The sequence below is a fragment of the Zophobas morio genome, unplaced genomic scaffold (assembly GCF_036711695.1).
Source record: "Zophobas morio isolate AGI-343-1 ecotype UQ-CSIRO unplaced genomic scaffold, CSIRO_AGI_Zmor_V1 ptg000005l, whole genome shotgun sequence".
Taxonomy (NCBI): domain Eukaryota; kingdom Metazoa; phylum Arthropoda; class Insecta; order Coleoptera; family Tenebrionidae; genus Zophobas; species Zophobas morio.
This window is the reverse complement of record NW_026972110.1, coordinates 5,114,954-5,170,423: the sequence shown is the minus strand read 5'-3', so window position 1 is coordinate 5,170,423 and position 55,470 is coordinate 5,114,954. Positions and strand designations below refer to the sequence as shown.

Here is a 55,470-nt window from a genome sequence, read left to right as displayed (position 1 = left end):
TTATTTATATATAGGTATCTTACCTGTAGATACACTGAACATTCTATGTAAATACTATGTCGATTTGTTATTTTTTGCAAATTTTAATATGTATTTGAACACTAGATTATCAGACAGTCAAATAACATTTTGTTCTCAACTTACCTCTAACTGTTTTGGTATGTTAATAGATATTATGTATTATGAAAATTTAACACCGATATTCTTATTTCTGGGACAATTATTGCAAGAAATTTTTGAAACAGAGTTGAGCTACTTACAAAATGAAGAAGAAAAAATTACGTCGATATTTTCTAAAATTAAAGACGTGATAATTTTTACTACCCGATCGTAAGCTAAGAGGTATTGTAATAGGGTCCGGTCCATTTGATGAATAGCTAATTCCATCCATCTTTCTCGACGTTCCATGGCTTGTACATACCTAGATCATGAAAAAATTCCATCTGTGTATTGGCGATTTTATTAAACAGTTTTTTTCGGAAACTTCTAGATAGATTGTTGTGAAATCATACATGTAATTTAGTAGGTATTAACTTAATGCAACGTGCTGGATTTATCCCTGTTAACAGGGCCGGCTTAACACGGTAAGCGAAAGATGCACCGCATCGGGGCGCCCATGACAAGGGGCGCCGGGCGGTAGGCGGCGCCTATGCTTTTGTGTTAACTTCATAGAAATAAATTAATAGGAGTATTAGATTTGCATTGAATCACTACGCACAAGATATTATAACAGGAACAGACCAAGGCGCCCATCGAAAACTTTTCAGAAAAAGCTACATTTTAACATTACACTATGGGGAGTGATTCACCAAAATAGGTCATAAGAAGTCAATTCCTGGCACTTTCTGACTGTAATAATAGAAAAAGAGTGCCCCTTTGGGTTGGATGATTGGACCTTTAGATCAACACCGACAAAAAATACTAGTTTTATGATTGTCATTATCTGGGTAACAATTTGAGACAGCGGTATGACCAAAACCAGATCTTTTTCTAACATTTGTCACGTTTGTTTGTACCATAAAACTCCTTGTCGGCACAAACACTTTTATATATGTATTAAGACTGATTCATATTATTTTATATATGTTTGTTAATTAAAAGTATCTCTCTACAAAAATATGTGATTACAAAATTTTGTTTGTTTTGTTTACAAACAATTTTTATAGGGCGTTGAACAGTAAGTTGCATCGGGGCGCCTGATCCCTTAGAGCCGGCCCTGCCTGTTAACGAGTTCATGGCGTCATCACATAACTCCTTTACCTGTAGTTTAATAATCCAGCCCATTTTTATTTTAAATTGCCAAAATTATCAGAACAAAGAATACATTTTAGAATGTCTTTAAAAAACTGAATTTGTTCAAGAGATTGTGGCAGGAGTAGTTACTATGTTTAAACAGCTTTAGATCAATTTTTATGTGTGTTTTACATGCTTCTGTAACGATCAAAATGATTGTTCTCATAACATATAATCAATCAGTTTTGCGCATATCGATTTGTTAAAATTTTTGTTTTCATTGAAGTGCAGTACCAACGTAGCGGCGAATGTAAATTACAGCGGACGGACAGAATATTTTAATCCCGAAAATAAATTGCAGTGATGTGCAAGTAGTACCTGTAACCAGATACTACAGACTCATTGCGTTTAAAGTTGTCTGATTAATTATACTTGGCAGAGTTTTTCACAATATTTTGGAGATTTTTTTCAAAAGTGTTATTTATCGGTATTTTCCAAGCAATAAATATTCTGTTTCCAAGATATTCGTAACAAGATAATATTGGGGATTACTGGAATATCATTCTTAATTTAGTAAATGCCGTTATTTTGCAGAAGAACTATCACAGACCCAGATTTGACGAAGGAGAAATGAGCTTCGAGAAATTCCCCAGTCATTACAGGTAAATGGGTGACCCTGCTTAGGACCGGTACCTGATTTAATTATTTGCTGCTGTTTACACTTTATAAAAATTTACGACACGGGTTAGGGAAAATTATCGGAATAGTTCCGCTGCAGTTTCCATGTGCCCCCAACGTAGCACCTTAAAGTGCACAAAAAGGTAGCATCAAAAGTGAACTGTTCGATAAAAACTTATGAATTCGGAAATGTTGTGATTCAGTTTGTTACACTGTTAAACAATTTTTTTTTCTCGAGATTCTCAATCACGTGATTTTTTTTTGTATTTTTATTGAGCAGAAAGTATGTTTATTATTAATTTGAGAAGAAATAATCTGTATAATGTTCTATACGTTTATGTTTATCCTGACTTGTGTATTATTATACATATGTTAAGATAAATACTTAAAAATGATGCTTAAACGTGTAGTTGTTCATGCATTAAGGATCATGAATTCAGTATCACTATCAGTAATTCACTTTATAATTTCAAAGCAACTAACAATAAGCTGTTATTACGTTACGTAAGCATCAAGATACGTACATCACCAATCAGAAGACATTTAATAGCTTTTTTAATCATTACTAACACAAAAGCGTATACTTTTTTTACCCCTTGAAAACATATTTTTATGAAATATTATTTATCTGCCCAATAAAATCTAATGTCGATAATGTGACAAGATAGGATTTTTATAATATTTTGTATCCGTAAATCAGGATTTTAAAGCCAATTGTCAAATAATAACTCCAAATCTGTGTGAAACACTTTAATCAAAATAACAATATTGTTGACTTTTATAAAATTATTGTAAATAATAAATAAATAGGAATCAAACAGAACTTCTTTTAATAGCTTAATAGTAAAGACGAATTTGATTCCTCACAATGACAACGATTCTGTAGTATCCAAAATACCAAAAGTAAACTTTGTTTTAGTTTTGTACCTACCAAAAAAATCCAATAATGTGTAAAGGCTTATATAACAATTTAGAAAAGTTACTTTTCTTTACTCAAAGCTTGAATAAATTCTTCTAGTTTCTCCTGAATCTGGCGAACTCGTTCTGTAACGAAATATATGTTAGGACAAAAAAAAAACAGATCGTTGAAATAATGTCGTTTCAAAAAATACATCTACCTATTTCTTTTCAACATAAATAGTGACAGTTTGATTTGGGATAAACGTTGTTTAGATGATAAGGTTAGACAATTTTTAATTTAAATGTTATTTTAACTATTCTAACTAAGTAGTTAATAATGCACGCTTATTACGACCATTACGACTCAATTAAAATTTAACCTAAAAAATTAAAATAATCTCACGATCTCGTAATCACTTGTTGCAAAGCTCAATTAAATTAATATGAAACAAAATACTGTAAAGTACATTATATATTTATACTTACTCAATTCTTCAGCTAATGTAACTCTTCTGCCAGTAAGTAGTGTTTCCTTTTTGTCTATATCTTGACTATAATCTTCTAGTACGTCCTTAATTTCTTTATCTAGTCTTCGCGCTACAAAGAATTATCGATATTTTAAACTTCTAAAATAATACCTTACAAACCTTCCCGGTTAATTATTTGTTGCCTAAGAGCGTTTGAAGTGACTTTCATCATTTGTTGAATCCTATGGAATAGTATTATATCTGAACATTCAACATCAGCTTGTTGATGATACAAATAAAAAGATTTCCGACAATCATACGCCTTAGTTAAAGACTGTTTAAGAAAATGGCGTCTGTACACAGGGAACCAAACTTCACGTATGAACTCATTATCAACTTCTATGCTACTACGTTGTAACAAATTATTCCTAATGGTTGTCAGTTCATCATAAGTTAACAAGGGTGGATGTTTCTAAAAATAATCACATCAGTACAAAGAATTTAGTAAAGAAAAAATAAATGTTACTTCGTTTGTATATAGAATCTTATCCAACTCAGATTTTATGGCACATCGCTTCGCTTGTTCTTCGCTTTGGTACTTCCAATACATCCATCTTTCCTTCACAGAAGGACCTAACATATCTTTCAACATGTCTTCTGTTTGTTTGAGTTTATTTTTCACACTTGTTTCCAGGAACTTCACAGCCGCGTCCCAATCCCTTTTGTCACTTACAGTGCGATCTTCCAAAGCATTCAGCTGAATAACCCTCAGCATTTCCGACGCTTTGTCTTCCCACGAATGTCTTTGCATAGCTTCACTAACTACTGCCGCTTTGAGAAGATCAAAAACATCATCATGATCAGGGGCTTGATTAGCTTTACTCATGAACTTCTGAAACTCTTCTTGCAGAGTTTCCCAACCTGACTCTACCGCCTGAGATGGCAGCGCTTGCTCCGCCCAATGCCTTAGTTTTATGTCAACCGATGTATTAAAAGTCTCGAAGCTACCGGTCTGAGCCGCTGGCAAATATATGTTTTCAAACACATGGCTCGAAACTTTGTCCCAGATTTTACTCATCAAACAATCTTCCCATTGCTTGGGGCTAACCTGGGACAAATTTACAACCTCATCGAGAATTTCCGCACGGGCTCTTTCAAACAATTCATCCCTGTCTTGTTCTCGTATTCGCGGAAAATTATTCTTCCACTCGGTTTCCAAATTGAACCGTCTAGCTTTAAAGGCATCGGCTTGCTGTTCAACCGTTTCGCGCACCATTTTCCAGAAACAGTCAGCAACTGCTAGACTCAAATTGCGAGTAGTAACTTGTGTGGAACGTATGACGCCATCTTTGAACAGCTTTGAATTCTTGAAAAAATATTCCTCGTAATCTTTTATTGTTTGAATCGAATCGTCTTTCCGACCTTTTCCTGTAACTACAGCGAAATAGCCTATCGCTTTCATTGGGAACAATTTACCGGAAAGTATTTTGCGAATCTATTAAAATAATTAAAAAAAAAGACATGTCAAGTTGAGCCTTATGACTTACTCGATTTGGATCGGCTAAATTTTCCTCGGCTAAATCAACTTTAGTTAAAACGAAAATTGTTCTTTTACCGTTTGGATCACATTGTGCTACTAAGTCAGTTACGTTACTCCTTTCTGCGTCTACTGAGCCATCTTGAATGCATAGAATAATAGCGTTTGGGTTATTCATGTAAGTTTGAGTCATCTGTTTTATGCATTCGCGAGTATCGGACGCCATGTCTGTTGTAACAGTCTGAAATGTTTAATATGTTTCTATTTTTAAGTGCAAGAACAGAAATTAAGGTAAATTACATACCGTTTATTATCCCACAACACCGAAAACAACACACCTCAATTCAGTTTAGTTTTGTCTACATAGATATATATATATCACACTGTGAGAGCAATACTCACGTAACTCAAAACCTGCGCGTTGTGAGTAATGATGATTTAAAATTCCCAAGCTTTTATATATTATTTGTATCTTAAATACCAAAGGCTTCGAAATAGATTATAGTCGTATTGTCAATCTATTATTAATCGTGTTTTTATTCCTTTAGAGTAGACCCTTCTACTCGTTATAGAAAACAAGAAATTTTGAATTTTGACCGGCAAAAAAACCGGCCACCCTCAAAAATTTCGCAAAACCACTTTAAAACTTAATTTAACTAGTGATCGTTATTTTATTAAAGAATCATTTACTATTGACACATGATGTACAAATTAGCACAAAAAAGAAGACAATTAAACGCAGAATTAAATTTAATTTAACAAAATAACAGAAACAGACCAAGTACGATATTTTCTTAAAAAAACAATAAAGGAGGCTGTTGTTGTAAATAGTGTTTTTCATCATTTGATTATAAGTTTGGCAATTAATTAACGTTTTCACGCGAAAATAATTCTATTAACTCTTACAGACGTCTTTCAAAGTGTCGCTCTGTTTCTGTTATTTTGTTAAATTAAATTTAATTCTGCGTTTAATTGGCTTCTTTTTTTGCTAATTTATATCTTATATATCAATAGTGAATGGTTCTTTAATAAAATAACGATCACTAGTTAAATTAATAATTTTTAAAGCTTCGTTTTGCGAAATTTTTCATGGTGGCTGGTTTTTTTTGCCGGTTAGTGTACTATGGCTAAATTGTTATAAAATGTGTTATAATTTTGTTTAATTCGCTTCTTTTTTTCCTAATAGATTCAGTCCATCGTATTTTTTTGCGTATTGCTAAAGGACCTTCATAAATATTATTTAATCATTTTCATTTAAGTCTGATATCGCCGTTGTCGTAATGTTCGGGCATTTATTGACTATTATTTCCTGATATACTTCCTTTCTATACGAAGTTACAAAATTCCATCGGAATTTTTGACAAATTTTAAATTTTTTATTTCGCTCTAATTAACTTTCCTACCTTTCCTATTCAAAGAAAAATTGATTTCCATGTTTTCGGTCAATTCTTAACTATATCAGAAGACATTGTGCATTTATTGTGTTCAATTTGTACCTAAATTAGTAGGAGTAACAGATTATCAACATCGTCTGAAATCTCATAGTTTCATAGCTTACGTGCATTTCACTTAGTTTTGAGATACGGCAGTCTCGCATTAAGTGCACGCGTAATGTTCGGAAATGCAATACAAACATTTTAATGAATTTGAGCATTACGCAAGTATTAAAAACCGTTTATACTTGCATATACTAAAACTACATTAACTTTTTTATGCATTAATGATAAATTTAAGAATTCGGCAAATTTTGACTTACGTATTGCTCTCACAGTGCGATATATACAAATTTCATTCGAGATACACACACATAAAACTTTATGGCAGATAATGAGTGAAACCCCTGCACAATGGCAACAGTAATTTATTGCTTTTAACACCCTATGCGACCAGATATCGGCACGTTCCGGCAGAATTTTTCAGGGCCGTACTCTGTTAAAAAAATAAGGTGAAATAATAGACAAATTGTATTAGTTAAATAATATTTATAAGATTATACGTCACTTTCAGACTCAGATGAGTCGTTATTTATTGAAATTATAATTTCGTTAGGCCGTGTATTTACAAATGTTGATTCAACTTTTATAACATGCCGAATACAATTCTGCCATTTTTCAGAAGATATGAGTTCTGATTGTTGTCTAATGAGATTTACTACAGCGGGAGAACTTTCTGGACGATTATTATATTTTCTAATATTATATCCATAACATTACCGAAAGCAGGTAAAACTTTCAACTCAACCCAAATACGGCTCTGTATAAAATGACCTGTCAAGCCCTTTTCATAATTTATGGTTACGGTTTCAGGAGCACCGATTTTTGAGTGATTGGTCCCATAAAAATTTATGTGGGTGTATCTCGAATACAGTTACAGTACTCCTAATATGTTACTACAAAATAATATCATACAAAAAAATTGGCCACGCGTTGAGAATGACTTTTGTGTTTTCGGTGTTGTGGGGCAATAAACGTTTAGTGTCATCGTGCGCCGAGTGATCAAAGAAGATTCTTGAAGATAAATGTTCAAAAATCAAAATAACTTTTATCTGCGTATACTAATACTACAGTCTTGCAGCATGGTCCTATTCAGTCAGTCACCGGAATTCTGTGGTGTCAATGTAGCGCTAACGTATAGCTTCTCTTGAGCTTTGGCGGAGATCAACCAAAGCCTTCAGTTCCTTGTAAAAGGCTGGTAAAATCTGGTACCAGGTACTTGCACCATATTGGTATCTGGCTAGTAAGATCTGGGGCTTTAAGAAGTACCAAGAAGCCAGATGCCTGCGCGGACGGATCGGGGAATGCGGAAAGGGGCTTACCACCTCACTTTCCACCGGACCCTCATAACGGGCCCGAGATCAAGTGTGGTGTAACACGGATTCCCAAGACCAGGTGCAGCATTAAGTTCCGGTCCTCTAACGTGATGAGAACATGTAGCCTGTCTTAGAAGTCACCTAATCCGCCGCGTGCAGGATACGAACCGCGAGGTTTATTAAATCTCCAAATGATGCAATGGTCCAGGTCAACTAGTACCTGCCATACTAGTGCGGATTAGCTCCGCACTAAACTGATACATGGAAATGTAAAAACGTCTGCCCACATGCGGAGCACTTGTGATCTGGTGAAGCTCTACCAACGGGTCGGGGAGCTATTCGAGTAGTGTGATATTTACAGCGAGTTAATTCAGCAATTGTGTTGGCATCCCATCACTTTTTTAACATACTTCAAAAGGTTTGCAAAACCCAATTTATTCCGCAATTAACAAGCTGGCCAACTTCACCTACTATAATAGTACAGACTGGGTAGCGAACCAAAAGAGTTCTTAAAAGCTTGTGTCTGTGAGGGGCGCGATTACCTAGCGGGGAAACCCGTTAGCCTCGGCGCCTCATCAGCTCGCACCGCAAAGGAGCAATGGCGAATGTTTACCAGTACCTACTTGCTCGAGGTGTCTCCTCGGCAGACAAAGCCTGGACCTCGGAGCGGGTTCCAAGGTTCATCGAACGTATGCCGTCCTCCGGTGTCACCCGCATTGATGTTGGACTTGAGGGGGTAGTGAAAAGCTTTATGATGATGGGAAAAGACTTAAAAGTCGAAAACTAACGAAGGAGGATCTCGAATATTGGTTCCATAAGGGTTATCACGTATCTATTACCCTCAATATTAATAATTCGTTAAACTATTATAATTACAAAACCTGGATTGAAGCTTGGTGGTCGTCAAACTCCAAACAGGACAGTAATACCGTACCTTGATTGTCTTTGTCTGTTATGTAATTAACTTTTTAACAAACAAAATTATGTCAGCGTTTACGTTTCTTACACACTATCAACAATTCCGCCGATCGGTCATTTTACCTATTTCGCCCAAGAGTGATGACTTGTATTTTAAAAAATAAATTTGTTACCAAAGCTAGTCAGTCCCGTGTTAACAACTGAGGGACAGTATAGTGCAATGCTTTAAGTATATTAATATAAATATATGGATTTAAACAATTGTAGTATGCTTTATTTCAAAAACAATAAAGAAAACATACAGTCGCGGCTAGAAAATCTTGGACGTCATTTTTACTTCCCGAGCGTAAGCTAAGGAAGTATAGTAACCGAGTCCATCGGGCGAATGTCCACTTTTATGTTTTCTCGACGTTTCATGACCCCGACAGGCGAAAAAAGTAGTCTCCGGGTTTCGTCTGTCTGTCTATATGGTGTCTGTATCCATTTTTATTAAACACGTAATCTCCGAAACTGCTGGACCGACTGTTGTCAAATTTTGTATGTATGTATATTAGAAATATCATGTAGATGGTTAAATGCTAACCAAAATTTGGCTAATCATCCCCACCAACAATTTGATGACGTCATTTCAATGAATCGTATTTTAAAATAATTAACATTATACTACCAACAAGGGATATGTCTCCGTGGCGCAGTAGCTTTATCGCGGAGAACGGCGACCTGTGGTTATGGATACGAACTTGGCCCTTTCGTTTTTTTTTCTTGCACTGGCAATACGCCGTGACTACTTTTCTTCTGTGCTGTAACTAATATTATTCATGTTGATGACGTCATCAAATATTTTTTATTGGTCAAATTAAGAACGAGTCACCCCATTTTCTTGGAAATATAAAGAGTACGCACGTCTTCATATAACAATGATAAAATAAGAATTATAATATTCAGAACAGTTTGTTCGATTGTGGTTTAATTAATAACTTTAATCCTCTGTTTTGAGAAGACAAATTCATTCAAATCAAACTAAATAATTTCTACATGACATACTTTCGATGCATAAACATTAGGGATGTACCGACTAGTGGCCGATCGGTCGGATAAGCCGACTATTCGGCCGTTTTTCATCGTCGGCTGCAGTCGGCGACTGGTCGGCTAAACAGCCGGTCAGTCGGCTTTTTTTTTATTAAAATTAAAATAGTATATAAAACAATTAAACCAGGTTTGTAGAACCTCAATTAAATATTTAATTGCGATTTAATTTTTAACCCCGCGTTAAAGTACCATGTGACCGACTCTACGCCAATCAGACGTCGCTAATGGCCTTGTTAAATGCGCGATCAACTTAATCTCAGTTAAAATATTGTATAAACTGGCCCTAAATCGTGTTATTCTTTATTTTTGTACTGAGTTAGTAAAAAAAATTAAATGTTAAAATTATCCAAACAAATTTAACACATTTTTTGGAAAACAAAGGAACTTTAGTTATTCCTTTTACTAAAATAAAACAAATTTTTAAGGTAGTCAGAGAAATAGAAAAAAAGACACACTGTCTGTCGCATTTATAAACCCGTTTAGCAAAGCCGAACAGTCGGCCGACTAATCGGTTTTTACTGGCCGAACAATCGGCTAGTCGGTTAGTCGGCCAAACCTACAGTCGGTACATCTCTAATAAACATAAATAAACACTTGAGCTTCAGATTGCTATTTCCTAGTGTTGAAGGAGACATTTTATCCCGTTAGTTATGTGCTTTTTAAATATAGTTTACATTGTTCGTACAGCGCAGTGGCTACGGGGGTGTTATTTAAACTGCTGATTTTTAATTTAATAATTTACAGAAGATATCACAAAACGAAAATCGTAAAATCATATTTTATCATTTTTTAAAGAGCTGGATTTGTCGGACTATACTATACTATACTATACTGTACTTATAGCCTTCGACCCATATTTTATTGATCAAATTAAGAACCTCACTTCCTATTAAATATGAGAATACCGACGTCTTTATTTAATTATGATCAAATAAAAAAAATAATAATCATATTCAAAATATTTTGTTCCATTGTGGCTTAATTAATAATTTTAGTTTGCTGTTTTAAAGAAAAAAATTATTGAAATTAAATAAATTCCTACATGACATTCTTTCGGTGCATAAACATAAACAATCGAAGTTAAGCATGTGCACTGGTAATAATACACTCTTTCCGTTGGTTATTTGCTTTGAATATACTTCATATTGTCCGTATGTCTGCGGACGGCACCTCCTTGGAATTTGCACCCTCGGGGCGCAGAGGATTCGAGATGTCATTTACACCACTGGTTTTATCATATAAACGTTATCAGAAAACAAAAATTTTTTATAGTTTTTCAATGAAGCGGAATTTTTTGGACTGTATTTCAAGGGCGAGGGAAGTTCTGTCGAAGTAACTTTGGACCAATTTTTTCATGCCTTATTTTCACTTTGCCTTTGACGTTTAAAAGAATTTATCACATTATTCACGTAGCATGCAGTGTCAAAAATGACGAAACTAAAAAAATAAGGTTACAATATTTAAAGGTGGTTTACACTTTGTGAAAACACATTGAGGTCCAAGAATTTCTGGTCCCGACTGTAACTTGTAAAAAAATGCATGCTGCTACAAAAGTAACCCTTGTATATTCATTATGTAAAATTGGTCTAATATTATTTAGACAGAACTTCCTTTGCCTCTGAAGTACAGTCCAACAAATTCAGCTTCTTCGAAATACAATATTTGATTTTACGAAAGTTTATCCATTTTACGATGACCCCTGTAAGTTAACGTACGGTATCGCTCACAACAACTCGATTTTGCACTGATCAAACATATTCTAAGAAACCATAAACTCAGAACAACAGAACAAAAAAAGTATTGATCATTTCACAATTAAACAACAAATGAGATTTTTCTTAATACAAAAAAAGGGCCCAAGGTTATTTTGATAGAACTTCCCTCGCCCCTCAAGTGCAATAAAATATCCAGCTTTTTCGAAAAACTATAAAATTTGATTTTCCGAATTTTATTTTTTTTTAAGAAAACCCCTATAAGTTAAAATAAAGATATGTATGTAATGTTAAGGTAAATGTAAAGAAACTTGTTACGCGTTGGCTTCAAATTAGTCTTTTGTTACAAAATTTTGTGATTACGTGATCAACATTTTTGCAAGGGCACGTATATATTTTGGATAGGTGCAGTGTAATACTAATAATAACAATAATGTATTTCCAAAATTTCGGAACAATTAATGGAATTCCTGATTCAATCAACAAAATTATTATTGATTCATTAATTCTTTTGAGTCACCCTGTATAAGCAATTCTCAAAAATATGAATGCACTGTTAAATTAAAAATAAATGCACGAGTATATACTCATCATAGTCTGCACATTCTAAATAGGATTTATTTGGCAAAATTTTGAGATGACGTCATTGATTTTTTAGTAGGATAAACAGATACATTTCGATTAAAAGTTTATCATACTTACGAGAACCTTAAAACGTCACAGACAAGCAGGTAGGCAGATACACAGCCAGATGGAAACGGCTACTTACTTTTTCGGATTCTAGGAGCTATGATATGATTGTAATACTTCCTTAGCTTACGCTCGAGAAGTAAAAATTGGAGATGTCAGAGATCGAAACCCGGTCCTTTCAAATGCCAAACGAACGCTCTTAACAGTAAACCATGGCTCACGTTTCAAATGTTTCGTACTATATATTTAAAAAACAGCTTTACTTTTAGAAATATTAAGTAATAAAAAGACGACAAACAGACGGACAACAGACAGACAGAAACGGGTGACCTTTTTTGTATACTCTAGAGGTCATGAAACGTCGAGAAAACATGCAAGTAGTCGTTTGTCGGATTGCAATACTTGCTTAGTTTACGCTGGGTAAGTACAAATAATATGCAAAATCATCTCGGTGAGACGACCGACCGGTGGAATTGCAGATAGTATGAAGAGGCCTTGGACAAACAAGTTTTTAAAACAAATTTTTGTAATCTAATAGAAATTGCGGCCTTCTTTAAACAGGGAACAATGGTGCATTTAAAACCGAAATAAAGTTATTGTAAGACTTAAATGGACTTAATAACATTAAAAAGTAAGTCAGCAAACTATCATAAATTCAAAAATACTCTATTACTTTTTATGTAAAATCTAAAATTAAAAAAAAAAGTAATATGTATTAAGAGTAAAATTTTTATAATTCTGTAAGATTCTAACCAAACAGTTGCGCAATCCAGAGCTAATGTTGTGGATAAGAACATAAATCATCTGTATGTTTACATTTCAGTAAACATGGCACATCCATAGAAGGAGAAGAAAAATAAATGCACTGTATAAAGGAAGGTTGAAGTTCATTATTTTCACTATCAAGCAATTATTTTGGTACTATAATCAAACACAATGACTTACGACCACAAAAATAATAAAAGTGCATTTAGAATTTAATACTCACTGAAATAATGCCTGGCAAATCCACTAAAACCATCCTATGTAAACCAGGTCCTTTGACTGTCATTGAAATTACTTCACTAGATACAGTTTTTCCTCCTCTAACACTACTTCTCATCCTCAGCTCTACCTCACGTCGCAAGTCCGCTAAATCTGACTCTTTTGTTAAATCAAATTCCCTTGTTGAATCTCTAAACTGGGCAACGTGGTAGGGTCCTTCAGATAAAGTCACCTTTACTGGTGCTCTTGTCATCATTTCTCCTGCTCCTCTGGGAAATATTCTAGCTTGAGCAATCATCTCCAATACTGATGTTTTGCCACTACTTTGATCACCAACAACCACAACCCGAGGCAGTTGATCTTGAGTATTGTAACCACTGTCAAAATCAGCAAGCTCATCTAATACTTCACTATACATATCAATTAGACTATGCTTAATTTTTCTAGTTGGTGCTTTTTTGCCTTGTTTGAGTAACAAGTTCTGTTTTCTTAATTCTTTATTTTCCTTCTCAAGTCTTTCTAATTCCTTTTGGTATTTTATCTGTGTCTGTATCATTTCATCTTGTAAATTATTTAATCTGGCTTGGGCATCCTTCCTTGCTTTATCATCTCTTTCAAAAGTTTCAGTGAATGATTTTGCAAAAACTGTATTCTTTTCCTTAGTATCTACAATTTTTATTACAAACATGTAATAAATGTGGGAAAAACTACTGGGGTAGCATACCTGAGTACAGTCGTTCTACAAACTCGGAAAGGCTGGAGAAAGCACCTAAAGAAACAAACATAATTTATTAAGAATGAGAGCGAATGTACTCGGATATGAAACTTTATAGGGGATTACCATCAATTGCCGGGGGTAATTGTCCATTCTGTTGTTCTGCTGCTGCAATTGCATCATCTAATCTCTGGTCAAACCATGATCTAAACTCATTTAGTTTTGATTCAGTTAAGGACTTAATTCGGGGATCTAAACATTTAAAAATGTATTAGACATTTCATTAAAACATGCATTTACCAATGGCAATTTTGTCTTTCATGGTATCTTTAAATTCAATCAAATTTCCACGCCATTCCTGCCACTTTTCGTTATCTGGAAGTACATCATCAAGCCATTTTAAGTCGGGCATGCCATCTTGCCAATCTTGAAATTTCTGTAAAAATGTTGATATTACAATGTTTAAAAATGTGTCCATCACAAACTTTTTGTAAAGCTCCTCCTCCAGCAACAGCTCCTCCTAACAATATGTAACGAATTTTAAGAACTCCCCTTAAAGCTCTAACAATGAGCATTCCATAATGCCTTCGCTGGTATCTATTGTGGGTATAAAATAATGGTCGCGACCTTTCAAGAGCTCTGCCTCCCCATATACTACTAAAGCTCCTTTGGTTTATTTTAGACTGACCATATTTTAAAGGATTGTTTAAATAAGAACTTATTACTATACGGCTGCAAAATTTAAATATTTTTAAAAAATTTACATAACCTTATTCTGACTGCATGTCACGTAACCAAACATACCCAAATTTGCCTTTAATTAAGTGCTCCATTTATACGATTATTTAGCTTTCTACCAGATCATTATATGACATAACAAAATTACCGATCAAATCGAAATGAATAAAATTTTTTGGAAACTGCCAAGTACTGTCATTAGTGTCACTTTGCACTTGCCGGTCGAACATAATTTCGATGTAATGGGATTGATACTAAAATTCACAGAACCTATAATTTAGAATTTGCATTAGACATAATAATTATGCAACACACAAAACAGCTTAACTATACCGACAGTTGCCGACAATAATAATACATTTTTCTTAAATATTGTTTTAGCACCGAATTTGTGTTGTACATACATATAATTACAATTAATACTGCTACTGCAAGTTTTTTTTATTAATACCAGTGATGTTAATACTAAACGAAGACTAAAAACTAGGGTTTTCATTTTCTGGGGATTTTAATGTTGCAAATCTTCAAAATAATATTCACGAGGCATGAAACGTCAAACAAGATTAATTTAATTTGCCGCAGGTTAATTTTCAGCTTGTCTGGTTTGCACAAAGCCACAGGACAAAGGCAACATTCGTTTTAATTAAGGAATTACATATAACGTCCAATTTATGAAAGTGATCCCCAGAAAATGTTTTCAGACTACTAATGGATAATTATAACCGGATACGTAATTAGCGATACTTCAAGTTTAAATTTTTTACACCTGATAAAAAAACCGTTACGCTTAAGCAACGGGCTCATTAAAAATTCTTGAAATTTCTGAACTAAAGTAGGAGATTAAAAAAAAACTGGGTTGAACCCACCAGCTCCAGGTGACGACCGAAGAAAAATACTGAATCGTCAAACTCCAAGGTGACTTGTATGTTCTGTGGGTTGCATGTTGATGGTAATTTTAGTCGTTCATTAATGCCCCCAGGGTTCGCGGTTTTGTTGTAACAACAATGAAAATGAGCTAATCCATCGCAAGAGGATTTCCAATCGACCTTGGCTTTGGTCTTGCTTGGTTCAAGGATGTAAACATTAAACTTGATTTAGTACAAATAGAACCACCAAGTTGTTAACTACTAAGTAATTTCAGCGTCACTGCAGCCAAGGTGAGTAATTTGCTAAGTTTTAAATGCGTCGGTGTGTATACTTTAACGCTTTTAGATGAATCCAGAAGATATGAGTGTGTCCGTCTCCAGACAGGAGCTATCAACATTACCATCACAGTTAAATCAATCAACAGACTGTACATTTATAATTGGTGGCGAAGAAATAGGAGCTCATAAAATTGTGCTAACATGCTGCAGTCCTGTTTTCGAAAAAATGTTCTATGGAAAATTGGCTTCGAATCGAATTATTATTACAGACATCTCTTTGGAAGATTTTACTCAGATGCTCAAATTTATTTACACTAACACTGTGAGAATCAAGTCAGTATTACATGCCTGGTCATTATTTTATGTTGCTCATAAGTATTTACTAGATAATTTTGCCAATGCTTGTGTTAATTATATCCAACAGAATTTTAATATTAACAATTTGATACTGAATTATGAATATGCCGAAATGTATGGGATTAAGAAGTTACAAATGATTTGTATGAATGATATTGCTGACTACGTTAGAGGAATATTCCTATGTGATTATCATATGAAACCGACAAGCCTTGTGACAATCTTACAACAAAAAACTTTAAATATTAGTAATAATGAGTTAATAATAGGAGTTTTAAACTGGGCTGTTACAGAATGTGATATTAAAAATATTAGTCTATCAGCAGAAAACATGATAAATCTCTTAAGGTCATTTGAAATTCTACAGTTTTTAATTGACGTAGATTTTACTATTAATCCCAATTCAGATAACTTAATACTCAACTGTAGTTACTTAATTAAAAGTTTTAAAAACCCCAGCATACCATACAGACAATATTTGAAAAAACAGTGGTGTATTTTTTGCAAATGTAGACAAACATATAAAATTGCGAGTAGAATTGAGATGAGAGAACGAGATGTTTTAATTTCCAATATTTCAGTCAATAGAACTTGTCTATTATATGGCTTAGTGGTGGTAACAGAAAATAAACAAGTTGGTAACGAAAATAACGAATATAACGGCGGCATCCGAATTAAAATAGGAGAAATTAATAATCGTGAAACAATCATTGATACCACATTCCATCAGACTTTATTGTATGAAACATCAGTGTACGTCCCTCTGTCTGATGTTTTTTACTTAGAGTCAGATAAAATATATTCAATTAAAATTAATTACCAGAATTTTGACGTTTTTAATGATTTGGGTGTTAAAAAAAGTTCCGTTTTATGTAATTACATGAGCAATAAGTTGATTGATCAGCGAAGGAATATAGTTTTCTCATTTGATGAGTTAGATGGTACTGTTATTAGAGGTATTTCTTATTATCCCTGTGTAGAAATGTGAAATGTAATTTAAATAAATTGTTTCGTTCACTCCTGAATTTTTAGTTACATAACCGCATCGTATTTTTTATGTTTTTCACATTGAAAACGCGTGCTAGTATGTCAAAACAGTGATATGCCCATCTGTTATCGTTTCCTAGAATACTCTATATGTACATGTGATTAAAACAGTGTGCACCTAATCGTCTTAAAAAAACACTGACACATTTTCGCCTATACAAAGGTCCAGAGGTGTCGTAAGGATCAGTTGACAAAAGAATACGCGTTTCCATTTTTCAACGCAGTGTGATAGAATTCGTTTCGGGTTACACTTCAAAATTATTTTCAAATGTACATCTGTTTCATTTGAAAGTTATACTACACCGTATCAACAACTGTTGCATATTTGATTTTTTTTTGTAAAAGAATGGTCATATTTAAAAATTCGCAACTCCGCCATATTTTAATTTACCTTCTCTTGAAAAACATAAAAATTTGAAAAATTATTTAACTTACGTGTAGGGTGTGAGTAAATTTGCAGATTGTCAGTTTATTTATATCATTCAAATGGAACACTATTTTATAACATTTTCAAGCTGATCTCTTTATTTGTATAGATATATAGGTATGTATTTAAAGAATATTCGTGTTCCAATATTGCTACGAATTAAAAACGAGTTTACGAGGAACCGAGAATATTTGCAACTTAGTATAATATTGACTTTAATAGTAAAAAATATAGCTTGGAAACCTATTCTTAACAAATTTTGAATTAATTTGCATTTGTGTGACCAACCCTGTGTTTATATCTAAATGAGAATTTTTGTTTTATTAGATCCGTTTATGTATAGTAAGAAATTCGTCATACTAAATTTTCCAGCTAAGGCTTAATTTTCAGAAATTTTGTTTCTCAGATACCTCTGATTCTACAGAATACTAACCTAAGATCTACATTTGCATTATCTTTTTAACGACTCGTAAGTATTCATTCATTTCAAATTTGTAGCATTTATTACGTATCCAGGTCCAACGTAGACTGATCTCAATTTAAGTCAATAAACAGAAATTTGGATTTGGCTCCAATTCTGAAGCTAAGTTCAGCGTGATCAGTATATCAATATTTGTAAATGGGAAATAAAGGCATTGATTAGTGGAAATGCCCGTATAAAAAATAACCTGTTTAATACAAATCTTTAATATTAAAATATAATTTAATTTTAAAATAGACACAATAATTACTAAGTACTAAGGAGACGAAGCAGATATTCACATGCGGAAAAGGGAAATGAAAATTGAAGGAAACAAAATTATTTTTCAATTTTCGACGAAAGTAATGATTTTGTTTTCTTCAGAACAGTGGTGTTACGTACGAAAATAGCTAAAATAATTTAAAGACGTATTCCTGGATTTCTGGAAGCGACAAAGTTCAACAGTTCTTCACTGTCTTCACACACGAAAGGTTTAACGTGGTGGCAAGCAACATCGTGCCATTTAACGCCATCATTGTAGAAGTTGTTCAAGATGGACAAACAAGACTCGTCGTTACCCTGAAAGCAAAGTCGTTTAGTAGAGTAGAGGAGTATGAACGACCCTCTTAAGTCAATGACCCACCATGCAGAACTAGTTTAGCAACATTTTTGCGCGATCCTTTCGGGTAGTTCATTAAAAAAGCAGAAACGTAGCGATGTGGAAGAAATTTAGAGTTATGGTTAACGTCTACCCGTTATCATCAGCTTGCAGTTTTGTTTTTTAATACATTGACTAATAAAATAACTAACAAGGCATCTTTATTACGCGCAAAGGACAGTTTTTATTTTCTTTGGTGTAAATAATAGAATTTACGAATGTAGCGAATTTTTAAAAATTTAGAAAAGAAGTAATAGTTTGCAACAGAAATGTAATTAACGAAAGTCGCATTACTAAATTAAGGAAAGTGTGTTATTTACCTGTGCAGCCTCTCTGTTGTCAGGCTGGGGCTGTCCATAACCACCTGTGTGACTCCAGTCTCCAGAGTTTCTTTGTGTTGTGGGTCCAATTTTGGCTCCAGAGCCTGACCAGAACCATCCGTTAATATTTGGTGGTTGCAAATCTTGTCTGTCACATCCAGCAAAGTTACATTTTCTGCCAGAAGTCCAGATATAACGAACGTTGCCTCTGCCTATTCTCTGTTTAATAAATTCGTTTTCTTGTGGAGTTTCAAGAGAAACGGCGTCCATACAGTGTCTTCTACAAATGTTCCTAGCGTCTAACCAGTCTACTTCAAGACTTCTTGTGGGAGAGTGTTCCCAACTGAAGAAGTATGAATGTGTAACACCACGGGCGTCTCTGTATGTGGCATGACGTACTCCTAATTAAAAAAAAAAATGCGTAAATAGATACATTTGTGAAATTTAAAATAAAACAATAACATAAAAAGTAAAGTAGTTATTTATAATAATAACTCTAAAAAACAAAGAATGAAATCTTAAAAGTCTGACATTGCTTAAAATTCGAATCGATGGTTGACGTAGTATCACCACCTTCGCACTAACCGAGATAATTCCTACACCACTCTGTTATGAGCTGATGATCTTGAAAATGGCTGAAATGATTATCAAACATAGCTAAAAGCAGCCGCATTAAACTAGCTTTCAAACAAACAAAAAAAACCATTAAAATCGGTTCATCCATTGGGGAGCTACAATGCCACAGACAGACAAGGGCTCCAAAGTTATAACTTATAACACTCTTATAACGCCCCTTTTTTATGTCGAAGATTAAAAGTAATCTTTCTCAAAAAGTATGAATTCCATTAATTATAAAAAATATTAATAAGGAATACCACGTTTCGATGAAGCCAAAAAATAAACAGACCCATGAATAATATGAAATTTAGTGTAGTGTTGTTTCTAGTATTTCGTTGATTATTTATTGATATTTTTCATGCTTATTTATATAGCCTAGGCACGTAAATTGTAAAGAGATGTTAAGAACAATATATTTAATGTGGAAATTAGACCAAACAATTTTGTATGTACTTTAATAAATAGGAAATAATTTATTTATGTTTTTTTTTGAAACAACAAAATTTAAAGTCTTTCACCATCCAACGATGGAGTCGGTCACTCAGTACACTGACTTATGTGTATGAAATTTAAATAATAAATTATTGTTGAAGATTATTACTGTTTCAAAGAACCGTAATAATCGCGTTATGTACAATGTCGCAGTAACCCGGTATATTTAAATATGCAGAATTCCAATCTTAATTAACAGATAAACTTTAACGCTGAAGATACGTATGACTGCGCACATTATGGAATAAATTCGACAAAAATCTAGAATGAAAATCGACTTATGGATAGTTTGCGTAAACTACATTTTGAGAACAAATTTTAAATTTTCTATTTGATGTGTCAAAATTGTAAAATATGTCTTACATCTCTTTAATAAGTAACTGATTCGGAAAAGAATAAATAACTGTTGTTAAGGTTTTGATCAAATAAGTGAAACCAATGCTGAAAAAATCAAGTTAAATAGAAAACTATGCTCAAAAAAGACTAAAATTTGTCAGTTGATATTTTTTAACAGGAAGTTCAAGACGTTTTGACTACCATTTATTTAAAATTACCAATACATGAACCTATTATTTTCTAGTATATACCAATAAACTGATTTTCATATTTGTTTTTATTTATTTGAATATGCTTATTTTTCTATCCAAAATCACATATCGATCTACTTATTTTTCTTGTAAAATATGTACTAAAAAATAAGTATACGTCACTTACATTTTTTTTTTTTTAAGAATTTGTTGCTTAATAGAGTTATTATTATGCTAATAAAATATTGTTTTCTCTACACTTTTTTATTATAATTTTTTAAATTTTAAACTTACTGCTGGCACAACTTCTGGGATCTGGAAGCGCTAGTCTTCTTTGCGCCATGACCATGGCAGCTCCAAAAACAAGGAGCGTGAGTTCTCTAAACATTTTGATCTGCAAAAAAAAGAATAATTGAATGAAGCTTGTTTAGGAAAATCCTAATTGTGATGTTTTCCTTCACATTATAGTGAAAAAATGTTACAAGGTTTTTTAAGTAACTTCGTCAATTGCATAACTTATGCAAGAGTGATGGTCTAAGCATTTTGTTAGATAATTCAAAAAATTACGCAAATTACTCATTTTATAAATAAGATAAAAATTTATTGATTCGTAAAAGTATGTTAATTTAATTCAGTTTAAAAGCTGAAATTTATTACTGCAATCAGAAATTTTTAAAAAATACATATACACAGTTCTGCAATGCATAAATGTTCCAATAATTTTTTGTCAAACAATTTGGTTTCTGTGTAAAGGTGCTTCGTCCCAAAAATATCTGAAAATGATCTTCACATTTTATTCTTACAGCAGTTCTATTATCTTTCAACTAAATTGAGCAACTGTTTTTATTTACAACATATAATTAATGAATTGTGAAAACATTATTTTCACGAAACCGTGAGAGTTTATTTTTGTTTGATTTTTCCCATCATCTTCTGTAATAAATTAGGTTTAACTTACTCTTGGTTATTTTACATTGAATGTAGAAAGTTGCTTTTTAAAATAATCCGTTCAAGTCACGTCGTGACACAAACTTTTTTATAATAATGTGATTTTTCACCTAAGCGATAACCAATACAACAATTTCCCTGTAAGCATCTTTAACCTACTAAACAGAAGTTGTTGCCATTTTAAGTGAAATTTAATGATTCACAGTAAATTCATTGCAGTGTACAACAAGAAAGAAAAGTGATAATAAATCTACTAATTAACAAATGAATGAAGATATGTGTTTTTTTTAAAGAAAAGTTTTGGTACCTACTTTTGTGAATGTGGACTGCCACTTTCTTTAAAACTTCTGATATCATTTCATGCAAGAAACCTGTTTTAAGTGTTAATTATGCCAAAGTGATTGTGTAGGTGTTTTTACAAGAAACTTTTTTTAACTGAAATGCTGGATTAAATTTACAGCAAATGAACCTTTAATCATAATGCTGACAAATTTTGGGGATTTCGATGCGTTTTGAGGTGACCAAGATTTTAACAGTTGCAGCAACAACATCAACTTTAAATTTAATCATAGTTTTTCTTTTAACTGATGGCGTGGGGATGCATTTTCCCACTATTTTTAATTAAATATAAACTTCACCGTTCACAAAAACTGAAATTTGCTTTTTAAAGCAAACATAGTTCGTTAACAATTTTTTAAAAACCTTGTATTGTATATTTCTTAATTTTTAATATTACGGGTCATCTGATTTGCCGGGAAAATTAATTCACCACTATATAGAAACAATAAAATAAAAATGAATTTTAATTTATGAAAAATAAAATATATATTCTTTCAAGAAGTATATTTTATGTCAATCTGACCCAGATAAGCTTATTTTAAACGGATTTCTAAACGATAATTTTATGTCTTTTTAAAACATTTCTTGCGACTGATTCAGAAACTAACTAAAACCGCGTAATTAAAGGTACATATGTTTTGGCTGACTCATGAGAAGATCCCGTGTAGTTAATCTAAAAACATCATAAAAAACAATTTTTAAAGCGAAATACTACTTTCCAATTTTTTCCTCTCAGTGAAATCATAATGGAAGTAAAATTCAGTAACCTTAGTGTAGGTCAAATTATTAATAAAATTAATGTCAATATGACTAATTTTTGTATCCACATTCATTTTTTTTTTCGTACAGACTTAAATTTCGGTGATTTGGAGTGTGGCACATCGATGTGAAAGCCGTCATAAAACTTTATGAAAATTTGGCTAAAATTAGCAGCTGATCAAATTAATAAAATTTAATTAATTTGTTTCTTTAAATATTTCAACCAACCTAAGTAAATGTTTCATGCCAACGAATGGGCTTCAATAATCCTGTGGAAAATTCAAAGGTACAATTTTTTTAGGGGACGAACTTGAACACTAAAATAAGAGTCACGTATTAATCTAAAAAGTTTTTAAGCTGTGCGAAGTAATTTAGTTATTGAAGTCTGTTCATTAGTTTAAATCACCTCTTTTGCCCAAAAATAATGTATTCGCACAGGAAATGTTAATAGATTTTTGCAAAATCTGTACGTTTTTTTTATAACATCTTAATAATTGACATTATGAAGTTGCATTCAATTGTAAAAAAATATCCAAAACAATCTAGCAAAAATTTATTTTTCTTGGATTATTTCATTTTCCAAAAATACCAAATGTTAATGAAATTGAACACAGTTCTTAATTTTGCTACTGTTTTTTTCAGAATTTTCCATGATTTCGAAAATTATGTTAAAATCTGTCTACGATAGCAAGCGCAATTAATAAATGAAAAGAATGAAACAAAACAACTGGAAAGAATACAAATTTTTAGTACTGTCAATAACTGAATAAAAAAATAACTGTAATGAAGAAAAAGATATTTCTATGGATAGGATTCAAGAATCAGATTCTCAGCTACAATTCAAATCCATTCTAAGAAATTCAAATGTAAATCCAGATTTCAGTTACGGATTTTACAAAATTAAAAACTGATTGAACACGACCAGTGGTCACGTAGTGTAATTAATAAGATCCAGTGAATTTTATTTTCTACTGCAGTGAATACAAGATTAGCACAATTTTGCATGACGGTTATTGTGGTTAGGTTCTTTCATGAATAAGGTTCTTTTTTTAGACAAAATGACTTAGTAATTTAAAAATTAAAGTAAAAAATGAAACTGGCAATTCGGCCGATGGACTCGATTACAATACCTCCTTAGCTTACGTTCGGGAAGTAAAAATTGAAATTATACTCTCAATAATGTTTAATAGTATTTACAGTGTAACTTGCTTCTTTACGTACGACTTATAAATCTATCAGTATTTTAACTTTTAAAAAGGCCAAGCTCACTTCCGTTAAATTCAAGAACACAGTTAACCTATTCTGAAAATTATCATAGATATTTATTGCGACTTAGATGACGTCATCTAAGAAAAATGAAATAACTGTTTATTGAACAATTTCTCTAAGAAACCATAGTGTTTACGTTTCGATAACATCATTTCATTTTTTAGAATTGCTTATACACGATGCCCCAAAAATTGTTTTCCAGAGCCAGAGGTTAAAGAAGTGTACAAATAAAATTATAGATTTGAATCTATTAGCTTAATGCAAATTCGATGATTCACTCTTCCAAAAACTGTGGGCTTACCCATAGCGTAGCACCTAATTAAGGTTTCTGTGATCACTTCAGCGACGAGACTGGTAGACAGTAAATTAAATCAAGAACTAGATATTTATTTTAAGAGAATTTTAATAAGCGATTGGAAGCAGATGTATCTGAATACGTCAAATGGCCTCGAGTTTATATAGAACAAAATCGAAGTAGCAGCATGAAAATTAAAGATACAACTTTTAATTGCAAATTTTGAAATATCCGTTTGTACAGAAACTAAAACCTGGACGAATTCTACTAAAAGTGTTCTGACTTCAAATGCAGTTTTCAGTGAAATTCCTTCTTAAAAAATCGGTCCAAAAAATCAGAAGAAAAAAGAAAGTCGTCTCTTAATCTTGTTTTTTCTCGCTGCTGCAGTTCCTTCTTAATTTCATAAACTTATTGCCTACTCCGGGCAAAGCTATAACCTCTATTGGTTCAAATTTGTAGTTCAAGACAAATTACTTCTGAAAACATGACTAAACCGGGGTGCCACACCCCGGTGTTGACAGAACTTAAGCAGACAATTCAACAGGTGCTTATTATTCTGTGTCAAGTGTAGGTCTGGTATTCGATTGTCCCGGATAAAGGATCGTTTCCGGGCGATCTGGGTCATGCGTTGACCTGCAGCTGCTTTCACGGTCACCAGCCCAGCCGGAGATGGCCACGTCTGGGTATTACTCACTGTTCATTAGTTATTCTAGATGAAATGGTCGCCAATTCGATCACTTTTACCACGATGGAAGTAGTTCAAAAATTTTAAGGCACGGTGTGTTGATATTGACCCAAAGAATTTCACTTGGCTAGTTCCACTCATTCATAAGCATGACATTATTATTGAAAGTTCATTGATCAGTTGATAGGAAAGTTTAGTAGGTAACTGCAAAGTGTTTGTTTTTCCGGTAGAACTTTTTGGCAAACTGAAAAGGAAAAGCGTGATCTGCAGCACGAGAGTGCTTCTTCGGATCACCTTGACCTTCGATCACGGTTTTATTGGGTCGTTCATTATGTAGATGTTTCGTTGTTTTTTGAAACGCGGGTCATCTCACTTTTCGGAGGCAATGTCACTTAGAGGTCGTCTTCTTGCTTTTACAAAAAGTAGGTACATGGAGCAGTGATTTAAACGCATGTTTATGCGATGTTCAAGGTGCTGGGCGCATTTTTCCTTGTCATTTTTGGAACGACTGTATAAGTAAGAGCAAAGTCAGTTTAAATTCTCTATTTCTTGTATTTTTTTGTATCATTCATCACCAGTGAGAAAACCGTTCACTAGGGAAAAGTTTGAATTTTTGGGATTATAAGCTGACTGATATAATCAAAAAATAACGGTGTAACAGTTTTAAATTCGGAACATCCAGTTTCTAATCTAATGCGGGCTACATGAATTTATTATCATATAATAGAAGGAACCGCCCATATGACATGGTGAATTGAAAGTAGATTCATTATTAGCGAAAATATTGAACGACCATCTTCGGATTCTCGTGATGTTCTGGAACAATATACTATAGTACATTCGTGATAATAATGAACACAAGAGTGTTATTCTTTTCGATTATGCAGTGAATAAACAATACAAACAACGTGTATAACTTATTTTGGAGTACGCGAAATACGTAGGTGATTATATCAACGGCATTAATGGCTGATAACTAGGGTTTCACTGCTATTGGCTAACTTTCTAATAAATTGTATAATCAGTAATGTAGTAAACTTGGCACGAAATGTATCACTTATGTAGGAACACCACAAGTCCCCAGTGCTTGTTGTATTTTGACAACGACATGTGTCAAGTGCAACAGTACAGTGAGAGTATAATCAATAAAAGTGAACAAACCAGCAACAACACTATTTTAGACAAACCAAAATATGAAATGATCATACTATTCGTCAATTGAACAGTTCCTTAAAGTAGTTTAAACCACAAGATTAGGAGTCAGTGGCTTATTGGTACTTGATGATTAAGGAAAATAAACGATTGCCATTTTACTTGATTTTCTAACAATTTGTATCTAAAAATTGGGATTACAAAGATTTACGTCATTAAAAATCATTTGTACAGGGTAGCCAATTCTTCACAAGAAGTTTATAAGTTTATTAAAGTTGCTGGTTAATTGTTATTGTTAATGGTTAAAATAGGAACAATCATATAAAGTAGTTATACTTAATGTAAAATTAAGTAGTCTTCATCAATTTTTTGTTGTCAAACGTAAACTCTTCTTTGATTAGTTAATTATTTATGGGCATATTGTAGGTAAATTATGTACACACAACATTTCCAGAAAAATGTGAAATATATTTGAGAGATATTTAAAAATGCAAGTTAATAAAAATGTTGTTAATGTTATAAAGTTATTTTTCACAAATTTTAACTTGTACGTCTGACGTCAACGGTATACTTTTAAATAGCGAATCTATTTCATCTCTTATTTTAAAATAAGATGTGAAACTGAAAAAAGTTGGAAACATTTTTGAGTGTTGATTGCTGGTTATCAGGTTATCATACGTGATAAATTTTAAAAACAGGTTGAAAACATACTTGTTCTTTAACAGTTGCGTTGTAACTTTTTTACTTCTTGAACGACAGCTAGAGAAAGAATTGTGAAAAATTATTTTGACGAGTAATTAAATAATTTTATACTGGTTTTTATGTCAACTTACAACTTAAAAAAGTTTTTAGACTCTTCAGTTTCTTTAAATAAGTGTTCAATAACAAATTTTCAAATGATTTTTACACTAATTTTGACACAGAATCTAATGCCATCAAATTAACAAAAAATCCAATTTGAAAACGTGAAAACAATACTAGAAATGGAGAGTAAGTGCTGCTGTTACGAAATACAAGTAAATCAGAGCAAAAATGTAGGTAAAGTGTAAAAGCTTCTTAACGTATCTATAAAGTGGAAACTTGTTTTGAGTTTTCTCTATTGTTGTGGTAATTAACCAAAACTAATGCATGTTGATAGCTGTGTACATCAACTTTGTACCTGCACTTAGTTTTACTTAGTATTATTTTGTTATGTAACTTACTTGCTGCATTAAATTGAGGGTAATGTCAAGGTAACTACTTTCACATTAGATCAACTTTCCTATACTTCAGTGTAAAATCTGATTAAGCGTATCATCTATTTCCATTTGGAATTTTGTGTGTAATTAGTATGCATGAGGATTACCTCAGGCTCAACATTTGATCATATATTCAAAACTTTTATGAGTCTAATGCACTAGATAGCTATTACACATTTTTGATTGTGTATTACAGTAGTCTGCATCTGTCAGAACAATACATGCATATACTTTTTTTTGTAATTTGAGATTTCTATATTTGTCCAATAAGGACAAATCAGCCCTCTTATAAGTATATCATCATCACTTTTCTTTCAATTACTTTAAAAATGTGTTTTAATTAAACTGTACTAAATATGGTGAAAATTGGTACAAACTAATTGTTAATAAGAAAAGATTTCGCGCTCTGTGCAGCCGTCAACAACGCGCTAAACATTCTTTTTAACATCGTCACTCATTAGTTGACCATTACCTTTACCGCCATACGACACACTTTTTCGGTTTACTACTCAAGTTTTTTTTTGTCATTACTCATTATGAACGTGCCAATAATTATTTACACGAGCATCACCTGAACACGAAGCTATAAAGCAAAAATATTTTCCAAAGTTCAATCTTTAACAACAGTTTTTAAAAATAAAGAGCGCTGAAACTTATTGGCACATCTGCTTACAAACAATAATGATGTCTACAAACAATCTAGAGCAACTGATGCAATATATGGGCAGCCAACTTATAATAAATTGTTACAAAAACGTATAGTTTTAAAAGTACATTAGTGAAACTTTCCCCTTGAAGACGAAATCTTTTTTAAATCATTTGTTCCAAAATCAACAATTGGACGGCTGCAGTTTCAATATTCACTGCCCGGAAAAAAAATTCGTTGAGAGTGTCGAGAAGATATTTTATAATTCAGTGACATTATAACTTATGCAACGAAACTAATTATTTACCTGCCTATCATTAAACAATTTCGACATATAAAATTGTTTGAAACGGACAGTTAACGTAATGACGAAGATGTATGTGATTCTCGAACAAAACAAACCATCGTGCTCTTCACTATGATGCAACTATCCCATAATGGACATTTATAGTTATTGTGAACAGTCACCAGGAAGAGACATGTTCTCGTTTCAATCCTGTTTAACAATCTACCGGTTACTGCATCGATTACGTAAACTTTTGTCTTAGATTCTAAAAACAGTAAGCAGACACTGTGTGATGAGAATCTTAGGAATTTTTCACAATTTTCACGTTTTGTTTTATACATACCGTATATAATCAACTATCAGTCACAATTGACCTGCATTGTTAATTCTTCGATGGGTTGGGACTCATCAGGCTATAAATCAGCTCAGTTGGAATGGATGTAACTAAATGGTAAAGTTTGCGCAATTTTATGTTTTCCTGTACTGGTGAAGGTACCAGCATGATAATAGACAAAACTATAATGTAACGTAATGGGAAGCATTCAAAAAGATCGTTACGAAACCAATAGGTCAAAATAGAGCATCAATCATGAACTATCAAAACCTTCATCGATTATTGTGAAATCGAAGCAGTTGTCGAAATTTTTGCAGATGTAGAAAGAAATTAAACCAATATTCTTTGTAGGGTATTAGTAGGAGCATTATTTACATAAATAACTATGGCTGATTTTCTCGATTTTAAATCTTCATTATTTACAAATGAGTAAAATGTAAAACTATTATCACTTATTGCAGCATCAATTGCATTTCGACATAACTTTAGTTGTATGCACTGTTTTTTCTTGTATCTTTTTCAAAAATAAAATTGCATAAAACTTAACCGATCATTGTATAAATATTAATAAAAAATCGGGTGATGACGACAGAGAACAATTTTAGGGGAAAAAATGACATTCAAATAACAAAAAAGTTAAACTATCAAAAATAAAAGCAATAAATCCTTTACAACTGTAACAACATCTTTACCCCATGCAACTTAAAACTTGTTCTTACTAACATTTTATCAGCTCCTTAAATTATAAATATTTATATTATTCTTTGTTTTTAAACAATAGATTAAATTCCGGTCGAAATTAATTTTACAAATCTGCACTGCCAAAATAAAAGGAACCAAAATAAAGAGAACTCGCGAAAATCACGTCTAAAGCTAACAGTTTTCCGTACCGTTATAGAAACAAACACTGTAGATCCACACAAACTTACCAGCAATATTCCAGCAAGTAGCGGCGAAGAAGCACTTTGAATGAACTGTCTGACAGATGCAGAGTCGGTGTATATAGCCGTCCTACATCCCCACAACTTCATAACCTACATTCTACAGAACCCCCCGGGGTCCCCCCGTGTACCCTCTACATCATCAGATGACCACTGACATTTGACCACTATCACTATCACATACCTTTGCAAGATTTTTCAGAACGTAGTTCATATGGAAACTTGGAAGGTTTGTGTACAGAGATTCGGTTACAAAATTTGATTAGCGAAGTACCCAGGTGTTACATTACTCTGAACGTAACGTAAAAACCCATTGTCAATTAAAAGAGAAGAAACAATAATTAAAACCTGATTATAAATTCAAATTTCAGGATTACAAGCATGCACTAACGTAAAACAAGAAAAACACTGTTTCCGGTATGTTCACACGAAGGTCGCTTGTAAGATTTTGACTTCTGAGTTCTTTTATTGTGGATGGTAAACATGGGTGATGCGATTTCGCATTGACCGAATTCGCATCACATTCTAATAATAAAAGTAGACATTAAAACGTTCTTGTATTAACAGAATATTTATTTGTTTATGATAATAAGGTTCGCTTTGAACATTGAGATGACACTAGAAAGGTTATAGGCATTAAAAAAGTAATCAGGAAAAATCAGTCTCACACTGATTTAAACGTGTTAGGACCTTGTGGTTTGTGCATTAACGTTATTGTCATCCTACGTAAGTTATCTTCGCCAAAAGTTTGACCTTCCGATCGGTAATTGTGAGAGGAATAAATGAAATCCATCGTTTAACATATGAGAGGACAGGGACTACAGGTTTTCTTTAAAAATCCAGACGTAAATCGTGTTTAGGAAGAAAGTGGCCAAGAATTTGAGTTTCGAGTGAAGGTAAAAATTTTGCGTGATGTTCTGAATTAGAATAAGCAGTAATCAAAAAACATTCATTAACACACCATGTTTGCGATGCAGCTAAGGTAAAAATCGGTTTGGTTTGCTGCTTTACGGTCTACAACTTTCTATTTCGATCTGATCGTCTTCCGAATAAGTGTAATCATTGCTGTGGCACTAATTTGACCATAAACGATGATAAAAGGTGCCCTAAATTTAAAACCTTGACGGTAATTGTGTGGCATTGACCCTCCGATGCATCACGATTTTATTATGGACATGATAATAGAATGTCGAAAGCGCTAATTACACACTAAATGCATTTGAAAATTTTGTGCAAGTTTTGCAACAATTGTGTAAAGTCGATCGGATAATTTAATTAATCGACCGTATCGATTGCGTGGAGCAACATTGAGGCATGTCTGTATTCATCATCGCTAATTGCTCTTGAATGAAAATGTGGGAAAAATGTTGCGTTACTTCACGCCTCGATGATTTTCACCAAAACATGCAAATACAAAAAGTCGTGTATCTTTTACGAAGGTCGGCAAAAAGTTGATTTTGAAACTATTTCTAAAATAGAAAGGGGAGCCAAGTGACACTACAAATTTATAAGTATGTAACACAGGCCATTGATGTATGTACTCGTACCACTTTCTTAGTTCATGAAATGAATTAATTTGTTGAATTAATTATTACGGTTTCTCTTCTCTTTGACGCTGCAAAAAGTACACCCACAAAATTATTGTCGCGGTTTTAAATAGTCGTTTTTAGGCTGATTTTGTGATCGGGCATGGACTTCATAAGTAGTGCGTTACGAGTCTAACAGTGAAAAGGTGTTTTCTTTCCATTGGTGCGAAGAAAACCAGCTTGAGAAACAAAGGTAAAAACCCTTTACATAAAAATTCGCTCGTTCGAAGCAATTATTGTTTCTGTGAAGTTTGCAAAGCCTTTTCAAATGGCTTCTGGCTACTTGCAATAAAACTGTCTTATTATCATCATTACCAGAAGTAATTTTAACTTTGAATGTTAGCTGCGATTATTTAAAGAAATTTCGCGGAAATTATCTGATATGTTTTGGAGATGACCCAAAATACACAAATTTGTAAAATTGCGTCAGCGGACGTTCACCTGATGATGTGATGGCTCTTTAATTTTGTTTAGAAACAACTTAATTAGGTACTTACCAACATTAGTCAAATATGTCAACATGTGAGCTAATCAGCTTCTTTCTTGTGAGGCACAAAAGAACATTCCATTCTTTAGTTTACTAAGTTCAAAAGTCAAATTTGTGAAGTATAATGAAAGTTTTTGACGTAGACTTACAGCTCTTCTAGGAAGTAAAAGGTGAAACAAATATTTATCATCTTCAGAACGTTTATGTCAGTGCACCAGATATTACGTACGCATGTAAAACTATATTTTATAAAATATAAATGACATAAATGATACTACGACCCTTTTAAAATACGTAATAATTTATTTAAGAGTAAAAATATATGTAGTGTGAGCATTTTCAGATTGAAACCAGAAATTTCGATGCAAACAAATTTCAGTCGAGTAATATTAAAACGTCTAATAGAGAATATTTATAACAAGAAATATTATGCTTCATATGTTTGTTTAATGAATCCTTCTTTTCAACACCCAAGACAATTTCATTTTCTAATTTCAAAGAAGCCGAATTAACAGATTTTGTTATATTTCTTAGAAATACATTTTTTAGCTGAAAACATACAAAAAGTGGTAGAATATTAACTCACAACTAAACTGGTACTTAATAATACATTTGAGATAAAATATACTATAAATAACTTTTTGCAATGACGTCATCGACTTGTTAGTGAATATAAACATATTATTTTCGGTACCTACCTACAATTAACGCAAATCACCATTTGATTAACTTGTTAGAATTTTGGTGAAGTTTGTTGAACTGGTACTGAAAAAATGACAAACGAACGGACCTATACTTCATTATTTTTAATAGGTCTGTATAAAGAATGGTAAAAAATTCAAAACATTATTATTCGCATAGAACCAATATGTTTTCCTAGAACACATTTTTTTTAAACTAGGATGTATTTAAAATTTCTTTGGAGTGACTCAGCAACCATTGGGTTGGTATAAATATATCCATTTTAATAAGTACAATGCCATGATTTTAACAAAATTTTGAGCTGACATCAGCAAATTTCTTAAGATTTCGTAGTTTCGAAGATTATCTTGTCTAGTAAGTAATAATAAACATTTTAATTCTTACATGTAAATTGCGACGGACCTCTCGCAGGACCCAAGAAAAGTCTGTAAACTAAAAACTAAAAAATGTACTTATGCACAGATTTTCATTTTGAAAAAGTGAAAAATATTTATTATGGTATTAGTTTTGTAATGTTATTAGTACTAACTTATGGTTTTATCTACCTACGTTAACAAAGTTACTTTCTCTCGACAAACAATAGATGTACACATAACAGTGAAAGAGTGAAATTTTAATTTTATTTAATTTTACCTTAAAATTAAGGTAAAGTCAACCTAGAAATAACAATAATTCTTGAGTTATCAGTAATTATTACCAGAAAGAACAGGAAATACAAAGAAAGATGAAGAGCTGGGCGAAGTTGGAAAAAGGAAAAACAAACTAATAAAAGTAGAATATCAGACAGTAATTAACGGGAAATGATTTAAGTGGGATGACCTAAAAGAAAAGCCAGTAAATTTTTGAAAAAGAGAAGCGGTAGACGGAGCAGAAATAAACGAAGCTCTCAAAGCAAAGAAATAGGGAAAAAGAATATGAATATATCGAAAAATCAAAACAGGAAAGAGGAAGTTCGGGTGGTGTTTTGGAATATTGAGGGATTAATAAGAAGCAGATTTTTGAGAATACATAGAATAGGATGTAGTGGGGATACTAAAAACATGGGTGGAGGCTAAAGATTGGAAAAAAATCGAAAAAAAATGCCGAAGGGATTCGTATGGAAATGCAAGGGATTAGTAAATGACAAAAAAGGGCAGAGCAAGACGAGGGATTATAACAGGGGTAAAACGGAACTGAAAGCGGTAGAGAAAAGTGAAAATGAGATGACAGAAGAGGATCTCATAGAGAAAAAAATTAAAGTCAATGAGGAAAAATGCAGAATTATAACGGCATATGTAGAGGAATGGAACAGATGAGAAAAAAAGACAAACAGAACAAAATGTGAAAATTGCGAGATTGATCAATATCAGTAACCTTATTACAACACGCCCAGGTGGGAAATTAAAATTGCAAAAATCAAACTACCGCCATAAAGTTCAAGTCTTTCGCACTAAAATGTATAAAAAAACAGATTCAATGAATTGCTAGAATCATTTCTTCAGTACAACCTTGGACTTGGTTATTAACTCGGTGAAGGTAACGCTCATAAATCTTCTAAGTAGTATTATCAAAATTTAATTTTTAATGTATTATTGCCTCCAGAAAACAATTAATTATACCGGTATTTAATAAATCTTTAAATATCACGGTAGAGAACTAGAAACATTATTTTTCATCATCCAACGAATTTTATTTAACATATTATACATGATATTATTCGTAACGAAGCAGTGTTGTGTGAAATTCATGATTTTGATTAGAAAATAAAAGTACATACTTAACATAATAAATGACTGGTCTTGGTTTTTACTGTTTACAGAAAGAAAAATAGAATACAGACAATATTTCGTTTAGATAGAGTAACAGGATAAAGTGGCACTAATTAATTTTTATATTTGACCAAGTTGTTACATATAGTGAAAAAAAAAATCTGTTACTTCAAACTTTAAAAATAGTTTAAATAAATACCGTCGACATATTCACTGCTTCGTGTTTGTTCGAATAATTTCTTACAATGTTTAAAATTTAACGTAGCATACAAGATGTATTTCATGCTTTTTTTTATTTTTCATATATTTTTCTTTTCTCATAGGTTATAGATTAGATAGTTATCGAATTCCCGGAATTGATTTATAACACCGGACATCAAAGTAGAGTGTCTATATGAACAATAACAACAATAATACAATCGAACGGCGAGATTTTCCTCTGAGAAGCGATTTCTTTTAAATCTCAAAATGTCTTTAAATGTAAAAAAAGGAGCGTTCTACCTGCATCTCGTTCCCAATGGCATAATTACGAGTACAATATGGCTGCAAGGTACTATATTTAGCACTAGTACTAGGGTTCATTTCTTTACTAAATTCGTTTTAAAATTAAGGTTTCTATTGAATACAGAGTCTACTTTTGTTGCTAACTAGTTTACAAATTCCTCTGGAATACTTTTCAATCGATTAATCGCAATTTTTATTTTCCCTATACCTTCCTCCAACAACTTAAGAGTTTCATTTAGTAAACAACCATTTTTGATAAATTTTCAAAATTTTCTTGGATAAAATTCAAATCGTTTTGTATGTACAACGTTCTTGCATTCTGCAATGCTGCGGGTATCATCATTTAATAAAAATACCTACAAAGTGTTTTAAATTTTTAAAATATAGGTATTCCGAGAAGAATTTGTGTATACACATAGGGAAACTCGTAAAGGAGTTTTTCGAAAAAAAATCTTAAAAGCAGAAATCAGATCGAACTCTGTAAATTGGTCTCGAACAATTTCAGCAATACAATGCAGTATATGGGTATCAATTGTGACAAATAACATAATGGGGGTATTTGAACAGTTTATCAATCTTTAACAATATGCTGCAGCATGCTGTTGTCTTGAGCTCCTCATTTCAAATGTAAAAATACATTTTTTGCAAAATATTGGGATTTCTTTTGTCACCAGTGACCCCATTTTGAAATTCTCTGGTTTCTATCTTTAATTTTTGTGTTAAAAAGAGCTTTTTGAAGCCCGTATGGTAGTAGTCACAATACTACCACTGATATTTTTTTCACAGATATTTCCTTAGCCGAAGAACTTTTGAATGAAAATTTAACTTTAGTTGGGACGGTAAGTACTTAAAATTGGGAAGGATATACTTACTTGAACAATTGATGAATATTCAGTCACGAGTCTTCTGCCTTTCGGTTTACAAAGGAGTTGGCTTTGGTTTCTTATATTAAAAAACCCAGAAAATTTGGTGTTTTGTTATCGGCACTCCATCATGAGCATGATATATCTAGAAAAGATCAGAATTTTAAGCTTCAAATTATCCTTTAATACTTCCTATAACAAAACAAAAAGTGGCAAGGACGTTCTGGACAAATTAGGTCGAGAATACACCTACAAAAGATCCATGAGAAGACTATTTTTAATTTCATTAATATGGCATACTACAATCCTTTTGTTGTGTGGATACTAAAAACCCAGATTGAATGAGTCGAAACACGTATAATAGCTATTTATGGTATAAGTGAATAAAAGTGAATTTTATCCAACGAAAAAACAGTTTAGCACACGAGGCGAAGCTGAGTGTGATAATGTTTTTAAGTGGATAAAATTCGTTTATTCACGTGCATCATACAAGATTTTTTCCAATTTCGCAAAATTTTTCAAAAAATTTATTGTTTAGGTAATCCATATTCATAAATATTAATTGTATTATTACTAATATGATGAACATTTGAAGAAGGTAAATTGCCTAAGCTGCCTGTACTTTCGTCACGGTCAAATTCAAACGATGCTCCTGGATTTTCATTAGCATTGTTTTACAGGAGGTGGACTATCAAGCGTTGCAAATTTTAGTTGAATATCCAACATCCATAGCAACGAAAATTGCAGTAGTAGTGCGAATTTTTAGTTTTTTTTTTTTTACTTTATTCGTGTTGTCAATGACAGTGTGAATAAAGTGTTGCTATAAACATTTTATTCATCCTTTCGATTAAACTATTGTTTTAATAGCGAGATTTCACATACAAAATGAGCTTTTTATTAGTAGAAATTGGAAAAAATTCTTTCAATGTAGGAATGGACATTTTTTTTTCTAGGTTTTCAATATTTAAACTAGATCTTCAATAAATAATTTTGTTTTTGTTTTTTAATACATTACTTAAATAGGTTTTAAATTGTGTGTTAAATGGTATGCTTAGTAAATATAATTAACTCAGGATATAAGCGACAATGATGCCGACCGGAAGTCGCAAATTCGGTGCCAAAATTCTCCGTTTCTTTTTCACTCGTGTTGTGTATTATCTATGTTTATGGCGCCATAACAAATTTTTTATTGATCAAATTAAGAACGAATCGCTCCATTTTCTCAAAAAGGTGAAAATGCGCAGTTTTTTTCTTAATAAGAATTATAATAATAATATTCAGAAAATTCTTAATTAATAATTTTAGTCCTCTATTTTGAGGGGACAAACTCATTCAAATCAAATAAATTTCTGCATGGGACATTCTTCCGATGTATAGACAAACACTTGAAGCTAAAGCTTATTATTATTGCTGAGAGACCCTTTTTCCCGTTGGACCTGCGTTAAATACATTTTACGGTGTAGGGGCTGCGGGAGCGTTATTTATGCCAGTAGTTTTTACTTTATAGACGTTTTCACAGAACAAACATCGCAAAATCTAATTTTATAAATTTTCAAAGAAGCAGGATTTGTTGGATTATTTTGGGCCGACAGTGATACTTTATGTACACGAATTGTCCGAAAAACACATATTTAGACCAGTAAATTTTTTATCGCTCAAAGATTATCTAATAGACTTCTTTAAAAATTTTGGAATGAATCTTTATTAGATACTGTCACCTAAAATACAATATTTATGTATAAAACTACCAAAAAGTAAAGTCTTTATGAATTATCTTAGAAACCTTTCACTGATTTTCCTAAAATTATGGGAACATAGAAACCTTATGGTCATTGTTACGTGTATAGTTACGTGTACATATAAAGTTACTACAATTCTCTCTTCCAAAAGTGCGTGTGAGTATGATTGTATGGTGTAAATGATTTATTTGCATTTTAATTACGTAAATATTGTTATTAATGTGCTAAACACAATTTTAACATCGATGTTTTAAAATGAGACTGGTTGCAATAAATTCTTATCATTACAAATAACCGCAGCTAAAAGGTAAATTTTAACAAAAAATTTAATACGATTCACTTGTTCACATTTTAGATATAATAACGTAGAAAAATTGTACATGTTCTCTCTTAATAAGTCATGGGAATTAAGAAATTAGTAAAGTAAAAGTGAGATCATATGTACACTTATATTATTAAAAAAAATAAAATAAATCCCACGAATTATTTAAGTTTATGGCACCCACTTTCTCATCACCATCTCTCCAGTCCTTTTGTTTTGAGGCGTATAACTATTATTTGTCTTAAGCGAGTTTCGTTTTCATTTTCAGCTTGTAGTTTATAATTATGAAATAAATTTAAATCAGTGGGAAAATAACCACCTTTCAAACATTTGAAGCTTCCAATAGTCTATAGCTACACAGTGATTTTTTTCCGTATCCGCAGTATTAATTAATTTTTACTCATAGGTAAAAAGATATTAATCTCTAATTTTTTTCTTTTTTGGTAACTATCCTATATAAATGTCGTCAAAATTGTAATTTTAATTAGTGACACAATATTAAATTTTTGAGGATCGAGGACATTAAAAAATTGGAGTAATTTTATTGGAAAAATAATATATCTCATGTGTGATTTGCGTGGTAAACTATAAATCTGTTATTACCTTCTAAAATTTGTTGAATCCCGAAAATAACATAATTGCGGGAGAAATATTGTGTTTCGCTGACCATAAGTAATGAGATGTATGTAGATGTATTTTATTTTTTCCCGCCCTAATAATGTTCTCATTTACTCATCGCTTTATAGTCGATACAATAAAACAACCTATTGGTTAAGTTAAAATTATCTATATCTATAAAAATCAATTGCTGTTCGTTAGTCTCGCTAAAACTCGAGAACGGCTGAACGGATTTATCTTGTCTTGGTTTTGAAATGTCCGTGGAGGTCTAGGGAAGGTTTAAAAGGTGAGAAAAATTCGAATAATTGCCGGTAAAACCCTAAAACCAGCACTTTTCTTCTTGACAACCAAGTGACAATCTTTTATTTTTAAAAGGACAAAAGACATCAAATGTTTCACAGTTCAGAACATGTTGAATTGGAAAATAAAATTTCTGTTTTTAGTATTTTTGTTTCTCACCGTTTAAACCTTCTCTGAATTTCCATAAATATTTCAAGACCAAACTCTCAGCTAAAAGATAAAAAAATTCTAAAAATTTTGCATGGGAATCGCCACTTCGAATTAATTTGAATAGTTGGCGTTCCTGACGGACCTGTCGTCTAACTGACGTGTCATACAAAACTAATTCCTCCGTGCGATTGTGAAAAGTATATATATATTGCATTTCAAGTCGTTCTTTGTTTTTTCGTAAAAAAAAACGTCGTTTATTTTAAGAAAAGTCTTGGTTAAACTGAATTTAGTTACACATTGCGAAAGTGTCTTATTAATTTTGATCTGCCATTCTATAGTCACTTTGTTGGTTTCGACAAAACCTCAAACTTTACCGTTATTCGAGGATTTAATTTGAAGTTTTCAATATTTTAAAATTCTCAAGACAAAATTTACAGATTTTATTGACTGTGAAAATAATTCTGTGTCGTTTTATGAAGTTCATTACAATGCCGAGAAGACGACAAGGTGGCATAGGTCCACGAAGTCAATCCGCAATGAATTATTTCATAGGTAATTCGGATATGGAAGTTGATCAGCGTTGTGCTCATAATCAACATAATCAAACATTGAAGCGAGACATTGGGTGGTGTGAATAAAACTGAATAGATACTCATATTCGAAGTACGAAGTACCTACTTCATTATTACTCTTATATACCTGAGCATCTACTCTATGTACTGAGTACCTACTTGAAAACATTGCATCTCCCCGGACACAAATTGAACATCTACCTATACGTTTTGTGAACATTTAATCTAAAAATGAGCATCGGCGTGGCAAATGATTGAGCTGTCTGTAAAGCAGCTTAGAAAACGAGTAGGATCGTTGTAAGAGTGAATTTTGACTAAACATGGATACTTTCATGAACGTGGAACGTCGTCAAAAGGTGCATTCAGTTTGAAAAACACATTAGGAGCGGGAATATCGAAAATTTTTCAGGTAATTGGCTTTTATTTATGCATAAATTGTGCAGTGCGTTTTTTCTAACAGAGAGATTCCCATCTCAAGGTGTCTACCCCATACTAACTTATATTTTGGTGACTCGAGTTTTGCCTTGATGGACACTGTCACTGTTTTCCTTTTTTGTTATATCGAGATGCTACTTGAGCATCATTTGTTACGTACTGAAGTATTAGCATTATATAGAAAAACTAGAAATATTTTGATTTGATATTCGAGTAGATACTTCGTATTTCGAGTATGAGCATCTACTGAGTTTTATTTATATCAACCATTGTCAAAAAATTGATCGACCGTTGTTTCGACAGAACTTCCTTCGCACCAAGAGTATAATGAAACATATTCAGCATTTTCAAGTTGAGTCTTTTCTTCACACAATTTTGTGATGACCTAATCAACATTTACGATCAACACGTATACCACCTTGGATTGGTGCAGTGTAATACTAAAAATAACTGTATTGTATTCCCAAAATTATCTGCGAAAATCGAGTAAGCCGTTCCACCAATTTTTTGGGGAGAGTAAATAACTATTCTTAACAATTTACCATGCTTACAATAATTTTAAAACGTCTGCAAGATCTCAAAGTATTCATTTCTGCAACTTGAGTTATTCTCTAAAATAAATTGACTGATCCATACATTTTTTTGAGTCACTGTTAAAGCAAATCTAAAAAATATGAATGCAATGATAAATTACGAAAATATACTGATGATATTTTGCACATTTTAGATAGGATTTATTCGGCAAAATCTTGAGATGACGCCATCAAGTTTTTGGGCTTAATAAACAGATATATTTTGATTAAAAATCTACCATGTCAAACAGTAACTTCAAAACGTCTGCAATATTTCAAAATTCAGTTTTGCAATTCTTGATTCAATCAATAAAATAAATTGACTCAGTGATTAATTTTTTTGAGACACCCCCTATAAGCAAAACTAAAAAATATGAATGGAATGATAAATCACAAGTATAGTCTCATCCTATTTTGGACATTTTATATAGGATTCATTTGTCAAAATTTTGGGCTGACGCCATCAATTTTTTGGAGGGAATAAGTAAATATATTTTGAATAAAAATTTATTATGCTTATCATATGTTTAAGACATCTGCAAGATTTCAACTCATTCGGTTTTGCAGATTCAAAATTAAATTGTAGGTGAAACGAAGTTCACAGGGTCAGCTAGTAGTTTATAAATATAATAACAAAAATTTTGGCATGACCAATCTAACAGTTCTAACTTCTGCTACTCGAGTACAGCGTGACACCTTATAACAACTTCTGTTTTCAGTGCCACTTCCAGCGTTAAGAAAATTGCTTTTAAACACATGGTAACTGTTAAAACATGGTGCACAGATACCGATTACAGAAAATATTCTTGTGTTATACTCGTGGCTTATAGCTATCTCGTTATAATGTAATTACTTTATCCATTGAGGGAAAGTTTTGGATTAAGGTTCTTACTTTCATCGTGTCTTCAAATGATGCAGTATGGTCGATTTTAAATTCGTATTAAAAATGCGGTTGTGATATTTCGTATACTATAAAAATCGTTATTTTAAAAAAGAATGTTTGCTGAAAAAAAAAGTAAAAAACTATATTTAATTTAAAACACTTGTGTTAGAATAGTCTATAATACTAATGAACCGGTTTAATTATAATTTAGGTTTGTTATCGATACGCACTATAAAAGAAAACAGAGAGTAAAAACGTATACGAAGTAACCTTTGTTCATTCGTTGTAATTCCTGTGCATCTAAGGTAATCGTCACCTTAGAACTGGTTTGCCGCATATCCAGATCGCGTCCGAGGGATTTTCGCCTCTACTGTTTGGTGCAGATTTGCCGCATGTCGCACTTGGGCGAAGCGAAACATAGTTTAGATTCAGTGCTGATTTGCCGCATGTCCAAGCAGAAATCGATAGAGTACCGTTATCCGTTTTTACGTACTTCCTTGTTGTTTTGCTTTTCAGCGTTAGGTTTGGGGTTGGGAAAGAAATCGTATTCAACTTCACGCGCAGAACAATAAGAATAATGTGAAATAAATAAAAAAGAGACTTAACAATTTTGATGAATCTGAAATTAAAAAAAAGCAACTGTAATTTGTGCAACTCTTTTTCTGTTATAGATGTTACAAATATTTTCAAATTATTAGATTCGAAATTTTACAAATTTAAATTTCAAATAGATTTGTTGTTCGATAAACAAATAATTTAATTTTTTACTAAACAGTAATATTTTTCTTTAATTTTTTCTCGGGAATGATTGAACTTATTTTCTCTAAAGTTTTAGTGAACAAGATTTATAACGCTGCATACCAGTAAAAGAGTTCACAATTTTTTGTAGTATTCTTATTTGTAGAAACGATATTTCTACATCAATAATCACAAATAATAGATACATTTTTAATTTTTTAAATTAAAATGTTGTAAAAGTAATATGAAAATTAAAATTTCGAAGCAAAATCTGTTTAGGTGGATTTTGCTTCGAAATTTATTACTGGAACGTTTACAAAAATCAGCTTTTGACATAAAATGCTTGCAAATTTGAAACAGAATTGGAATGTTTCTTGACAATCATGCCTAATACATTTTTGACTTGTATCTTTTAAAAAGAATTATTTCCGAATTTATAGCTATTTACAATTTACGACTTACTTCAAGAATAAATTCCGTATTAGAATTTTACCTATAATAACTAAATAGATGTATGTTGTTAACTTATATAAGGTACCTTATATCGAAACGAGTAATTTGTTTTTTGACATTGCCTTTCTTTATCATTCTATTTGTCTAACAATTAATGTTGTGCAATTATACGCGTGTAAATAAAAATAACTTTACAATAACTTATTGAAGGGTAAATTTTTTTACCAATTAATTTAAGTGGATGGTTATATGTAATGGTAATAATAGCCGCATAAAATTCACTCACTGTTTAGGTATACCAGATATCAAAAGCTATTAAATCCAAATGTTATTGTTTATTTTTTTTTATGTCTCGAGCGTAAGCTAAGGAAGTATTGTAATCAAGTTCATCGGGCGACTGGCTACTTTTATGGCTTCTCAACGTTTCATGACTCCTATAATACGAAAACATAGGTCTCTCGTTTCCGGTTGATAAAACGCTGACCAAAATTTGTAATCATCCTCCCCATCATATAACGTCATCTCCAACTTTTACAGCAATAAATGTTATATAATTTTTAAAAATAACATACTTTTTCATTTGTTGTTTATTGAGTTTTTACCCTAAGCACCTAGATTGAATTAAATTACCATAACCCTAATTTCTTGAGATTTTGGAACCAGGATATACTACATAAAGAAAGTTAAAAGAATTTGAAGTAATGTAATGATACTCTTTTTACATCAACATACTATTATTTATCAATTAATTGGGCATCGTCCAAAATACTGTTCATAAATTATAAGTGCAGGAAGTTTATGCAAAAGCATGCAAATACATTTTTTGCGGATAATAATATGTATTGCTTTATTATTAAATATCTACTCATTTACAAGAATTATTAAAATTAGTAAAAAAAAGTATTCAAGTCTCTGGTCTAGTTTAATACCTTACCTTATTAAAATAATAAGTTTAATCAATTATGTAGTTAGCAAACAATGACGTTTAATTTATACTTAGTAGGGTTCACAGCATTAACTTTTCACATTGCATGTTTAATTCGGAGTTATAATTTGAGAATATAATTTACCCGTTTATTTATTTTTGTAGTTTAGTAGTACTTCAGCAAATTTAGAAAACTGTATGTTATTTAAAAATACGTGACAAATCACGAGGCCAGGCAATCTAGAGATTTGACTGCTGGTTTGCGCGGGAAATACTGCATACTTTTTAGATAAAAGGAGTCTATGATAAGCGCACGTAGGAGATGATAGACAGAGAGCTAATATATAGAGCTAATGTATTGGAAAGAAATAGGATAAGTTTACGTGCGCACACCACAGCCTCCCTTTCTTCTCTAAACAGTTTGGAATCATACCATAGTATCATAAATAATAATTGACAAAGAGTTCGCAAAGGAATCCAACGGAAATATTTATACAATTGTTTACAACTACCAGTACAAATAATTCTTTCATTTTCAACTGAAAAGCGTATAACTATATTAAGTACTAGATATTATAGAGTTAGGGGTAATCAAATAGATTTGGGTTGCAGTCAACATAATTGTCACTGATACATAAGACATGGAAACGAATGATTTATTTCCAAATCCAAATATACTGCATTTACAGTTTTAAACAGTATCACTGCTAATTTTCTCTGGTTGCCCGACAATAGCTACTTGTAGTCAATATCCACGTAATGTAATAAAATACTGGAATGTAATTGTTTGAGACAACAACCTATTTTTACCCGAGTGTTCTTTATGAATTTGAATATTTTATATAAAAAAATTACATGTTAAGCTGCAATTTTAGTAGGACTGCAGCGAGTCAACGAGCCGCCATTACTCCGCCAATGCAAAGAAAATATCATTTTATTATCCTTTGTAAAAATAATTTCTTTCTGTAAAACACATTTAAATTTGGTACTCCGTATTTCGTTCACAATTCACCATTTAACAATGGAAATTAACAATGCAATATTTGGATTCTACAATTTTTAGGTAAAATGAATGACTGCAATGAGTTTTATCAAATGTAGATTTTATATAAAAATAAAGAAAAATATTTTATTTTAAAAATATTTAGAAAAAATCGAATCAAAACATCAATAACTTAACATTCATTGTTCGTTATACTTAGTTAACTACTTCATCACGCGATTTCTAATATCGTTTCAATTTTTCATTTATTTCACATTATTAATCCTTGCCGTATTACTTGTTCTGCGCGTGAAGTTGATTGACAAATCTTAATCTTAATTATCTCTGAAAAATGTATCTATTATTATCTGTAATTATTGATGTGGAAATATCATTTCCACAAATAAGAATACAGGTATGCAGCATTATGAATTTTGTTGACTAAAATTTTAGAGAAAATAAGTTCAATCATTTCCGAGAAATCATTAAATAAAAATGTTACTCTTAAGTAAAAAATTAAATTATTTGTTTACTAGCAACAAATCTATTTGAAATTTAAATTTGTAAAATTTCGAATCTAATAATTTGAAACTCAATCTTTCTTAAAAAAAAAAAAAACGAAAATATTTGTAACATCTATAACAACAGAAAAAGAGTTGCACAAATTACAGTTGCTTTTTTTTAATTTCAGACTCATCAAAATTGTTAAGTCTCTTTTTTATTTATTTCACATTATTCTTATTGTTCTGCGCGTGAAGTTGAATACGATTTCTTTCCCAACCCCAAACCTAACGCTGAAAAGCAAAACAGCAAGGAAGTAGGTACGTAAAAACGGATAACGGTACTCTATCGATTTCTGCTTGGACATGCGGCAAATCAACACTGAAACTAAACTATGTTTCGCTTCGCCCAAGTGCGACATGCGGCAAATCTGCACCAAACAGTAGAGGCGAAAATCCCTCGGACGCGATCTGGATATGCGGCAAACCAGTTCTAAGGTGACGTAATGCGTAGAGTTAGGTATGATACAGGATCTACAACTGCAGAATTAATACAAATATAATTCTCATATCCCACGAAGCAAACTATTCTTCTCCATTAGCCAGTCAACAGTTACATCTTTTATTGCATAATGCGTTATACACGCTAACAAACGACCTCGGCAATTATTATTTCATATGAAACTAGCTGAAATGACTTCTACTCCAGTGTACTACAGCAATTTTTATTAAAATTTACAAAAATCCTACGTAATATTATTACGTGAACTTTTATCAAGGGCTTTATAACAAGAGGAATCATTTTTATTTAACGACTTTGGCATTGTAAAAGAGTCCTCAGAATAAATTAGTTCCATTTTTTTAAATATACATAAAAAATAAAAAAAAACAGTCAACTACAAGAACATACATAGTTCGTAATTAGTTAATTACTAAAGAATCTCAAACTTTCTTTTATTTTACAAAAAATATGTAAATGATTTCACTTTATGTAAAGTTTAAGCTGTAATTACTATTGGTAGAAGATTTTGTAATACTTACCGCAATAATAAATTAGACACCCACATTTTATTGCATTGGCGTGAGTAAAATACAATAATAATGCGTATATAAACTGGAAAATTAGAATGGCTCTTTTGCGCATATATAACAATAGTTCCTTATAAAATCATTGCTTTATGTTTTGATTTACCTACTAAAAACACGTTTCTGTGTTATTTTTGGAAAAGTGGATACATTTTAATGAACAATTATTTTCCTTCAGTTTTCTAATTTAATCTCATGTATTATCACTATCAGGCGTTTCAAAACAGTCACTATACACACACAAGTTGAGAAAATTTTTACAGCTTTCAAATAAACCTTCCCTGAGAACTAAAAATATTTGATAGGTCAGTGTCCACAGCGGATCTTCTAGTAAACAAAAAAAATTAAACCACACCTCGGAAAGGGTGGAGTTATTTACAATGGGACAAATGTACAATAACAATTTCCTGCACTTGCAACAAAAGACACTGGCAGTAACTGAGTAAAAAGTGCGTACTTGTGGCAATTCATATGATTTGTTTTTTGTTTAAATCGTGAAATACCTGTACTAAATACCGGGACGTAATATTTTCAGATGAACTGTTTCAAATTTCAAATAGTGTTATGGAAAAACGATATGCATACAGTATTGTTTACACATGTTACTTTCCAATAAGGTAAAGTAAAAGTTGCAATATTTAACGTACAAACGTACTGTTCGATTTATTTTGTCCTGTATAAATTAACATGTGGAACAAACTGACGCGACGCGAGTTTAATAGTTAAAATTTGTCCACCGTTATATGATAATTTTACATACATATTTTCACATACAATGATTACTAAAGCATTAAATCATGATCCTGGATAAAATGTATTTGGTTTAAATAACTAACGAATGGTGGATTTTTCTCAAGAAAATATTACACTTATCATTTTTTTTTTTAATAATTAATACATAAACAGGAATACGTACAATAAATCATGGTATAAAAAAATATCGGAAATTCAAAGTAGAAAAGAACGCTTCTGTGGTCCAATTGTGGTCAAACTTTGATTGATGCCCCAATTTTTTTTTTTTTCTTCTAATGAATTTCCCACGTCACAGATGCACTGTTCTGCTGTAAGTCAGCAAACTTTCCAAGAAAGATTTTAATGGCTTTTTAAGATGACGTCATCAACTTTTTGGTGATCATAAATGCAGAAACATTTGTTTATCAAAAACTTTTTTTTTAAATTGACTTATTAAAGGTAAGTTTCTTAAATCCAGTGGCAGTTTATTGAAAAATTTTATACTGAAATAATTGGAACCATGCTTGCATTCTAAAATTTTCATATGCTACTCCTAGTGTTATAATCGTGATAAGAACTGAAAGTCCTGTTTAGGTATATATCCTGGAGTTCGTAATTTATTCAATAATAAACATATAAACTTGGTAAAATTAGTGCCTTTAACTTTTGAAAATATTTTCTACATTCCTTCCAGAAACCAGTGTTTTATCAAATCTTGGTATAGTAATGCCTACAAATATATTATGTACTTTTATAATTATCTATTTATAATATTGATGTTTATATGTATCAAAGTAAACAACATGTCCACCGTTTTATTAACTTTAAAAGCTAAACGCCAGAATCCATTTTTTTTGTGTGAGTATGAACATTTTATTCTAGTTTTCTACAACCTTCAAGTTTGGTTCAGTTTTGATTACCGTGGTATCATTAGCGTATAGTATTGTGTGATTTTTTTAGATACTGGGAAATAAAATAATAATGTAGAATAAAATAGGTCCTAAAATAGAATCTTGGTGACCCAATATTTTTTATACCTGTCTGAACATACGATTCCTTCAAGGTTAACTCTTTGTTTTCTATTTAACAAATATGAAATAAAAGAAATTTTACACTTTTAGTAGTTAGCAAATTGTTAAAGATGTATTTATTGTTTTCTAAAATGACACCGTCAATTGTAAACAAATATATTTAGTTGATATCTTGTAACCCTTACATCAATGGGTTAACCCCCCCCCCCCCCAAATTAGACGTTTAGTCTTGAAATGTGATTGTCAACAAAATGATGGACCCCTCGTTGTGTTTTTTGCGGAATGCGTTCAATTCAAAGTGGTGAACTCTAAGATTAGAAAAGTGCCCTTAAATCAAAATGCAAAATATGGGGGGTAAATTGTTTATTCCTCACACAAGCACACTAAGTAACAAACGTAAAAGATCACCAAGAAGCAATCCTGAATTTTATTTATACATAGCCTAAGGGTTGTTAAATCAAGAACTGATTAGAATTTCATTGTTATATATCCAGAACATTTTCTTCTTGTACTTTGAAAAAGTATATCTACCTAGGGTATTTCATTGCATGCCATCTGTACTTGGTATTGGAGTCCTTCCAAAGTCTATGGAGGACGGAGCCAGTTGCGTAGCTTCCTGCCTATTAAATTACAAACAAGAGAGAAAATTGACTTCAGTTTCTTCAAAACAGACTAGAGTAACCCTAGCAATGCGCACCGCGCAAATAAAGTTTTGCAAGATGTGAAGATATGTAAGAAGATGCGTCTCTACATTATAATACTTTCCTGGTACCTTTAAGGAAGACCAAGGATGATCGACCACTATATCAAATTGTGTCCCACATCATTACTTCAGTTCGGTGTATATGCTATTTCATCGAAAACTGTGAATGTCGTTCTTCGTCTCCATGCTCTCGCTTTTCCTTTCCCCGTCCATCGCTCATGCCCAAACAAAATCGGGTTTCATCAGTAACGACAACCTAATGTGTTCTTCATTTCAAAAGAATCTTTCTGGACCCCACTCTAAGCGTTGGAATTTGTGAATAGCAGTGAATGGTAACACAAATATACATCCGAACGACTTTATTTGGTTGCCGATGGTACCAGTTGTTACCAGTCTTCCTTCTTCTGCAAACCATTCGTATGTCATCGAACGTATAGTTGAAAAACGATCTCTCTCGTTCGTCTGGCTGGTTGTTCTCTTCCTTCTCGGGACCAATTAACATAATGATACGATCCTGTTTAATCCGGTTGAAATTTGACGACACAATAATTCTCCTTTCTCTCAAAATGGATCAGTGTTTAAGATTAGTTTAAATCCCATGCAAATAAATCTCGAGTGACAAGTGTGGATAATATAAGGTTTAGATATATTGTTATTAAGATAAGTTGAGCCTGAGCAAATGAATTTCCTGTCACGTGTTTTACGGGAACATTTCCAATATTGTAGTTAAATTTTATTACAATCATGAACAGTTAAATATCTTAACATGAACTGTGAATTTACAAACAATAAAACAAAAATAACACATGTTAACGAATTCGTTGAAGTTTCACAACATTTCATATTACAAAATCGCTAATTAACTGGTCCAACACTAATTACACTCGTTGACGGAGACAGTTGTGTCGAATGCGATTAATTTTTGTTTAAACAATGGCTCTTTGTAAAAGTATAAACAAAAACTTACTTACCAATTTTAACAAATGTTTACAATCAGAATACCAAAACAAGAAATTGGGTCAAGAAACTCTTCTAAAATCTACCTGTACGACATTTTAAACTCCTTGATTACCAACCTAAACCGCCAAATACTTGCGCTCTACCCGTGCATAAGTGATTTTCTACGTTATGGAACGATTTTCTTATTTTTAAATGCAGCTTCAGGACGTTGTTTTTTTTTTCAATTCCAATTTTTCAAGTCGGGTCATCACACAGTAACTATTGGTAATATTGATATGTTATCAAAATTTCTAACAAACCTATCGCAGTTCTAAAGTTTGTGCTACAATATTTTGATATACCTTACGTGATCACTATGGAGAGAACGAACAACCAAATAAAATTTGTCGGACACATAAGGCTGACGTGGCAAACAACGTGCTAAAAACAGAAATGATATTTTAAAAATCTATTTGTAGAATCTCCTGAAACGAGTTGTTTCTTTCTTGAGAAAGGAGTAGCAACAAGGAGTAAAGTTGGTCGCCTTAGAAAATATAGCTCATATTGTACTAGTTTATTACAATAATTATATTAAATGTGAATTTATTATTTAAAAGTAAATCAGTAGAGCTCAAAAAATTCCTGCATGCCTACGTTGTTCTAATTTTACCATAAAATTATTTCTTGTTAAAATATCATCCAATGAGTAATATTTGACTTTAGAACGATTATATTTTAATTAACAATAATTATTACTGAAGAGGAAGCAGCTGTTACCTAAGAGCTGTAATTTGCATCTGTATAGTAGGCACTTAAGCAAGTTAACATTAGGAGGAAACAAACGTCTTTGCTGTACATTTTCAAGACAATATTACCTGCCATAAAACAGGTAACAAAAGGCTTTTGGATAACTCTTAGGAAGATTAAACATTTCCTCTTCCTCTCTATCAAAATAAAAAAATATCAAAAAAACACTAGGTATGAGGATTTCACTATCTGCTAGAGAATTTCTCAAATGCCTAACTAAATAGTTAAATATAATTACACATTATAATAAAAGTAAAAGACAACTTTAAAAAACTGTATACTTATGTATCTTTATTCATGGATTTAATGGAGTGTTAACTAGGTAAACTAGGCTTAATATTTTATCACAGCTACAAATTAGTTAATTAAAGTAAAAGTTCATATTTTATGTAATATACCTACTCAAAATTTATGATTTTCTGACATATTAACCAACAACTGTTGGAACCTCAAATCTTTTGATACCAAAAGTTTAATTCAAACGTTTTTTAAAGTACTTTCGGCGTAATGACAAGTATATTATATGAACTGAATTTTGTTTTAATTTGGTGATATGTGACCCTGATCTGTGTTTGTAAATAGAACCAAAAAGAACCAGAATAAGTAAAATTCAAAATAAATTTTCGGTAATTAACAGGTGTACTAAATAAATAAATTATAAATAATTTGTGGGAACATTTTAATTATAATATAATAAAGCGGATTAGAAAAAGTCGCTATTAATTTAACACAGCAACAAATGTTATTTATAAATGACGGCAACAAATAAATAAAATCTGCATAAGAATGTCCACATATTGTTTGACAAACAGTTTATGCGTGTCGTTTCAATAAAAATTTAATTACTTACCTACTCGTTGGTGTTATTATGTCATAGATGATGATCATAATAATAAAATAGTAGAAACAATTTAAATATATTCCAGCACGTTTGCAAATGATTATTTATTGGTTATTATAAATAATTTTTAATAAAAATATGTATCAAATCTGAGCTATTCTTTGTTTACGAAATCGTAGTCACGTGCTCCACCTTCAGATAATCAAGAAACATGAGAATGACGCAAAATGTTTCTTAACACACTCTTACATACAATTAATCGTGGTTAATGTATTGTTATGGTTGTTCTGTAATTTATTTATCTCAACACTAGTTGTAAATGTGACGACTGTTTCATGAAAATGTAAACTCTTCATTGTTGTATATTTTTTCTGTTTAGCAATACAGGAAAACGCCTTTTTGGAAGAAAACTTTTCGCACTTAGAATTTCACAACAATGATTCTCACCATTTAATTACTTTCCTTAATTTAAATAGGTAGCTGTCAGACGCGCCATTGTAGTACTTTCGATTATAATCGTTTCTTCTGATATAAAGTGGAAAATTACATAACAGAAATTATAGAGTAATTTAAAGCAAAGGTCGTTGTTCGCCCTGTCGTTCATGAATTACAGGTTTGAACACGGTTCCGTATTAGGATCAACACTTTTCTCACGTTTGGAAGATACAATTGAAGATTTATTGAGACAAGACCAGTCGCCTATAAACATTTAACATAACGCCACATCCTTAATTACTAATGGACTAATCAAGCAAAATGCACGATTTCGTTTTTCTTTAAGCACACACTCAGTACCTACAACATCAATATTCAAATATTTAATCATGTCAAGGTCTGAACAAACACAAAATTTTCTTAATATAAATAATGACAAATCTTCAACTCAGATAATTTTGGGATATGTTTTATAATAGAAAGTTGCATAGAGAATGTGTCAAATAATTCATTATTAACCGTTACATAATTAATGAAGAAGATTCATTAATTAACTAGTTTGTGCAATCCTTTATGTAAAAAGTAAAATTTTTCAGAGTCGCCACTATTAGACGAGATCAGTCAAAAAGGAAAGACGGCAACTTGTAAAAATAAGCGCATAGATACAAGATTGACAATAATATGTTGTTAATATTTAATTTTTCTCAGTAAATTTTTAAAGGAGTACGATTCTCAAAAAACTAACAACAAGAGCAAGAGACTGCAATTAAATATACTTAATAATATAATTATTTTGGCGAGGCAAGGCTCGTTAAAAAAAAATAAAAAGCTTTCCGCCAACTATGTTTTACTCTTATTAAAAATAGATTTAATGTAAAAAAAAAAGTTAATGGAAATTCTAAATGCATAGAATGCACCGACCATGTGATGGCGGAAGATTAGTGATTACACATTTCCTATTTGCTACTGTGAAAATGTGATTAACATTCATTTTTTAGTTACGCTGCTTTGTTAGGACGGCTTATACACCTACTGTTCCGAAATACGGAACATTTATTTAAAAAATGGTTGAATTTAAAATTTTGCTGGTAGCCACTGTTAGATAGATGGTAAAGATGGAAACGGACGATGTTTATAGCTGTTAAGATTTTGTCTATCAAGCTTTCTTATAACATCGCGTTTTGTGCTAATATTTTTGCGAAGTGGTTGTAATTTTTCCATTTATCTACATGTGTCGTACAACTCAGTGATTTTTGTATGTAACGACAATGCACAAGTCGTTCATAAATAATTGAAACTCACAAAACCGTTATTAAGTTATTCTCTAAAAATTTCATACTGTTTTAATTTTTAGCATATCAAATTTTATGACAGTGTCTGTTTATATCATGACTAAAAATTCATTAAAAAATTGATAAAAATGTTATACACTTTTTTTTAATATACAGATAAAATCCCACGGCCTTATATCATGAAAACGAATAGAGATATTGAAATTTTATAAAGGTCATTGTTTTTAGGGTGAAGCGGAAAGCTTAATTTAGTAAACTGTAAATGTGACACAAACATAACGTCTGCATCGCGACGCCAACCTATAATATTTAAAATTCTAGCACATATTTTTTTAACTGACTTTGAGAGATCTTTACATTATGATTATAACGATGTAAAAGACTTAGACCCTATTTACAGAAGCTCAGTTAATTACTAATTACATATGTAAGTATTTGATTGCGATTAAATATTTAATACGGAGTTAAAGTACCACGTGAGCGATTATATGTATACCCAAATCAGACGTTGCTAAACGTCTGGTTAAATGTGTGATTAACTTAATCTCAGTTAAGATACTTACAAACTTTGAACAAAAAAATCAGTTGTCTGTAAAGTCGGTTTACTGACGATAGTTGAACGTGACAACGTCTTAAGAAAATACTGATGGAATGGTAGCATTTTTCAAAAGAAAATTTTAATTTCATTTGTTTAATAGATTTGTATGTATATAGAGAAGGAGGTAATTAGAAATCACAATGAAATTGATCAAGTTAGATTTATTTATACGCATAAATACAATTATGTCAATTTTTTTAGTTTAATGTGTCTTGAAAAAATTGACACTACATTCACTTTTCACTGCACTTGATACTCGACCAAAACATGTCAATGTACTATAATATAGCAGCTGTCCACGCAGACGCATCGCTCACTCAAGTAGGAGAGAGACGGATGGCGAACGCTGCCGAACGCGAAGGCCGATTGTGCCTCTTTGTCGCTCGTTCCGCGTTCTCGCTTGCACTTCAAGCCTTACATGGGACGCCTCAGAGCGAGGTAACGCCGCATGAGTCATGCTTTTTCGTGCGTGCAGCCGGCTCCATCGATTTATAAGACGTTGTCACGTCAAAAATAATTATAAGAGTGTTAAATTTCGTAAGTACTTATTTTTCAGAGTTAAAAATTTTAACCATTTTCGACAGACAGCAAAGTTTTATTTTAGTCATCCAAAATTTCGGATGTTAATATTTTAATTAAACTTAGGATTGTTAAGTATAATTTCATAATTGGTTGTAAACATAGATACTGTGACATAGCGTTACAGAAGTAGTGTAATTGTGTTTTTGTACATCAGTTTCCATGCCAATATATGGTAACTTGATATATCTCGTCATTTAGATAATTTATATATTATTATTTACAGTGAAAACTAATGCAACATCTCTATCATTTATAACAGTAGATAATAATTTAGTGATCTATCAAAATCCGTTAAAAAAATATACGTTGCATTTAAAAAAATATAGGTTTGCGTCGCGATATAATATTGTTATGTTGTATGGGTGATTGAATTCGGCGTAGGTTAAAACTCAACAAATTATTTTTTAATAACTCGAATATACACGAATAACTACTACAGCGATTATGTACAAAATAACTTCGGCGTAACTTGTCTGAACACTCGTGGACTCGAGGTGATAACTTCATGAATGGATCCTGTTCCCGATGGTGGCCTCTATTTAAACAGTACGCGGTCCTTCTCGAAACGCCTACGTCACCGCTTCTCGACTTCTCCGCAAAAAACATCTCTGCATATACCAGAATAAACACACATATACTAAATGACCCCTGCCTGGGCGTCGTATCGGAGCGGCGTATGGGTTTCTTTCGTAACACTGCCCCCTCCTTAGTTTTGATCGTCCCGATCAGAAACATCAAAGATGTCACTGTTGTTTTTCATGAGGCGGTCTAAATGAACAATCTTCATTTTCGTCTTCGGTCCTCGTCGAATTCTGTAAACTACATCGTTGATTCTCGGCACGACGGTGTATGGACCTTCCCAGTCTGTTGACAACTTCATTCATCGGTCACCGAGAAAGAACCTGCTATGTCCACTGCAATTCTTTCGAAAGGCGAACTGACGTTGCATTGTTGCATCGGCCCTCTCGCTCCAGTCCGCGGTCCCTTGACCGCCGCACAGGTCGTACATTTCTTGCACCAGCTCTCAACGTCTTCTCGGCAACGGACCCAGTAGAATCTCTCCCTGACTTTAGAAAGCGTTTTGTTGATTCCAAAATGAGCATCAGAACCGCCGTTGTGCATTTGTCGAAGTACTTCCTTGATTCTAATGGCCGGAACCACCAACTGCATGGTGCTATGTTTCCCATCCGGACTCTCCCAAGCTCGCTTAAGCAATCCGATCTCGACACGCAGAGAGTCCCACTGAGCCCATAACACTTTAAAAGAGGGTGACCCGTCTGATATTTTCGACTAAGCTGGTCGGTCTACTCCATCTCCTTTCCATTTGAGTAACGGCCCGATATCCACGTCCTCTTCTTGGTCTTTTCTAAGCTGAGCTGTAGTTCATTCTTCGTCTTCGGTGACTGTTGTCCTTCCACAGTTGAACTACCACGCTACTCGATCTTGTCGCAGTGTTTGCAGTTCTTATACGGTCTTCTCGACAAAAAGTCCACATTATTGTGGAGCTTACCAGCCCTGTGTCGAATTTTGAAGTGATATTGTTGGAGTCGTTCAAGCCGTTTAGCCACTTGTCCTTCGGGATTCTTCATCTGAAGGAGCCATGTGAGGGTTGCGTGATCGGTTCTAATCAGGAATTCGCGTCCATGGAGATACTTATGGAAATGTTCAACAGCCCTGACAATCGCCAGCAACTCCTTCCTCGTAGCACAGTAGTTCTTCTCGGGTTTCAAAAGTACGCTGCTGAAGTACTCGATGACTTTTTCTTCCTTGTCCTGCACCTGTGACAATACAGCACCTATTCCAATGTTGCTCGCGTCCTTGTCCAAGATGAACATTCCCGATGATTGAGGATAGGGCAGAATAGGACTAGATCATAGTGCGTTCTTCAATCTTTTAAAGGCTGCTTCACATTCAGCAGTCCAATTAAACTGA

At 32.3% G+C, this 55,470-nt stretch overlaps 3 protein-coding genes across 7 annotated transcripts; 1 reads left to right on the top strand and 2 right to left on the bottom strand.

Annotated features, from left to right (window-relative positions):
* Positions 1-2,646: 2,646 nt before the first annotated feature.
* Positions 2,647-14,678, bottom strand: Opa1 (Optic atrophy 1). Of its 3 annotated transcripts, XM_064046607.1 has the most exons (12): positions 14,537-14,678; positions 14,218-14,464; positions 14,033-14,168; positions 13,859-13,984; positions 13,742-13,786; positions 13,022-13,683; positions 4,826-5,056; positions 3,805-4,773; positions 3,459-3,750; positions 3,298-3,408; positions 2,895-2,955; positions 2,647-2,838 (listed from the first exon to the last, which is right to left on the bottom strand). In XM_064046607.1, exons 1-12 carry the CDS (start codon positions 14,563-14,565, stop codon positions 2,775-2,777), a joined length of 2,973 nt encoding a protein of 990 aa, XP_063902677.1. In that variant the 5' UTR covers positions 14,566-14,678; the 3' UTR covers positions 2,647-2,774. The 3 variants fall into 3 exon arrangements, with proteins under 3 accessions (XP_063902677.1, XP_063902681.1, XP_063902690.1); XM_064046611.1 differs by lacking the exon at positions 13,742-13,786; XM_064046620.1 differs by lacking the exon at positions 13,742-13,786 and having other exon boundaries at positions 2,647-2,955.
* Positions 14,679-14,750: 72 nt separating this feature from the next.
* LOC135122450 (kelch-like protein 40) lies at positions 14,751-16,989 on the top strand. 3 transcript variants are annotated; one of them, XM_064046637.1, is made up of 3 exons: positions 14,751-15,385; positions 15,450-15,627; positions 15,683-16,989. In XM_064046637.1, the coding sequence occupies exon 3, from the start codon at positions 15,683-15,685 to the stop codon at positions 16,958-16,960; it is 1,278 nt and encodes a 425-aa protein (XP_063902707.1). In that variant the 5' UTR covers positions 14,751-15,385; positions 15,450-15,627; the 3' UTR covers positions 16,961-16,989. The 3 variants fall into 3 exon arrangements, with proteins under 3 accessions (XP_063902707.1, XP_063902703.1, XP_063902708.1); XM_064046633.1 differs by having other exon boundaries at positions 14,751-15,392; XM_064046638.1 differs by lacking the exon at positions 14,751-15,385 and having other exon boundaries at positions 15,402-15,627.
* A 1,178-nt stretch (positions 16,990-18,167) lies between these two features.
* LOC135122428 (uncharacterized) lies at positions 18,168-29,518 on the bottom strand. The gene is made up of 4 exons (XM_064046600.1): positions 29,402-29,518; positions 20,816-20,915; positions 18,885-19,285; positions 18,168-18,485 (listed from the first exon to the last, which is right to left on the bottom strand). The coding sequence occupies exons 1-4, from the start codon at positions 29,501-29,503 to the stop codon at positions 18,327-18,329; spliced, it is 762 nt and encodes a 253-aa protein (XP_063902670.1). The 5' UTR covers positions 29,504-29,518; the 3' UTR covers positions 18,168-18,326.
* Between the last annotated feature and the right edge of the window lie 25,952 nt (positions 29,519-55,470).

Coding starts and splice junctions, on each gene's coding strand:
- Opa1 (XM_064046607.1), bottom strand. CDS start 14,565: ATGGAGCACTTAATTAAAGGCAAATTTGG. Junction 13,787..13,858: donor ATTACCCCCGGCAATTGATG/GTAATCCCCTAT, acceptor TTGTTTCTTTAG/GTGCTTTCTCCAGCCTTTCC. Junction 13,684..13,741: donor TGTAGAACGACTGTACTCAG/GTATGCTACCCC, acceptor TAAAAATTGTAG/ATACTAAGGAAAAGAATACA.
- LOC135122450 (XM_064046637.1), top strand. CDS start 15,683: ATGAATCCAGAAGATATGAGTGTGTCCGTCTCCAGACAGGAGCTATCA.
- LOC135122428 (XM_064046600.1), bottom strand. CDS start 29,503: ATGAAGTTGTGGGGATGTAGGACGGCTATATACACCGACTCTGCATCT. Junction 19,286..20,815: donor TCCCAGAAGTTGTGCCAGCA/GTAAGTTTAAAA, acceptor TTTTTTAATTAG/GAGTACGTCATGCCACATAC. Junction 18,486..18,884: donor ACAACAGAGAGGCTGCACAG/GTAAATAACACA, acceptor CTTTGCTTTCAG/GGTAACGACGAGTCTTGTTT.